General features: G+C 51.2%; 1 protein-coding gene across 2 annotated transcripts; it reads left to right on the top strand.

Annotated features, from left to right (window-relative positions):
- The first annotated feature begins 12,666 nt into the window (after nucleotides 1–12,666).
- LMO1 (LIM domain only 1) lies at nucleotides 12,667–54,568 on the top strand. 2 transcript variants are annotated; one of them, XM_042906427.1, is made up of 5 exons: nucleotides 12,667–12,772; nucleotides 17,251–17,515; nucleotides 49,485–49,698; nucleotides 52,593–52,718; nucleotides 54,187–54,568. In XM_042906427.1, the coding sequence occupies exons 2-5, from the start codon at nucleotides 17,491–17,493 to the stop codon at nucleotides 54,290–54,292; spliced, it is 471 nt and encodes a 156-aa protein (XP_042762361.1). In that variant the 5' UTR covers nucleotides 12,667–12,772; nucleotides 17,251–17,490; the 3' UTR covers nucleotides 54,293–54,568. The 2 variants fall into 2 exon arrangements, with proteins under 2 accessions (XP_042762361.1, XP_042762362.1); XM_042906428.1 differs by lacking the exon at nucleotides 12,667–12,772 and having other exon boundaries at nucleotides 17,125–17,515.
- The last annotated feature ends 7,310 nt before the right edge of the window (nucleotides 54,569–61,878 follow it).

The following is a 61,878-nucleotide window of genomic DNA, read 5'->3' as shown; positions in this document are numbered from 1 at the left end:
GCTGGTTGGGCTAAAATGATCAAGGGTAGGGTCAGGGTTAATACCTAACTCAGTTCATACCAGGGAGGTCCTGAGATGTTAGGCAGCCTTCAAGACAGGCAGCAGCCTATCCTAATTTCCCTGCCTTTGGCTTCTTCTCCAGCTGTTCCCTCAGCCAAAAAAGGAGAGGCTTTGGATGCTTTTGCATATCCTTTTCCTCATCTCTCCCAGCATCAGGCCCTCAGGTAAATGTCAGGGAACCTCCGGAAGTAAGAAAGCAGGGGGTACAGCAAGGCTTAGCCTTGGCTTCAGGGCAAGGGCCAGAGATCCCCATCCTGGGCGGCAGGTTTCTCAGAAACCAGCAGCCTGGCAAAGCAAAGCCTGGAATTGGAAATTTGTAACTTGAAAAAACCGTAGAGATTATTGTATTGATGGGGAATCAGGCTCAGTGTATTCATTAGGGGGAAACACTAAGCTGCTATAACAAAGACATCCCAAACTACAATGGCTTAAACAAAATAGAACTTTATTTTTCTCTCTCGTTAACAGGTAATAAAGAGTCCAGATTGTCAGGGATGTCCCACAATGTCACTCAGGGAACCAGCTTCTTTCCATCTCGTTTTCCTGCATTCCTTAGCGTTTTGTTCTTTTTGGCATAGTCAAATCCGAGTATCAGAATGCCCACACTCTAGCTCGTAGGAAGACTGGAAAACAGAAAATTTCCTTTTAAGCAAGAGAGGCAAAAGTAGCTTCTATCTCTCCTGCCTACAGATGAGAATAGTAGTTTGTCTACACCCGCTTGCAAGGGAAGCTGGGAAAGATAGTTTCCACTAAGGCAGCCATGTGACCCATACAGAGGGGAGAGCAGAAAACGGGGACACCACCAGTGGTCTGCCACACTCCAGAAGGAAAAGTTGCTTGAGATCTGCGAGAAATGAAGTCAGAACTAAAATCAAGATCCAGACCTGAGCAGTCACCACCAAGTCTGAGAGGCCCCAGGGCTTCACTGTAGGCTCTGAGGTTTGAACTGGCAGCCTGTCCCTAGCCAATACACCCCCAGGCTTTGCGTGACTCATTTTGCCGGGTTTGAGCACATCTAGTAAAGGCCCTGAGTGATGGCTTGCTGTGACCTCCAGCCCTGACACGACTCAAATATTTTTATGGCTCACTACAAAGAGTGGCCTGAGTGCTGGGGCTCAAAGCCTGGCTTGGAGAAGCCCAGTCAGGCCTCAGGTAGCAGTAGCCGTGGAGGATTATGTGTTTCAGGGGGACTTTTTTCTCCAACTTCGTATCATTTGGGAGTTGGCAGGCCCTCTCAGACAGGTTGGGCACGGGGTGAGGAGGAACTCCTCAGGCCTCTTTGATCTAGAGGCAGAGGTAGGACAGGAGGGCCCTACTAGAGACTGGGGGGAAGCAGACCAGGAGGGCTCCCCTGTCAGCACCACATACCTCATTCCCAGCTTGTAGCATCCAGGACTGCTTCTGAGATGTGTGTGCTGTTGGGACATGTGGTTGTAGCTCCAAGGGGACCACCTGCATGTGGGTGTGTTCACTCTGGTAAGTTTGTTGGGAAACAGTCTGCAATCTGGGAGTGAGTCACGGTGCTCAGCCCCACAGGCCCATCGGTCAGACTCCATGAAGCTCATGAACCAGCACCAGCCTCAGAAGCGGGTGGAAACACCTGGCCTCTGAGACCCAGCCCAGGATCACTCCAGGTGTCCATTCCTCAGTGGGCAGGTGATCAGTAGGAAGGGAAAGGGTACAGATGACCCCTAATTGTGCAGAATGAGGACTCAGATTGAGATTCTGAAGCCACAGGTCAAACTGTGGTTGCTGGAGTGTTTGTAACCTCAGAGGAACCTGTGGGCTCCGGGAGTTCATTTCGTGAGGGTCTCTGAAGGGTAGGATGTGCAGAAGTAAAGCCATTTGAAGATTCGGAGAGTCCCATATTCTAGCTGTGCCTCACTCTAGCTGGCTGGGGAAGCCTGAAAGCTCACCAGCACCTCCAAGGGCTTTGTCACAGCCAATTCTTGAGACAAGCTAGCTGACTAGATAAATAGGAGAGTATAGGGAGATATTTGAGCCAGACAAATTCTCCCAGTTGGAGGTAGGATGATGGGTTGAGGAGGGCAAGAGCAAGTTCAGAATCTCAGAGTTGAGTTAGACCCTGAGAGCCTTCTTGTCTGACCCGTTTCTCTCCCAAAGCAGGGGGTTGGAGGAGAAGATGCAAACACTTATAGCTTAATAGTTTTCCTTTTATCCCTGTCATACAAATAATTATACAAATGACTATGTAATTAACTAGATCATTGTGATAAGAGCTATGGAGGAAAAGCACAGAGGGCCATGCCAGGCTGTAACAGGGAGGTCTAACCTAGTCTTGAGGGGAGAGGCCACCCTGAGAAAGGAAGCGACATTAAATCCCGGACCCAAGAGGTGAGCAAGAGGAGGTCCAAATGAAGAGGAGAAGAACATTCCATGAAGAAGAAACAGTGTGTCTGCAGGCCCTGAGGCAGGTGTTGGTTCAGGCAATGTCAAGGGCAATCTGCTGCAGTGTGGGAGCAAGTGGTGGGTGTCAGTAATGGGAGAAGCTTCAGGAAAGCCTGTGTATGCAGAGCCAAGGGACAGGCAGAAAATGGGGGCTTTCTGCAGAGAGCAAGGGGAAGCCATTACATGTTTGAGGGTGGGTTGACAAAATTGGATTTGCATTTTTAAAATATCTCCTGGCTGCATCTGGAGTATGAAGGCTGAATTAGTGGGGCTCAGGGTAGATGCACGGAGGCCAAAAAGCTCTTGAAGCAGTGTGCAAAAGATAATGATCACTTGGATACGGCAATAGCGGTGACTATGTGATTGGAGGGAGTGTCTAAAAGTGACTCTGACTTAGTTCCAAATTTTTTTTAAATCACAGATTAATGAAAAGACTCTAAAAATGTATAATAAAGAAAAGTAATACTTTGCCCTTAATTCCCACCTTCCATACTCACCTGCTAAGGTCACCATACTGACAGCCTGAACAAGGGCAGCCTTGAACATCTTTTCCTTATGTTCTCATCAGAAAGAGGTTTTCTTTGAAATGGGTGATATTACTTGCTACTCCGCAACCTACTTTTCTCACTTAACAGTGATCACAGACACCCTTTGCAAGTCAGTAGCTTTAGCTCCAACTCATGTTTTAACAGTTGCATGATATTCTATATGAAGCTGTAAGACTATTTAGTCGACCATTGATTGATATTGATATTCAGATAGTTTCGTTTTCTGCCATCGCAAACAATGAGAAATTACAGGGTTATCCTTATATACAGATGATTTCTCCCCGCCCCCCCCCCACCCCATAAGATACATTCCCAGATGGAGAGGATTTCTGGGTCAAAAGGCACATGCGTTTTTAATTTTAATAGATAGTGCCAGGTTGCTTGCTCCAAATTGTAATAGATAGTGCCAGATTCCTTGCTCAGCAACAAATAAGATTACCCGTTTTCTCAAATTTTTAGCAGACCCAAACATTTTACTCTAAACAAATGTTGGCAACCTGATGAATTAGGTAATGAAAACTGATTTTGCTTTATTTATTTTATTTTATTTTTTTATTATATGAAATTTATTGTCAAATTAGTTTCCATACAACACCCAGTGCTCATCCCAAAAGATGCCCTCTTCAATGCCCATCACCGACTCTCCCCTCCCTCCCACCCCCCATCAACCCTCAGTTTGTTCTCAGTTTTTAAGAGTCTCTGATTTTGCTTTAATTTGTGTTTTCCCTCATAATAATGAGGGAAAGCACTTTGTTGGCCAATTAGATTTCCTCCTCCCAGAATGGCCTCTTCATACCGTTTTTCTGTTTTTCTCTTGGGCATTTGTCTCTTTCTTTCAATTTAGAGAAACTCTTTGTATATACAGCATATTTTCCCTTTTCCTGTGAGATATTTTGCAGATATTTTTCCAGTAAATCATTGGTCTTATCTCTTGCCATTGAAGTTTTAAAACTCAAATTAAGTACTTCTTTTTTTAATTTAATTTAATTTAATTTAATTATTTTGAGGGTAGGGGAGAGGGGCAGAAGGAGAAAGAGAGAGATTCTTAAGCAGTCTCCATGCTCAGTGCAGAGCCTGAGGCAGGGGTCAATCCCGCGACCCTTGCATCATGACCTGAACTGAAATCAAGAGTTAGACACTCAACGGACTGAGCCTCCCAGGTGCCCCTCAAATCAAGTGGTTGTTTTCTTTCGTTACTCTCGCAGGTATCCATCAAATTTATTCATATTATCCAAATCTATTTAATTTTTCTCCTAATATCTCTAATATTTTCACTGTTCCATTTTTATTTTAAAATCTCTAACACCTATTAAACATAATCTTTATATTTGGGGGGTAGGGACCCCTTTTGTTTCTTCCAGATAGATAACCAATTATGGCAGCACCATTTTTTATAAATTTTTAAAAAATATTTTATTTATTTTTGATAGAGACAGAGCACAAGTCGGGGAGGGGCAGAGAGAGAAGGAGACACAGAATCCGAAGCAGGCTCCAGGCTCTCAGCTGTCAGCACGGAGCCCGACATGGGGCTAGAACTCACAAATTGTGAGATCATGACCTGTGCCGAAGTCAGATGCCCAATCGACTGAGCCACCCAGGCGCCCCAGGCAGCACCATTTTTAAGACAACTTTGTTGAGATATAATTCCCATACCATAAATTCACCCATTTAAAGTACACAATTCAACACATGTTAGTATACTCACAGATATGTTATTCACCACAATCAATTTCAGATCATTTTCACCACCTCTAAAAAGGAACCCCAAACCCTTTAACTGTCATACTTCTAGAACTCCCAGCCCTTGGCAACCACTCATCTTCTTTCTGTCTCTATAGACTTGCCTATTCTTGGCATTTCATATGAATGGAATTGTATAATATGTGGACTTTTGTGACTGCCTTCTTTCACTCAGCATAATGTTTTCAAGGTTCATCAATTTTGTGACATGTATCAGTACTTTATTCCTTTGCATGGCTGAATAATACCCATTTTCTAGACATTTGCTTTTTCCCTCATCTTTTGACTATTATGAATAATGCTGCCATAAACAGTAGTGTACAAATTTTTGTGTAGATGTGTGTTTTCAGTTCCCTTGGCTATAAACTTAGGAGTGGAATTGATGGGTCATACAGTGATTCTGTTTTTAAATTTTGCGGAACTATCAGACTGTTTTCCAAAGTGGCTGCACCATTTCACATTCCCACCTGCAGTGTGTGAGTTCCGATTTCTCTACATATTCACCAACATTTATTATCCAACTTTCTGATTCTAGCTTCCTAGTGGGTGTGAAGTGCTATCTTACTGTGATTTGATATGTATTTCCAATGATGTTGAGTATCTTTTCAGGTGTTTATTGGCTTATTTGTATATCTTCCTTAGAAAAATGTCTATTTGGATGGTAGTGCCATTTATTAATTTTTTTTCTGATGAACTGAAATGCAACTTTTATCATATAAGAAAGTCCTTTCTGGATTTGGACCTACTTATTCGCCTTCTGTTGCTCTGACCTACTGATCTCTCCCGGTTTACACCATGCTGCTCAGATTCTGGTGGCTTTGTAGTGTGGTTTATTATCTAATAACACATGTTCTCTCCAACTAGTCTTTCTTTTCATGTTTTCTTAACTAGCTTCAGATATTTATTTTTCAAATGTACTTCAAATTGAATTTTTTACAGTTCTAAAAAAGCCTTTTTTATTTGGGATTCTAAGAGAAATTGCATTAAATCTATATATTAATTTTGAAAGGATTCACTTTTTATGAGAATAAGTCTTTGAAACCTGGCTGTCTTATACATTCAGGTCTTCTTATATGTCCTTCAATATGGTTTCATGATTTTCTTCAAAGCAGATCTTTAACTTTGGGATGGTTGCTGTTGTTATAATTATTCCTGAGTATTTCATAGTTATGTCACTGTTGCAAATTATCTTCATTTCTATTTCTAATATGTCATTGCACTTAGGAAAAAACACATATTTCTGTTTACCTTGTTTTTAGCTACCTTCCCAATGATCTAATTAACCTACTAGCTTTTGAACTAAATTTTATTGGATTTTCTCAATAATCACATCAGTTGTAAACAAACGTATTTCTGTCCTCTTTATAACAAGCTATTTATTCTGATTAGTTCATTTTCTTGTTATTGAATTAGTTAGATTCCAAAATATGTTGAATAATAATGATGATAATAAGCGTCCCTTCTTGTTCCCAATTTCTGGAAATACCTTCCGAATATCATTGTTTATATGTTTACCATTGGGTTTTAGTAAACAGTCTTTGTCAAATTGAAGAAGTTTTCTTCTATTTCTGTTTTACTATTTGATTAGCAATATTTGCTGATTTTTTCAAGTGACTTTTTGGCATCTATTCCTGTAACCATACTTTATTCCCCTTATTTATTGATGCAATGACTTATATTGATAGATCTTCTGATGCCAAATGATGTTTTCAGTGTTAAAATAAACCTTCCCTGTATAGGGTATTATTCTTTTGATATTTTCCCATATCCAGTTAGCTAACATCTTACATCAGATTTTTCATTTAAACTGCTCCGTGATTTATTTTCTTTCTTTTTAAATTCAATCTGTAGAAGCTTTGGGAATTAAGAAAATGCTAACTCATAAAACAAACTAGGAAGATTTCTAACTTTTTCTCTTGTCTGGAATAGTTAAATAACATTAAAGATCATCTGCTTTTAAAGATTATATAAAACTCACTTTCAATATAATCTGTGCCTTGTGACATTTTTTATTTTATTTTTAATTCTGGTAAAATACATGTGACATAAAATTTGTCAGCTCAACCATTTTTAAGTGTAGAGTTCAGCAGTGTTAAGCATATTCACATTGCTATGTAACCAATCTCCAGAATTGTTTTCATCTCGTCAAACTGAAACCCCACCCATTAAGCAAAAACTCCCCGTGTCTCCCACCCCCAGCCCCTGGTAATCACCGTTCTATTTTCTGTCTCTATGAATTTGACTAATCTAGGTACCTCATATAAGCAGAATCATGCCATATTTGTCTTTTTGTGACTGGCTTTTCTCACTTAGCTTATTGTCTTCATGGTTCATGTTGTAGCATGTGTCAAAATTTCCTTCCTTCTTAAGACCGAATAATATCTCATTGTGTAAATATATACATTTTGATTATTCGTTCACCCATTGACAGATACCTGAGTTGCTTCTACCTTTTGGCTATTGTGAATAATTCTGCTCTGAACATGGCTGTACAAATATCTCTTAAAAACCTTGCTTTCAATTCTCTTGGGTATATGCCCAGAAGTGGAATTGCTGGATCATATGGTGTCTTGTGATATTTTAATGGCAGAGTTTTCATTTCTTTTTAAATCTCTTCTGTTTATTGGCCTATTCAGAATTTCAGCTTCTACACTCAATTTTATTAATTTTGTACTTTGCCTGGAAATCATCCACTTCCTCTTGGTTCACATTTATTTTCATAGGCTTACACACGTTACTGTTATAATTCTTTAATCTTTTCTGTACCTGTGATATATCTCTTTTCTTTTAAAAAATTTTTAATTTAAATTCCAATTAGTTAACGTACAGTGTAATATTAGTTTCAGGTGTATGATATAGTGATTCAGTACTTCCATACATCACTGGTTCTCCTCACAACAAGTGCACTCCATAATCCCCATCACCTAATTTACCCAATCTCCCCCATCCCCCTCTGGTGACCATCAGTTTGTTCTCTATAATTAAGAGTCTGTTTCTAGGTTTGCCTCTCTCTCTCTTTTTTTTCCTCTTTGCTCAATTGTTTTGTTTCTTGAATTCCATATATGAGTGAAACCATATGGTACTTGTCTTTCTCTGACTTACTTATTTGACTTAGCATCATACACGCTAGCTCCATCCACATTGTTGCAAATGACCTGATTTCCTTCTTTTTTATGGCTGAGTAATATTGTATGTTTTTGTTTTTGTTTTTGTTTTCCAACCAGGTTTCCCTGGAAGGGTTTACTATTTTGTTGGTCGTTTCAAGGAACCAGGTTTGGGTTTTAATTTTTCTTTTAATTATTTTTTTCTATTATCATTTGTTATTTTGTTAATTCCTGATTTTGACTTTATTAATATCCTTCTACATTCTTTGGGCTTAGTTTGTACTCTTTTGGATTTCTTAGATTAAATACCAAGTTCATTTGCTTTAGTCTTTTTTTGTTCGTTTAATATTAAAAGCATGTAAGGCTATATTTTTTCCTCTAAGTACAGCTGTGTCCGACAAATTCTGTATGGTACTCTGCGTCCTCCTTTTCATGACTAGACGATTTGCAATTTTAGTTTTGATCTTATTTTTGATCTAGTAGTAATTTCAAGAGAGTGTTTCTTCATTTCCGAGCAGCTCATGTTTTGGCCCTTGAGGTTAGCTTTGTTTGCTATGAATATTGCTGTTTCTGTTCCCTCCCTGCTTGCATTTGAGAGGTGTATCTTTGCTTGGTATATCTTTGCCCATTGGCTTTATTTTTACTCTTCTTTGTCACCTTGTTTGGGAGTATTTCTTATAAATAGCATTTGACTATATTTTATTTTTCAACTTACTCAATCTGTTTTTTGATAGAAGAACTCAGCCTCTTCACATTAGTGTAATAAACTAATATACTTAGCTTTACTTTTTGTCTTTTTTTTCTTTTCTTTCATTCTTTTCTTTTTTTTTTTTTACTTTTAAAAATTTTTTTTTAATGTTTACTTTTGAGAGACAGAGAGAGATAGTATGAGCAGGAGAGGGCAGAGAGAGAGAGAGAGAGAGAGAGAGAGACCCAGAATCGGAGGCAGGCTCCAGGCTCTGAGCTGTCAGCACAGAGCCTGATGCGGGGCTCGAACCCACAAGCCATGAGATCATGACCTGAGCCGAAGTCAGATGCTCAACCGACTGAGCCACCCAGGTGCCCTTTTTTTTTTTTTTTTTTTCTTTTCAACTTTTGCTGGCTTGAGGGAAATTCTGGTATTAAGAACTGAGTGGCTGGTTTACTAAAACAAGATGAACAGAGATTTGGAAGAAATATCAAGAGTTCAATTCGAATTTTAAAATTTAAGACACCTTTGAGACATCCAAGTGGAGATGTCAAGAGGGCCTTTGGAAACACTGGAGTAGGAGTCAAGGGAGAGATCCTGAGTGCAGGTGACACACAAGGACAACCGTGGATGGCACCCCACAGGAAGGTGTCATAAGAAGGCCTTGGACCCACTCCTCAGGAAGGCCAACAGTTAAAGTTTGGATGAAAGAGGAGAACTGGCAATAAGTATGATGAAAGGGAATGTCCACGGGGGAATGTGGAAAACTCAGAGAACATGTTGGTTTATGGAAAAGGCATGCTCAAATCACAAAGCTGTGGGCCCAGAATGACTTGGTTCCTCATTTGTACTACTGTTCTCTTCTTCCTGGGGCGCAGGTTGGGAGTGCGCCAGGCCCAGCTTAGCACTGTACCTGGAACTACGAGGTCCCACCAAACTCCGGGCCTTGCAGTTCAGTCTGGTCCCTCATGACGATCTCCTCTCAGAAACCTCATCCTGTCCCCTCCAACATGGCTCCTGTTAGGGACCTTGGTCCTTATGGTGGGTTTGTCCATGTCCGAATCTCGCTGTGGACTGATTTCAGTGTCTTTCACCAGGGCTTAGGGCCCGTATACATTCAGAAGTGGGGCTGGACTTGTGTTTCAGTATCCCTGACCACTCCGTGATGATTAAGTTCTCTGAACACTCTCTTTCTCTATGAAAACCAGAGGACTGGGCTTCTAAGAGCTCACCAGATCCTTGGTTCAAGGGAGGGTGGGTGCAGGGGTGGCTGGGTGACCTCTCAGGCTGGCATCTGTGGGTGTGAACTCCAGCCAGGCAGAGATTCCCAACTGCAGGGCCATGCTAGCCCACATGGTGCCTTTGCACAACTTAGAAAAAGTACTTTCTCTGGTGAGTGTGGCTTACACCAGGCACATGGCTTATAAAGCAGAGAGGGCAGAATTTCAGCCCCCTCTTGCCCCCTTGGCCAGATGCCCTAGTGTAGGGAACAGCCAGCACTGATGTAGGCAGTGGCCATGCCTTGCTACACAGAGAACTAAACAGTATGGCGCTCCAAATATGGGGCCTCCAGAAGAAGCATGTGCCTGGGTTCTGGCCCCATGCCATCTGAGACCCTGGGGGGGAAACATGATGCCCAAGTGTCTCTCTTTCTGAGCCACCATTCTTGTATCTAAAGTTCAGGAAAGCAGAGTTCCTTCTCCTGACTCTGCAGCTCCCATTTTCTCTAGTGACCTGGTGTCTTGATTCCATATCTCTCCTCCTGCTCCAGGGGAGGGCTGAAACACCCCCCTCAAGGGCTGATCTTATCCCCCAGGCCTCAACTAAATAATCCACATACCCCTCAGCAATCCAGCCTTCACACAGTGACACCCACTCAGAAGAACATAGAGGGGCTGTTTCCTTAGAGGATTTGGAGGAACGGATAAGGGCTTTCTAAGCACAGGGATCCCATGAGAGGAGTCACAGGAGCCAGAACCTGCAATTCAGGGTGTGTTCAATCACGGCAAAGCAGTCCAGAGGTGGGGCAGGGCTGTAAAGACTGTTGCTGGAGATCAATAAATATCAGTTGAGGCAAGGGGTAGTGGTGGTCGCAAAGGCTTCTTCAGATCTTGTGAAAGACCTGAAATGATGAGTAGTTAGGGTTTTGCCACGGGGACATTGGAAATCCATGGAAGATTTTTGAGAAGGAGTGAGGCAGGGTCAGATCCTGGCAACAGGAAGGTGACTCTATGGCTACTACAGGACAGTGAAGAGGAGGATTTGCCAACCCTGTGCGTAGCGTGGTTACATTCTGCCCTGGTGGGAGACTGCAAGTAGCAGATTTGGAAGATGATTCTGAAGAGCATCTCTACACACCCCTTTCCTTCACCAAATTGAGTATAATGCAATCATTTCACAAACTTTTCCAGATACTGTGTGGGTCCACATGCAAGGACGGATGAGGGCAGGGAGAATCAGGATGAGCCTCCCCTTCCCCCCCTACCCCTACTCAGCCCTCTCTCCGCCCCTCAGTCAGAATGTGTTTTGATAAGTGGTGGCTTGGGAACCGCATAAGGGTGACAAACTGTGCCCCCCCACACCAATTAAATTTTTTAAAAAGCTGCTATGGAAGGAGCGAATATTAGTTTCCTGATTTATAAAGCCAAATGGATTAAGCTCATTCATTGCCTGAGGAAACAAAAAGGAAATCTTCAATACCTCTGTGCACATTGAGAACAGGAACAATACTGGTCTTTAGAAAGCAGAAACCTAATTTGGGGGAATCAATTACCCTCTGTGTCCCTGCCTCTGTGGGCTCTCATACCGGCTCTCTCTCAATAGAGATTTCCTGGGAGGTAAAATGTGAAGTTGGTCAACCACACAGACACACCCTCGGTTCAGCCTTGCAGACAGGAGGGAAGAACTAGGCAAAGGGTGGGTGGAGTTCGGTGGGGGTATGCCTGGGTGTCAGGCACCTGTGGAAATAGGGGCAGAGGCTGGGAGGGCTGTGGGATAAAAGCGGGGGTGAGGAGGAGGCAGTACCGAGATGCGCCAAGGACGGGGGCAATGGGAACCTGGGGTTCAAAACAGGGGCGGAGTGGGGGGGGGTAGTTGGGGTTGGTGGGGGAGGGGGGAGCATAGCCCAACAAGTGCACAAACAGCACCCACCACTTCCTGATCCTCTCATTTTCTCTTCAGTGTTCTGCACTCACACCCCATGGGCTTGAGTGTGCAGCGGGCAATGCTGGGGCAGTTATGAAAACAGAAAGGAGATGGGGCGCTCACCACAGTAGCCACCGAGTCACGTTCACAAAGTCACGCACAGAAACACCCACAATCTCACCATTCCTGTGCTGGATCTCAACCCCGAACCCTCGGTTCCCAGACCCAGAGCCACACCCAGCCCGATGCACTCATGCAGTCCCTCACCATCACACGCACGGATCCCCCATTCACACCCGCGCGGCCACAGACTCAAACTCCCACCCGCGATCGCAACACATTCCGCCACCCCCAGGCTCGTCTTCGGCTCGCACAGCGGCTCATCACCCCGCGCAGCCCTCACTCTGGCATGCGGTCACACACACACACACACACGCACGCACACACACGCACACGGTCGCTCACACGCACACACTCTGGCTGTGCTTTTGTGTTTTGTCAGAATTAATGAGAAAAGTTCCCGTGCCCTGCGGGTAATTAGTGTCCTTGGAGTTAAATAAGCTAATGGCGGGCACCTCTGGCCCAAGCAATTATGTTTGTGTATTGAATAATTGATTCAAAGGGGGGAAGGGCCGCTAATCAGATCTGAGCATAATGAATTGATTTAATTAACAGGGGAACTGAGGGGCCCTGGAAAACGCAGGCTGCACTCAGCTGAGGCGAGCGCGGCCCGCGCGGACGGAGAACGGGCGCGCGGCGGCTGCGGCGGCGGCTCCGGCCCGGCCCGGGCAGCGGCTGCTAGCGCGGCTCCCGCGACCCCGCGGCGGACCGACGCGCCCCCGCCCCCGCCCCCGGGACGCGCACGCCCTCCCGCGCTCCCTGCCCGCGGGGCTAAGCTGCCGGCGCCGGTCCGCCCGCCCCCGTCCCCGGCCGCCGCTCGCGGGGCGCGGAGCCCGCGCGGGGCCGGCGGGAGCAGCGCAGGCGGACGGCCGCGGAGTCCGAGCCGCGCGCCCCTCCGCGTCCTCGGCCCACGCCGGGCTGGAGCCATCGCGGGACCATGGTGTTGGACCAGGAGGACGGTAGGTGCCCGGGGCCGAGGGCCGCGGCGGGCGCGGGGCGGGGGCGGCGGCGCGGGCCCTGCGGAGGCCACCCCGCTCGCCTCGCGGAGGCAGCGTCCCCCCGCGTCGGCCTCGGCCAGCTCGGGCCGCCTGGCCGCTTCCCGGAAGCGCGGCGCTGGGTGTGCGCGCGGGCGAGTGTGCCGGGGTGCCGGGCTCAGCCCCCGGGGTTCCTCAGCGGGGTTGGGAAGTCCCCCGGGCCGCCCCGGACTCGCCAGCCCCGCACGCTCTGGCCCGGAACTTTCTCTCTGGCTCTTGCCGCCTCGCAGACACAGGGAGCGCCTCTGCGACCCGCGCCGCGGGCTTCCCCGCAGTGCCCACTGCCCCAGGTCTCCCAGGCTCCCTGGGTGGGTGTCTGCACGTCCCCCCTTCCTCACCCGACTGCGGAACGGCTCCCCCAGGGGGATGCCCTGAGAACCTACAGTCAAACCAGCATGCTCCTGGGGTCGCTCAGATCTGGAACTTCATAGCTGCGGGATGGGTGACATTGCTTCACCCCTGGAAGGGTTCCCCCAGCCAAGCGTGTCGGGAGGTGCCCTGCTGGCTAGGGTAGGGCTCCAGATCCAGAATATCAGGGGCGGATTTACCTTGAAGCTAACGAAGTTTAAGCTTCATAGTCCTTCAGTGGTCATTTGGCGTTAGTAATCTTGTATTCCTTTTCTTAAAGAGCACCCCAGCCCCCAAATTGCATAAGTAAGCTTGGCTCTCAAAAAATCTGGATCCACCCCTGAGTCCAACTCACAGCTTTCCCATTGTAGCTGCCAGTCTGGCGGGAGCACGCAGAGCCACGCTGCCACGCTGCCCCCATGGGATCATTCCCTAGGGGCTAGGGCAGTTCCTTAGTGCCTGGGAGATGAAGCTCTGAAGCGTGAGGCAGGGAAATTTGAGGCTGGGAGGCAGCTGCTGGTCTGCAGGGAAGGGTCTGGCTGCCTGGCCTTTCTCTCTGGCCTCACTAGTCCCTTGTCCCAGCCTACCATCTTACCCTGGGGTAATCAACTGTCCTGGTTTACCCAGAACCATCTGGTTTTAGCACTGAAAGCCCTGTATCCTGGAAACCCCTCAGTCCTGGGACAAACCAAGACAGTTGGTCAGCCTACATCCACAACCTTCTCAGTGCTGTTGTGCAGGGGTGGATTGGCCTTCATTAAGAGGGTGGGAGAGATCTGCTTTCTGGTGTGCGAAATTGGCCTAGGCTTCCACAAGGCCTAACAAATTATAACTGCAGCTTCCTAGAGGGGTTTCCAGAAACCAAAAGAGGAAAGTTTGTCAACTGTGTACTTCTCCACTCTAGCTGGTTGCAAATTCCTGTGTTTGGACTGCTTTTTAGGGGGCGGGGCAGGGCATCTGAACTTGGCCAACAGGCATCCTGATTGTGCTTCAAAATCTGTAGGGTCACTCTGTCCTGTCAGCTGTGGTGGCCACAGGGAAGGGGCCCTTCTCACTCCAAATACCTTTCTGAGCGTCACCTGTGAAGCCAGCTTGTAACCCCACCTTGGAGACAGCTGCACTGTGTTGGAAGCAGGGCCCTTGGGCTGAGGCACATCTGACAGCCTCCACTGAGTTCTGGAATATCTGGTCTGCCCAGGCCCTCAGGCAAAGAGTCTCCCCCACTGCTCGAACACACACACACACCCCGACCCAGTGCACGAACCCTTCCTTAGGACTTTCATTCCAGGTGCAGTGACAAACTGCTAGGACCTGCCCAAAACTTTGAAAGGCAGCCAGTAGAAACCCCTTTCTCCTCACCATAACCTGGGGGTTAATCAACTGGTCTCCCTCTGCTGCCCTCAGAGGCATTTCAAGGACATTCTGGAACACTCTTGGCAATGTTGGCTTGAGAGTACATGCTCATCAGCTGTGGACTGTGTTGGAGTCCCACTACCTCCCCCAAGGGATTGAGGCTTCCACTCTGGTGTTGCAGGTGTGCCTCTGGACCTGGAGGCGGCTTAGGTGGGGGAGGCCTGGGCACAGGAGTTACCTGCGCACCCAGCAATTCCCCATGTGCTGAGAGGGTGGCTGGCTGCTGGATGAGGGTGAGGCTCATGTCTGACTATGTCAGCCCAGCAGGCCCCTTCCTGGCTAGAAGCTCAAGTCACCTAAACCTTACTCCAAGGCTTGCTGGGTAGCTCTATAAAGTGGGAAGGTCTCTGCAGAGGCCCTTCTCCAGATCACTGTGGAAGCTCAGTGCTGACAACAGAGCGTGCAGAGAGAGCTGTGTATGGACATGAGCAGCCCTTCACACACAGCACCGGTCTGCTGATCTATCCTACCAGCTTCTTTAGCTCAGCACCCCAGGCCTGCTCCAGTCCCTGAGTTGGGGCACAGGGCCCCTGACTCCCCAGAGGGATGCTGGTTGGGTGGCTGCTAATTGGGCACGTTGGAGTCTTGGGGGAGTTGTGTTGGGACAGAGTCGCCAGCACACCACATGAACAAGAGTGGGAAAGTGCCTCCAGATAGTCAAGTCCTGGTTTGTGGGTCAGGGCCAGACCCTGAGAGTGAGGAGAAGCGGGCCCTGGAACTGGAGAGTAAAGCCACGGCCTTGGTGGAGCGAATGCCTCCAGGTAGCTAGCACAGAGGCATCTACAGCAAGAACCTAGCCCTTGCCGGCCTGTCAGGCCCATTGCTTGTGACACTGGCCCCCAGCTCAGGCTGGGGTGAGGGGTTGCTACTAAATGGGTCAGTGGCAGCAGTGCCAAAGCCTCCCTCAGACCCTCGGGATATAGCTCTGGCTGCGGTGGCAGGGGAGAGATCAAGCTTGCAGTCCTGAGGGACAGTGAGACTGAGCAAAATGATATATTTAACATCAAATATACTCAAGGACTATTAGGATTAAGTATTCAAGATGAAGGGGAAAGTGAAACCCTCGGAGCTGCGGATGAGGCATCTCATTAGAAGCAGACTCTTCTGTTTTCTCAAAGCCTGACTTCCCTGCCTAGGATGGAGGAAGATGGGCCTCTGTACTGCTCCCCCATTCCCCACCCTGGTCAAGCACGTTGCATTGCGGTCTGCCAAGGCTTAAGGGGCACAGCCTGGCCTCCAGGTCTCATTTATACCCAATAAGTCCCCCCACTGTTGGGGCGCCACAGTTTACAAAGCACATTCACATGCATTAACTCATCCCCACAGCAACGTGGGATAGCAGAACATGTCTCCCACTACACAAACAGGGAAACTGAGGCCCAGATAAAGTGATTTTCTAAGATTCACCATTTGCAATAGGCAGAGATGGGATGAAATCCCAACTGGCGGTCCTTTGATCCTCCAGGGACTTCGGCTTCCTTCTCCTTGCCTGGGTCTAGTCCTCAGAAGTGTCTGCCAGGGATGAGCCTCTGACACATCTATCCGAAGCCATCTTTGGGTTAGAAAAAAATCCATTAAGATTTCCATCCCCTCCTGGAACTTGGTACTGTCGAGACAAACAAAACAAAACAAAACACAAAAAACAAACAAAAAAAACCTCTTGGTATTTAAGAGTGGCCTTCCTAGAGTAGGCAGTCTGGACACTAGTAGAGAAGTAGGGTTCAGGAGGAGAGGAGATGGGCACTGTCTTCCCTCCTGCCTCCTGAATTACAGAGGAAGAATTTTCAACTCCTAAATAGCAGGAATCTTTTGTTCACTGCTGTATCACCAGTGTCTTATAATAATACATGCTCAATAAATAGTTGTGCAATGAGAAAAACCTTCAAGGCCGTGCTGTGCTTGCTCAGAGAGAAGCTGAGACAGGATCCCACTTCCTATGGAATTAGGATGCTCTTGCTGGTAGGGGAGGGGGGTGCTGGGGTCAGGGTGGTGCCCTAAGACTCAAAGTGGGAGAGTTTGTACCCTGCAGAGGGTTAACTTTGCCAAAAATCCAGGAAGCAACCAGAAGCCTCTGGCAGAGCAGGTAGGAAGCGAGGGCGCGAGGTCAGAGAAAGATCTGCCCGGGGCAGAAACCAAGGCTGAGGGGGTGTGAGTGACAGACAAGGGTGGTACACCTGACCAAGGGTCTGGGATGAGGACCCTGGGTGCTGCGCGGAGCCACGCGCCGAGCTGGGGCCGAGCTACCTCCAGGTGGCGCTGCGGAGCCGGGCACCCGCGCGTCTCCACTCCCCATTAACCCAGGAGGGAGGGGGGCCTCGGGAAATGTGTGCATTTATTCAGTAGCAGGAGTGCAAACCTCATACATTGAGGGAGAAAGGCAGCGGGAGACGGCCGCCGAGATTCCCCCATCTCTTTGAATATAATTTTAGATTGAGATTCAGATTAAATCCGAGGGGAAAACACTTTATGAGGCTGAAAGCTGTGTCGTTGCCAGAGCCAGGGTTATGAGCTATCAAATGCAATTACATTAAGACAGATTATACTGGGCAAATTGAGCCATTTAGAAGGTGAGAATCAAAGAAACGGCTCTGATCCTCTCTTCCCTGTTCTCTCTCCCTCTCCCCCCCCTCTTTAAATTGCAGTTCGTAGTTCCTTGCAATTCTGAGGCACAAAAGTAGGTGAGACTGCTTTTGTATCTGCGAAGTGCTTCACTCCTGAATGTAATTCTAGCTGAGTGCAATCTAGGTTAAGAGCCGGACAAGCGGGTAATTAGAGCCCGCTCGCTGCCCGAGGACCGGCCGCCCCGCCGAAGCGCGCCCCGAGTCGGCGCCCTTCTCCCGGCCGAGCCGAGCCGAGCTGCGGCTGGACACGGAGCGCCCGAGATGATGGTGCTGGACAAGGAGGACGGTAGGTGGCGAGCGGGGGGCCGACGCCCCGCACCCCTTGGCCCCCCGCCGCGGCGCGCGGGAGCACACGCCGGGACGCTGGCTCACACACGCCAGGCGGTGCAGGGCTTCCCGGGCGGGCGGCGCGCGGGGGGAGAAGGGCGGGGGCGGCCAGGTGGGGCCGGGGGAGGGGTGAGTGAGCCCGGGGCGGGCGGGCTGTGCGCCGGCCGCGTGCTGCTCTGCGGGGCCGCGTGCAGGCTCGGGTCCCCTCGGATCTCGGCGCAGTGGCGCTCCGCGCGCGGCGTTTCGTCTTTGCGGCCGCTCCTCTCACCGCAGCCATCTCCCTCGCGCCGGCCGCATAACCCGAGAGGGTAGAAGCGGCGGGCAAATCAGGGGCTTCGGGAGAATCGGACGCCAGAGCTTGCGGCCAGCGGGTGCGCGGGAAGACCCTGCTTGCCCCTGGATGCCCGGCGGGCGAAGGGAAGGCCGGCTGGACCCTCGGGGAGACAGACGTCTCAAGTAGTGGCCCACTATCTCCCCGTCCCCGGGCGCGGAGGCGGGAGTTTGGCCCAGAGGAAGCAAGTGTCCCGCCACCGGCCAGTAGCACTCTTGCAGGAGCGGCCTGCAACAGTGCCATGACCTGCTGTGGTCGAGAGCCTCAGTGCGCCCTACAGGTCAGAACAGAGGGGGCCAGGGTTGCTGGAAGCCTCTAGAAGGTGGTCCCACATACCCCAAAGCCTTCCTGACTGGTAGTGCCCTGCAGTGTGTGTCCTGGTATGTTTAGGAGAGATTGGGGAACCCGTTGCGCTTGAGGGTAAAACCAAGCGGGTGCCCTGTGACCCAAACGGAGTACCCAGTGTCCAAAGAGTAGCAGTTCCGTGGCTGGCCCCAGGCCCCCCTGCCCTATAGGTGAGGGTTGCCTGGTGTGTTGGTGTTGTAGGGAGATTAGTATGTAATTGTTGGCACCCCTGCTGTCGCCTGACTTCTGGTAAGGAACTGAGAAGGTGGCTTTGCTGTGTGTCAGCAGGAATCCTCTTTGATTGACCATGGTGGCCATTCTCTGACCTGCTAGTCAGTCTTTACTGGCCTGGGCCCTCTGCCCACCAGGTCAGTGGTGGTGTTGACATGGTCACTTAGTAAAAATTCCAAGTTCAGTGACTTGCTCAAGGTCACACAGGGTGTGCCCTTTGCTGCTACCACATGCTGATGCTCCTAGCCTCCCCACTGCCTCTAAGACCTTCATCAGGGAGGGGCATTTAAAGGGTCTGGTCTGGGAGTCGCGTGTGGAGGAGCCTTGTGGCCAGTAAGCCCACGAAGGCTATTTCTCAGCATGTATGTGGTAAGAGAGGCAAGGGGGAACTAAGTGTTTCTGGCCAAAAGAATGTATTTGCCAGGGTCTGGCTGGGATGGATGTAACCTCCATCTCTAGTATGCTCTACCTCTCTCCAGGATCCCCATGTGGGCTGTCATAGGACTAGGCTTCTACAGGTCTGTGTAACGAAAAGGAGAAGGGACCGGGTCAGGGCAGGCCAGGAGGGAGGAGGCTTTTTGTTGTGCCCATATCTAGCCTTCACTTTCCCTCTTGGTAAAATGAGGGGCTTGCAGAAGATAGTGCAGAGGGTCATTCCTTGGTGTCTGGAGGTACTCTCATGATGGAAAGCATGTGGAAATCAAGGTATGTCTTCAGCCATGGTTATTTGGCATGCTTGGCTCCTCAGGCCCAAGCCAGAAATCGAAAACACCCAGACCCTATCCTTGGGAGGCCTTAGGGAGATTGTTCTCCTGGGACAAGATGACCTCCACCACTGCCACCTAGGTAGTGCCCTGTGCAGGCATCCCAGATTTCCTTTGAGCTCTGTGATACTCAAGATTTTCAGATGAGCCCTGAATGGGAATAGATATCTGGAGGTCATTTTAGCCAGTCTCCTGCCTCCAGACTGCAGTGCACCTCAACCACTTGGGCATATGTGTTTCCCCTAATCTCCACCAGATCTGCAGAGGGGAGCTCAGGATGCCCCTTGGTCCCCTTCTCTGTCCAGTCTAAGCAGTGTGGTGCCCACTACAGCTCATACCACTGAGCTCTGGGGGCCCATAACAGCACAAGGAAGGTAGACAGCTGGGACCCTGAGGAGCCATTTGATTCTTGTCCTGCCCAGCCCAGAGGTGTCCTCCAAAAGCAATCTTTCTGCTTGTAAATCTTCCCTCCACTTCATATTAGAGTCTGGCTTCCTCCAATTCCAAGAACCCCTGCGGGTGGCACTGTCAGTATGGGAAGGGAGAAAGACTCTAGATCCGCTCACCTGCCCCTCTGTGCCTGCTGCCTAATTTCTTCCTGGCACTTACCCCTTTCAGCAGGTGGCCCTGTGAGCTGGGTGGCAGCATTGGCCCCCAGGGCCCCCAAGAAGCATGTCCCTCAGGGATGCAGCACTGCACCCTTTGTCTGGCTGCAGCAGGGACTCGGGCCCTTATTAACCACCCCCAATGCCTTTTCTCCACCTGACAGCATCTTGTTGGAAGGGGCTGGGGCTCTTCTGGTTGAAGTCAGGTCTGCCAGCTACCGAGGACCAAAGCTCTTGCTCTGCTGGGCTGCGGGGCTTTCATGTTGCACTTCTGAAAGATAATAAAATATCAATCGCTTTGCCGTAGCAACGGGTTTAAGAGACTTTCTGAAGTATTGAATCGTCAGAAAAAAAAAATTTTTTTTTTTTTTTTTTTTTTGCTTTTAAGCACAGTGCATTATTAATAAAGTAATCCATTAGGTCGAGCAGTGAAGGGCCACCACAGAGAGGAAAGATCTGTTTTGCAAATGGTTAAACTTCTGGTTTTAAGATTAATTGCTTTCATTTGGACGCTTGCTCTTGGCCTAGCCATCTCCACTTTACTGGAACTCAGGGTCCAGGCTTCTAAATGCCGTCGGGCCTGCCTGTCAGCAAAGGAAGCCCTGCTCCAACTTTCCCGGAGAAACAGCCCTTCTTTCCCTGGCACCTGTGCCTGAGCTGGCACTAGGCTGCGGGCCTTCCGGAGAGGCTTACAATCTAGGAGAGCAAAGGGAGTTCTGAGCACAGAGAGCCAGATTAGCCCTCAGGCCATTGAAGAAGAGACCCTTGAGTAGAGGCAGGCAGCAGAGGGTCCAGCAGCCCCAGGAGCAGTGAGAGCCTTGGGTTGGGACTGGGCAGGAGAGGATGCCGAGGGCACCCTCTCGGGGTTGTTGGACCGGGTACATGCTAGAGAAGGGCAGGTAAGCTGCCTCTGGAAAGGCCCAGCCGGAAGACTGGAGTGACCACAGGGCACAGCAGGCAAATTGGAGAACTAAACACCAGACATGATCCTTAGAGCATTTTTAATAAGTGAAATTGCCTAAGGACAGTGGAGCTGGACTGAGGAGGGCCAGACAGCGAGTCTTCAATTGTTAATGACCACTATGAGTGTGACCTCCACAGTGGACCTGGTTGATCCACCAGGGCAGGCTCTTGGCTATTCTTGGGTACTGACCAGCTTTTGCTCAGCCATTGGCAAGGCCTCCTGGGATAGCCCATCACGCTCTGGACTGAGAAGAGTCCTTGGGGGTCTCTCCTAGCAGAGTGTGGCCAGGACCTTCCTGGCCCCAGAGATAGAGGCAGGAAGTGGGCCCTGGTGCTGTTCCATGCCAGAGACCCCAGTGGGTCAGCAGGAAGTCAGAGTCCAGCAGATACTGGTGCCTACTGAGGACTGGTAAAGGCCTTGTGAGGCCAATAGCATGGGGCCCAGGCCTGACACTTGCCTGGTGCCTAGAAGAGAAGGGTCTCCATCTGTAGCTCCCATGCCAGCTCCGGCCGCAGCTACCTCCTCGCTGCTGAAAACAAGGCTTCACAGATCTTGAGCAGCATGTACAGCTGCTTACCCTTCCTGCCCCAATTCAGCCAGGCAGAGAGCCTGTAAAGATGGGTCTCCCTCACCCCCTCCCAGAGCCTTGGGTAAAGAAGCAGGTGCGTTTCTCTGTTCCCTGCTCTTCCGTTCATTTGCCCACATGGAGCACTAAGGGGGGGTGGGGGACAGGGAAACAACATAAATTGGTCTGTCGTCCAGAATCCATGTCTCGCTAATGTACCCAGATTAACTCAACTGTAAATTGTCTCCTTGGATGGCAGTGTCTTGCTAAAAGTTTCCCATATGATTCATGATTTGGATTGCTTTTAACGGCTATTGGCTAAGCAAGCCGGTGACTGTACAAGGTGATGCAATTGGCATTAGTGAGGGGAGGCACGGGAGCGTGTAATGCAGTCAATACTGCATTAACTACTGATGCCCAATTACAGGGAGTGGGAGAGAGCCTTTCAGGAGCATTAGGACTGGGGGAAGCTGAGATCACTGGCCGCTGCTCGCCTAAAAGCTTCACCCTTTGCGTGCCGGGGCTTGGCGCTGACGTGGCCGCTCACTTGGCCTCTGTCGCTGCAGGAGCTGCCTGTCTCTCTTACGGTCTCTCTCTCCCTTTCTGAACATGTCCCACAAAGATGCTTTTAGCACATGGAAGTGCGCATTTTCCTAGAACCTGGGCCTGCCTTTCATCCCTCAGAGAATTGATTCCCCACCCCAGCCAGTGTCCCAGAGTCAGACCAGGTGGCTGCCCCACCCACTTCCATTTAAGGAGCCTCCCAGCAGGCCCCATTTGTGAGCAGGACCAAGAGGAGATCTATTTTGGTCTCTCTCCCTTGGAACAGATGAATGATTGCCAGCAAGCATTGGCGGCTACCCCTCTGTGGTCGTGGGCAGAGGAACATGAGGTTCGGCCTCAGAGCAGTGGGCCGCGGGCACCTGGCTGCCAGAGTTGAGAAGTGGCCATGGATGGACAGACCAGGCCTCCTCTGAGCAGGAGACGGAGCTGGAGAGCCTCCCAGGGACACGACCCAAGCCATGTTGGGGTCCCCACCAAAAGCAGACCCCCTCCAGAGCTATATCCACCAGGGCAGACCTGCCCATAAGTACCCCGCAGGCCAAGGCTTTTGTTCAGATCCACCTCCAGGGACCAGAGGAACTCCTGATCAGGGGTGCTAGGAGATTGGAAGGAGTTAGGGAGGAAGGTAGAGGAAAAGGGCATTGGTTCCCCAGTGTGCCAGGCACCACTGGGCTCATTGCTGCCTCCACCATTCTGCTAAGCTGTGCAGGTCCAACGTGCCCACTGTGGTTTTGTGTTCCATGCCCACCTGATGTTGAGGTTGCTTTGCCTCCATACCATCTCATCTCCACAATGAGAACAACCATGTCTAAATGGTTGGGTTGTTAATGAGGATTAAATAAGATAATATCTGTGTATACATTTGATAAACCAGGAGGCCTCATGCCTGTGTGAAGTGTTCTCCACACAGCTGGAGTATGATCAAATAATCTGGCACCCGATTTGGTGCCTTGTTCACTCACTCTCCCTCTTCCAGTTTACCCATCATGGCCATTGATCACTGCCATCCAGGAGGCAGGCTGTCTTCACTAGTTACCACTGTCCAGATCTCCAAGGCAGATAGCATTGTAGGAAGAAGCCTTCAAGACCACGCTTTGCAAGCCCATCCATTTATAGGGGGACAGTTGAGGAAAGTGGGCAGGAGAGTTGCCCAGGGTTCTGTAGGGAGCGCAGAGATTCAGCACCTTTCTGAGCTCTGTGCCCAGCTTCCATGACCTCTGACCCTCTCTCCAAGGCATGATGAGGTGGTAGAAAACTCTGACTAGGCGAGACATCAGCTATACTGGCACTGGGTGCCTGAGCATCCCAGTTGTGGCCCCAGCCAGCCTGCCGACAGCCCACAGGACACGATTCTGTCCTCAAATGGAAGTCCTCCTGGCATGTGCTGATGGGCTCTAACCTGGCCTGGGCCTTCATGGACCAGAGCACCCCAAAGGTGCATATGGCATGTAACCCATCCTACCTGCCGTGTCTATAATTGAAGGACATGGAGGCATGCAGGACATCCTCCCACCCTCACGCTTAACTCTTCATGGCATTGCTAGGGTGAGTTTTCCTGACAGGTCTGCACTCAGGATAGGACCACACCAGTGGAGCCAACTTGCACTGGCCTACACATCTCTTCCCAACTCTGAGTTCCGTGGCATCAGGTTGATAGCTTGAAATCAGCCATGGTGGGAGTATTAATACCGTGGAAATCGGCAAACCATACAAATAAGGGCTTTTTCTCAGAGAGCCAATTGTTAAGTATTTATCAGCACACCCCTGGATTGCATTCATCTGGGGCTCTGGACCCACCTGTTTCTTTTCTGCCACTGCCATCCTCCCATCCCACCTAGCATCCTTCTCCTGGTTCTTGCTACAACCAGGAACCCAGCCTCTGCTATCCTGACACGATGCCTGAGACCCTCTGCCATGCTAGCTGTCCAGTGCGGGGCTAACGTATTCGCTCTGGTTTTGTGTTGCAGGCGGACTCCGGCATTTACCACTGTGTTCTTGTTCATGTTGTTCCCCTCGCCTGGCATGCCCTTTCCCCTGTAGATGACCTTGCAGGAGCCTACAGGTGGTCAGAGCCTCTTACAGACCATTCCAAGCCATGCTCAGAGTCGCATCCACCCTACCTAGCAACAAGCTGGTCTCTTGTTGGAGTGTGTTCATTTTGTGTTTTGTCTAAGGCAGGAGTCCACAGTGGCTGACACAACTTGAGGCAAAGTAAAGGCAGGTGATGTGACAGGAGTGAGCAGGCCGGTCTAGGTTGCAGGGGCAGATGCGTCAGAGTGCAGGCCTGCCAGGTCAGAGTGGGTCACTGGCTCCTAACTCCTGCCTCTTCCCGACTGAGCTGTCTTGAGTGGCCTGCTGTCTTCGAGTACAGCCTGATTCAGGAGACCTGCGTACTAGGTCCCAGCTGACTGCTATGTGACTTCAGACAATTTACTGGGCTTCAGTTTTCACGTCTCTAGAATGGGAATGATAACGTCCACGTACACACTTGATAAGCCAGGAAGCCTCATGCCTCTGGAGCAACATTGCTTTGTGCAGAGCTTACAGTCTGATCTCTTTGGCTGCAGCTTCTCAGTCTTTAGGAGTCATAGAAACACACTTGCTATTGTTTTACTGAACCCTTACTTAAAAGTGAGGCATTGTGCACTGTGTGTGTGTTAGTAAGTCATTGCTGCGTAACCAACCACCCCCAACTCAGAGGTTCAAAACAACAAGTATCCATTTGGCTCTTGAATCTGTAGGTCAGTGATTTGGGCTGGGCTTGGCTGAGCAGTTTCTCGGGTCTCAACTGAACTCTCTCATGCCTGGCAGATGGCCGATCCACTGGACACCAGGGATACAAGTCCCTCATCATCCAGCAAGCCCTTCCAGCCTGTTTTCATGGCAGAGACAGGTCAGGAGGTAGAGTGGAAGTCTACAAGGTTTCTTGAGGCCGAGGTTTGGTTCTGACAGGTTTCGCTTTTGCCACATTCTGTCGGCCAAAATAAATCACAAGGCCAGCCCAAGTTCAGGGACTGGGTGGGGGTGGTCAGATTCTGCCCTTAAAGGAAAGAGGTAGAGACTCACATTACAAAGGGTGTGCATACATACCAGCAGGAGGAGTAGAGAATTGGGGTCATTTCTGTACTCAGTCCACCAAAGCATCTCCCATGTAAGATCTCACATAATACCCTGAACCACCCTAGAAAGAGCTGCTCGTATTATCCTCATTTCACAGACGAGAAAACCGCCATCCAAAGAGGCTGTGTAGCTAGCTGGTCGCAGGTCCCCCACCTGCAAGTGCCTGAGTTCAGGCCATCTGACTACAGAGTGTGCCGTCCTTCTCTGCGCTCGGCTGCCTCCCTGTTCCAACTGACAGACTTGGAGCTGGGGGAGAAGGACACCCAGGGAGGGTTCACGGGAGAAGAGGTGGAGCCAGCTGGTGTTCCAGCCAGCCAGGATGCCTGGGGACAAGGTGAGGGAAGCTGGCTGTCTGCGTGGTTTTTTGGGGCTGCCATTGGAGGCAGCAGGCCTGGAGGGGAACCACAATGAGGTCAGCCCCCCGCTGCCTTCTCTGGCTTTTCCACTCTGCCCTGCAGTGCCCCTGGATGGTTGGAAGGGGTGAGAAGCTCCGTGGTTACCAGCGCTGACTCCAGCCTGGGCGTGTATGCAGATGCAGTCAGTCAGGAATCAATTCATTGGTTAGCCCCTCACCTCAAAACGGGGCGGTAAGTGGGCTGGTGAGAGGCCTGTGTACATTCATAAACCAGCTGATTGAAAAGCAATATTTCAGATAAATACAAGCCAGCGATCTATCAGTGGTTGTAATAAAACCCAGGCTTCAGGCTGTGATTTTATTTTGAAATAATAAGAATTGCTTGATTCTTTTTACTTGAGTTACCATGGTAATTCCGGCGTGGAGCAGTGTTATATTGATTTAGAAAGTGGACAGTAATATTTCTTTTGTGTTATTCTGTTTCTAGGCCTTGATTTCTAATTTCCACTTGGAGATTACTTTTATAAATTTCTTAAGTCCTTCCACTTTTTTTCCTCTCACAGTATAATTTTCCTCTCACACGCCACTATGTTCTGAGCTTATTGGTTTGCTCTTATTTTAAATTAAACTTGCTGGTTTCAAATATTGAAATGACATCTTTGTCTGTGTCTGTACTTCGGTTTAGCAAAATATTACAGTCTGACGCTTTCTGCTTAATAATTTAAGGGAGGCATTCTGTCGGCCCTCACTGGGTGCTGATAACTTATGACTCAACCAGCGCAGGCCTTAAACTCCTGACATTTTAATATTGTGTGGCGGGAGCAGCCACCCCTCCGCTCTGAGTCTCAGTGGAGAAAACCTGCGTGGCACCCCAGAAGGGAGGTTTAATAACTCAGCCTCACCCGTTGGTGTGATGACTTGATAGAGAGGGGACGGAGACCCAGTCTTCCCATGTAAGTGGCCGCCGCTCGGGCCCAAGCACGTGCTTTGTCCTGTCTCTCCCTTCCCTGAATCTTTACAAGGTCCAATTCCTGATCCCTGGTGTCTGGGAAGGACTATGCGGGGAACTGCCTGCGGGTGCCATCCGGATGCTGGAGTGCCCTGTTTCTCAGCTTTCCCTTTTGTAAAACAAGGGGAGCTCACGTGGGCTTTGAGTCACACAGACTGGGTTCAGATCCTGCCTCTGCCGTGTAGTGATTCTGAATGACAAATGGTAATCGTAATTCCGACTAGTCAAACAGGTATGATTAAGACCGTCTGCTAGGTCCATCGAGGCTTCAGTTGGCCAGGCTCCTGATGGTCTTGTAGATGATTGGTACGGTTCCCTAACCTTCCTTAGGTTTTAGTGAGGAACAGGGGAGAAAGTGGAAGTGGTTGTGCTTTGAAATACTGACTCTGCTCCAGACATGCGTGGGGTTCAGAGACCCAGGAGAATTGCTGTTTGGAAAGGACCTAGGGCTATGGCGTGGTGAGGTGGGTCAGCTCCGCCTGCTTTCCTGGTCGGCCCAACAGAAAGCAAGGGGGCTCTGTCCTCTGGGTTCCCCTGAGTACTCCACAGCAAGGACTGGACTCCATAGGGAAACTCACAGCAACGTGGATTATAGGGCTGAGATGGATCTTCAGGGTCCCCTCTCTCTGGCCTGAGGAGAGGTTCCTGCCCTGTGTGGTACGCCAGTGAGGTAGTGTATTAGCTACCTATTGCTGCGTAACACATTATTTCACAATTTACCATCTTAACACCCATTTTTTAATCTCATGGTTTCCATGGGTCAGGGGCCCAGGTGCAGCTTAGCGGGGTCCTCTGCTCAGGGTCTTTTTTACAGACGATAATTACGGTGTTGGCCGGGGCTGTGGTCTCATGTCGGGATTCATCTGGGGATTGCGCTTTCCCATTCACTTATTTGGTTGTTGGCAGGATTCAGTTCCTCATGGGCTGTTGGACTGGGGGGGCTCATTCCTAACTGACTGTGGATCAGAGACAGCTCTCATTTCCATGCCACGTGGGCCTCTCCAACATGGCAGCTTGTTTCCTTAAAGCCGTCAAGAGAGAGTGTCTGCTAGCAAGCAGTAGCTCACAGTCTTTTATAAGATGTGACACGTCTAATCACAGATGTGACATTCCATCACTTTGGCTGCATTTTCTTCCTTGGGAGCAAGTCCCTAGGTCCAGCTCATACTCAAGGAAGTGGGAGGATTACACAAGGGCATGAATAATAGAAAATGGGATCATTGGGACCATGTTAGAAATCAGCCTACTGTGAGAGGTGAGCCTCTGGCACAGCATCTCAGGCCTCAGGTGTCCAACAGTTTAGCCGCCCCCAGAGAGAATGAAATATCAGCTCCATCCCCAGGAGGCCCATTGCCTCTGCCTCACACCAGGGAAAGCCACAGATGTCTCAAAGCCTTTCACTTAATCTTCACGGCTCCCTTGGGAGTCTGGAAGATCAAACACTAGACCCATTTTGCAGAGGAGGAGGTTGTGCTCAGAGAGGGAAAGACACTTGCCTAGGATAGCCCAGCAAGTTGGTATGTGGCAGACTTGCGATGAGAACCAGGCCTCTGCCTGCCATAAGCTTGGGGAGGTAGTGGTAAAGACACTCCTAGGCCTCCCTGACCCGAGTGGTAAGAGGCAGTAGCACTGATTGTAAGCACACACAGGGACCAGGGCTAGGGATGGAAACCTCTGGATTCCTTGTTTGACAGATGGTAAGTTTGCTGAGGACACTAGGAGCCTACAGAGCAGCTGTTCATTACCTAAGGGCCTCTCTTCTCATTCAGTGGTGACTCTGGGAGGAGGTGAGGGTGGTTCCTCCTGAGCCAGTCTTTCTGAGGCTGTTGGACTGAGGGCCTCAACCTCCCCCTGGCTGTTGCCAGGCCAGGGGGGGCCAGCATCTTTGGGGCAGCCTGGGTGGAGACCACTTGAAGAGTTCTTCACATGGGAGCAGGACTAGAGGAGGCTCTCCTATGAGCTGGAGCACAGGGCCGAGCCAGGACTCCTGCACCCATAGCCTGGCTCTGTTCCCAACTCACAGTATGTCCACGGACTGGCCCCTTCCACCCTCTGGGTCTGTGCTTCACTATTTACATCACAGGGGCTGCTGGCGGCTTGATGCCTAGTGGTACTGTGTATGGAGACATAACTGTGGGGAACGAATGTTTTGAGGCCAAGGCCAGGAGCAAGAAACCATCCTGACAAGGTTGCTTTTTCTTTGGTGTCCTGGGGTCAGAGAAGTAGCGATTCCAGGCGAGGACATCTCTGGCCTCCGGCCCTCCATACTTGGTCTTGCCACATTTGAATCCAGGTGGATGGTCTGGTTTCCAGCTGTTCCCGGGCAGATCCACAACTAAGAGGCAGAGGGGACCCCTGAAGCAAGCCCAGAGCCTGGAGGCCAGTGAACACAAGTCACAGACTCAGGCCTGAAGGGATCCTGGTTAGTTACCTCCTTTTATGGCAGGGAAACTAAGGCACCAAGAAGCATCTATTCCCTCTCTCAGCTGAATGTCTCTAAGATACTTTCTGAGTAGAAAAGTCTGAGGCCCAGCAGAGGCTGCCTCCAGCCCACGATGGGATGCCGGGGCTATACCCCATCTCTTTGCTTGTCAGTTAGAGGCTGTCTCTAGCAATCAACGGTTCTTACTCAAGCCAGAAGCTGTTTTCCATCTGTGAGGTGTCTTGGCAGGAGCTAGGGCTCTGGAGGAGCAAAAGGCAGTGGACAGGTCTCCTGCAGGTACAGGGTTCTGACCTGGTAGTCAGCCCAAGTACAGAGTGTCACCTGTCTTTTTGTCCCCTGGATGTTTTCACACTGCTGTTTGATCCTCAGAATTTTTTATCAGATCAGTGCCAAAATATGCCTTACATGTGAGAATAACATCTTAGTAATATTATTGAAAATGTAACAATTGGGGTGCCTGGGTGGCTCAGTCAGTTGAGCATCCGACTTCGGCTCAGGTCATGATCTCACGGTCCGTGAGTTCGAGCCCCGCGTCAGGCTCTGTGCTGACAGCTCAGAGCCTGGAGCCTGCTTCTGATTCTTTGCTCCCCCTCTCTCTCCGCCCCACCCCTGCCGTACTCTGTCTCTCTCTGTCTTTCAAAAATGAATAAACATTAAAAAAAATTAAAAAAAAAAAAAAAAAAAAAAAAAAGAAAATGTAACAATTAAAAAATATCCCGGAAAAAAAAAATCAAAATTGGTTGAAATAATTAACACAAAGCAAAACTGGCAGCAGTTAAGATCGCACCTGGCAAAATATGGTATTGACTAAGATTTGATGGAGGAATCAAATCTTCCTGACAAAATTTAGATCTGCCAAAGTTGGCTCAGGAAACATTTTTTGGTAGAAGTAATTATCACAAAAGAAATCTCAACCATGTCAAAAGCTCTAGTTCATAAGATTTAATATGAGCCAAAAACTGATCATGAACCAAATAGTCACTTCAAACTTAAAAATAATCCCAATAAAAATAATTCCAGTAATGTTGTTGAAAAAATAATTTTTTTAAGTGCTAGGAAAAAAAAAAAAAAGAATTCTAGTGAAATAAAAACAGGAAAGGGGGGCAAATCTTGGTTTAACACTAGTGAATAGAAAATTGATGAAGGAATCAAATTGACTTAATAGAGCTCATTAAGAACTACTTTCTTGATGAAAAATCATTAATGTTAGTATAATTATTATCAAAATATGTGTTAGGGGCTAGTTCCTAGTAGCAGATGCTTAGCAAATACTTATTAAGTGAATAGTGAGTGAATGAATGAACGAATGAATGAACGAACAAACAGGTGAAAGAGGTTGGAGAGGAGCAGAGAAGATCACAAGGATTGCTGTGTTCTAGAGAGAGGATAGAGTTACACTTTATTAAGATTATTTGTACTGCTCTGGTATGTTTTCCAACACCACCCAGCAGTTCTCCAGTTCTCAATGGACACCGACTAGGTGTCCTACAATTTAACTCAGTTCTGACATTCTCTGGCATCAGCTCCCACAGATTAAGGGCTCAGTCTCACAAGACTTTCCCCACTTCAGAGGCCAATCACAAATCCAGGATGTCATCTATACTTCTGGCAGTCCTGCTCTAAATCAGAGTTCCCATGATCCCCTCCTCAGGTTAGAGAATTTTCCAGGATGGCTCACAGAACTCAGAGAAACACTTTCTTATACTGACCAGTTTACTATAAAAGCTACAGATGAAGAGGTACATAAGGTGAGGTCTGGGGAGAGGGGTCCTGAGCACAGAAGCTTCTGTCCCTGGGGAACTGGGGTACATCACCCTTCTGGCACACGGATGCATTCATCAACCTAGAGCTCATCAAGTTTTGTTCAAGAGTTTTTTTGAAGCTTAATCTCCAGCCCCCTCCCTGTCTTTCCTGGAGGTCTGTCAGTACACAGGGCTGAAAGTCCCAGCCCTCTAATTGCTGGGTCTTTCTGGTGACCAGCCCCATCCTGAGGCTGGCTGAGGTCCTCACCTTAAGTCACCTCAATAGCATAAACGCAGGTGGGCTCAGAAGGGGCTCCTCAGGAATAACAGAAGATGTTCCTATCACTCAGGAAAATCAAGGGTTTTAGAAGCTCTGCGCCAAGAACCGGAGACAAAGACCAAATATATTATTAAACCACAGCTACTCTGGGGAAAATAAATCAGAGGGGCAGAAAAGACAATGCATAATGTGAGGGGGAAGCATTTTTCCTTTTGAGCTTCCCAGAGTATCTGCTCCCCACCCCTCCAGCATCAGACTGCTCCCTGCTCCTTCCTTCCTTCCTTGCTTCCTCCCTCCCTCCCTCCCTCCCTCCCTTCCTCCCTCTGTTTCCTCCCATTTCCTCCCATTTCCTCCCATTTCCTACATTTCCTCCATTTCCTTCCAAGTCTGCAGTCTGCACATGTGAGGTGATGGGATGCAAATGGGGGTCTGGATGGTTAAGAGAAGAGGCAGTTGAAGTCCAGGAAAAAAAGGGTAGAGGGCATGACTGGAAGTGTGGCCTTGGAATGTGATGGCTCATCTGAGGTCTCCCAGTGATGAAGATCCTGGCTAGAGCCTCTTGGTTGCCAGTAGCCGGGCCTGAACTTCTGGAGTTGAGCCCGAAGGAAGGCAGACTAGAGGACCTGGCTCCAAACCTGTCCTAACCTACCTCTGTCCCAGAGGCCCTTGCTTGTCTGCCTGTCTTTGGCCTGAGGCTTCCTTTGACCCTACCCTTGCTCTTCAATTGCTTCCTCATGACTGGACCAAGATCCTGACTTTCCAGGTTCCAAAGGAATGACCTGAAGCCCGTGGGCCTGAGGCAAGCAGGAGCATACCAGGATGGGGAAAAGCAGCTAGTCCAGACCTGCCCAGCCACCCATGGGCCATTTCCTAACCCCTCTGCCTCATGTGATCTGTCTGTAAAGAGTTTCTTGGCCTCCTAGCTCTGGGCCAGTTTTCTCTCTCAGACTGGCTTCCATAAAAGCTGATTCTGGGACAGAGCTAAGTATTTCTACCTTGTCTGCGTCTAATATAGTCTACTCCCCAATTATATATAGCTAAGGTAGGCCCTGAGAAGAACAGAATTCGTGTCTCAGGGCACCTCCATGTGGTACAAATGAAACAAGGTCTTGCCTGTGCAGTGAGCTGACTCTCAGGGGCATCTGTGGGTGGCGCCGCTCCTGCCTGGCTGCCCAGGGGTGACTCAAACCACCCCCACCCACCCACTCCATCCTGTCTCTAGCCACACCCTCTTCTCTCCAGGGCCCATACTCCTAGGAGCTCTGCCTTCTCTTCCAGGGTGAAGGCTCTGGATTCCCTCCCCTAAGAGGAGAAAAACCCCAAGAGCCCAGACACAGGCAGATGTGAAATCTGTCAAATTTTCTAAAAGCAACAGCAGCTCCGTGAGGGTGTGACAGCTTACCGCAGAGGTGGCTTTCTTTTGACTTCGGAGGGAGGTTATAAGCGTGGAGTTTGGATTCCAGCCCTACTCTGCCTTCCTCTGACAGTGAGACCTCAGGCATGTCTAGTTCTTCTACCTGCCGCTGTGTGACCCTGTGCAAAACCACGCATCCTTTCTAAGCCTGTTGCCTGAAACGTAAATTAGGACCCACAGCATCCTCCTCGTCCTTTGCAGAGAACTCAGATGGGAGAAGATGTTTTTGTGTGTTTTGCCTGCTAGAAAGCACTGTGCCCACCTGCGGAGTTGTTAGTGAGAACATGGTGGCTGCGTAAGTGAAGGGTGCCTGCCGCCCCTTACCCCTGAGACATCCTGACCTGCAGGGCTTTGGAAGAGAAGTTTGGAGAAGCTAGGGGATAGTTTCCTTAAGGGGCAGCTTCCTGAGACAGCAGCCCATGATGAAGCCACGGAGACTCATGGAACCAGCCCCGTGCCTAGGAAATGGGCCTATGTCCTCTTGCGCCACGGCACAGGTACCCTTCTCTAGTGACCAGAGCTGTCCTGTCCCCTCTTGGGGGCTCTTTCCACATGTGGGAGACTTGGAGGCTGGTTTGTGCGCTCAGATGAAGCCTGAGGTGCCCTAACAACCTTCAACCTAACCTTGGTCATCCCTCCAGACCCAGGAGGGAGGTGTGGCTGGGTGTGCCTGTCACAGTGCCGGCCTGGTGCCCCCTGTTGGCCAGGATGCTTCATCTTTTTTTTTTTTTCCTCCAATATATGAAATTTATTGTCAAATTGGTTTCCATACAACACCCAGTGCTCATCCCAAAAAGGTGCCCTCCTCAATACCCATCCCCCACCCTCCCCTCCCTCCCACCCCCCATCAACCCTCAGTTTGTTCTCAGTTTTTAACAGTCTCTTATGCTTTATCTTTTTGAGTTACCCTCTCAGATTAGCCACGAAGGGCGCTCTCTCCCTCCAGTGGTTTTCATTTGACCCAGAGACAGCCTCTGTGTCCTGGATCCAAGCCTTCACACCCCTGTCCCAGCGGGAGAGGGCAGCACTCCTTAACTGAATCTGGGCTGGGGGGACTGGAGGGCCTCACTGTGATCTTATTCGTTATGCACGTACCATAACTTGTGGTGCCTAATGTAGGACAGGCTCAAGGTCTGAGAGAGGCACCGTCCCCCCACGGGCACGCCCAGTTTTTGGGTCGGGCGTAGGCCTCAGAAGATGCAGAAATTCCAACAAAAGACAAAACATGAATGCAATAGTGGAAGCAGACAGGTTGGAGAAGAGTGGTGGATCCAGTAGTGTCTGAATTTCCTGGGAAGCAGGGCTGGAAAAGTGGGCACAGTCAGGTTTCCGGATGGGGAGGGCTGGGAGGAGGCAAGGGGGCACACTGGAGCCCTGTCCTCCCTGGGGAGCATCCAACTGCAGATGGGGTGAGCAGGGCCGGACCTCCCTGTGAGGCCTGGCCGCTGGACCTCCCAGGCCTCCTCCCCTAACCCTAGGACTTGACTTTTGTCAGCTGGTTTCTCCTGTTCTCAAAGGGGTATTTGTTTTTGTTGTTGTTTGTTTTGTTTTCCTTTATAACAGCTTTATTGAGACATAATTTGCATGCCACACAATTAACCTTTTTAAAATGTATAATTCAGTGGTTTTTAGTATATTCACAGTTGTGCAACCCTCACCATTACCTAATTCAAGAACACTTCCATCACCCTAAAAAGAAACTCCATACCCATTAGCAGTCACTCCCCATTCCCCCCTCCTTGGCAACCACTAATCTACTTTCTGTCTCTGTGGATTTGCCTGTTCTGGACTTTTCATATAAATGGAATCATACAATATGTGGTCTTTGTGGTTGACTTTTTCCCTAGCCTGATGTTTTCAAGGCCCATCCATGCTGTAGTGTGAATCGGTACTTCCCTTTATGGACCAATTAATACTCCACTGTATGTATGTATCACATTTATTTTTCTTCTCATCAGTGGATGGATGTTTGGATTGTGTTTCCTTTATAGCTGTTGTGAATAATGCTGATATGAACATTCACGTACAAGTTTTTGTGCGGGCACATGTTTTTGCTTTTCTTGGGTGTGTAGTTAGAAGTGGAAGTGCCAGGTCATGTGGGAACTCTGTGTTTAGGGATATTTGTAATTTCAAATAAGCAGTGCAGGAGAGTTTAGGAGAGAAATCCTTTGTTGTCCGGGCTTCCTTGCCTGGTCCTTTCTGGGCTCCTAAGGTTTGGAGGAACCTTGGGTAAGTCATTTCCCCTGCTGGCTTCAGTTTTCTGATCTGTGAAATGGGGTTCTCGTGGATCCCTGCTCACCCTGAGAGCTTTTGTTAACAATTACTGCTCACACAGTATGTCAAGGATTGCAAAGCACTCTGTGGGTTTAGCTGCTTTAGTTCCTTAGCCCTGTGAGATGGGTGCCACACTCCAGTTTTGCCGACGGGGAAGCTGAAGCTCAGAGAGCTTAAAGGACCTGACTGAGTTTACATTGTGGGTCAGTGGCAGAACCTGACCTTGTACTGTACTCTAATGAGTCCAGGTCCCTTGCCTGAACTCCTCCCTCAAATGTGTCTCTGGGTAGGGCAGGGCTCTGTACTCTGGAGGGGCCTGTCTGAGCCGCCATCATTTCGTTGGCCCCGTCCTGGGCACTGGGAAATCAGGGCCCAGACATGGCTGGGTATGGGCTCTGAGGTAGAATGGTGCTATAGGAATAAGGATTCTGCAAAAAGTCCACTTTTTAGCTGTGTGTCTTTAGATAAGTTGCTCTACCTCCGTGAGCCCCAGTTTCCCATCCATAAAACTGAAACAATAATTGCTACTCATAGCACTGGAGAACGTGGTAAGATGTTGGATGTGAAGTGGCAAGCATGAAGCCAGGGAAACAAAAAGTGTCACCTATACACCTAGCACGTGAGGAGAGCTTGGAGAGGGCATGGAGTATTGTGGGCCCATTGAGAGGTGGCCATGCCAGTCGGGACCAATGTTAAGGAGGAGACATCACTTGGGCTGGCTGGGAAGGTGGGAGATGGGCGGTCCCAGCGCTTTCCAGCCTGGGGCTGCCAGAAACCAGGAGGGGCTTCCGGGGTCTCCTGAAAGATCTCCCATCTCGAGGAGAGTTTGTGGACAGACCCCGCTGGTGCCCCCAATCCTCCCCCTCAGCCTGGCCTGTAGATGCCTGAGAGGGGGCTTGCATGACTGCCTTACTTACCCCGAGTGGTAATAAAACACTTTAAATTTATTGTGACATTTGGATTTAATTAAAAAGTACACACTTAGGGAAGTAGAACATAATGGGGAGAGAGGCAGGGTGGCTTTTCCCCTCCTTTCTTCCCCAAACTAATTAGCGTTGTATTTTAAATTGTTTATGTGCCGCTAATCATCGTAATAAATCATTTATACTGAAAAAGACACACTCGGCTGTGCCCGCCGCGCGGGTTCCGCTCGCCGGGCTCTATCGCGAACAAATTGATCTGGAAGTGAATTTATTAACCACTGGGGAAGAAATCATTAGTGCTTTCTCTAAACATTCCCCAGGTACGCTTTATTGCCGCAGTTTATGCTGTAACTAAAAGGAGCATTACCCAGGCCCATGTTGTAATTTCCTTGCAGAGCTGACAGCCCACTCCCAAGCTGGGGGGGGGGGGGGGGCTTGCCTCCCCTCCCATATGTGGTCCAGTAGCCCCAGCCCTTTCCCTTTGCTCCTCATTCCAAAAGGGGCTCCCTGTGAGGTCTCCGCAGGCCCAAGTCTTCGGCCACCCTTTCTGCCGCCTCTCAGCTGAAGAGTCGTTCACAGTCACTCGTGTTTGTGTCCCAGAAGTGTGGCTTAAAGCAGCAGTGGTCTGAGAATTGGAGAACTGGGGAACGGGGGTTGTGAGGTCGCTGGGGTCAGAGTCTCGTCACGGACCCGCTTTCCCACAGAGATGGGGGGAAGGCATCAGTAGTGGGTTGATCCTATGCTCGGAGGAACAAATGTGGCTGAGCCGGGACCCAGGCAGGAGTGTGGGGACCATAACTGAGGCTGCCAGGAGCATCGTCTGCCCTCCTGAGCTTCCCACGGCCTTCCCGCTCTTAGCCCTGGGGCCTTTTCTGGGGTCTGGCTGAGCAGGTGGTCCCACTCAGCTTCCTGAGGAGTCCCAATTCCCTGTGTGTCCCTGTCCACCTCACCATGCCAGGCCCAGAACTGTACTCAATACTCCACACACGGTCTGTCAGGTGACAGACAGTATGATTGTCAGCTCTTTGGCTGCAGCCACCATGCCTTGGATGATGCAGCCTGTGGCAGCCACACCAGCTCTCCCGGCAGCCAGCCTATCCTGCTGACTCACACACAGGATACTTTCTTGTCCTTTGTACTGGGGGGACTTTGGACCACTCTGACTTCACAGGGCCTGCCTTCCAAGACACTCACACTCACGGCAAGCTTTCTCCCACCAGGTTTCTGGGAGGGAAATTCACTCCTGAACCAAGATCTCTCTGGGAGACCGTGGCTGGTCTGAGATACAAACCCTGCCCATCTGACTCCAAAGCTCTTATTCTAAATGGCTTCATCCACTGGTGCCCCGTGAGCCTCCTCAACCAGGTTGGGAGGTGAATAGGGATCTGGCCTTGCCTTGCAAGACCTTGCCTTCAGCTTCTCTCATCCAAGTCTATAGAGGAGGGTGGAGCAGCCCTCAAGGCCTCACCAGGGAGCTTCAGGAAGGACCCCAGACAGGCACCCCAGAGGTCATGCTGTGTCAGCAAGAGCCGAAGGGACTCCTGTCCCTGTGGCTCCTGGGTGCGGGGCACTGGAGTCTCCCTCCTAGTCCCCATGTCCTCCTTTCCCTCATCCAGCCCAGTGGCTGGCAGATAGGTTCTGGATGCTTCGAGAAGGAAGCAGAACCCAGCATCTGGCTAGGCTGAGCTTGCCTGGAGGGTCCCCTCCTTATGTCTGGAGAACACATTTAAAAGTTTGAATTCAAAATTGATTTTGAAGGGCCCTAATCTCTGATCCCCTGGCGCTCACGGTGTGTCTGCAGCTCCTGCCAGACTCTCGTTTTCTGGTTCAGCGCGTTGGTGCTCACGTCCCTGATGCTGTGAAATTGAGACTCATCTGAGAGTCCGTGCTCTCCTCCTCCTCTGCAGAGATTGCAGGCCTCTTGGGAGCCCTGTTTCATTAGATGGGTGACGTGGGCTTTGCGGGTGCCCAGGGAGCAGCTGAGTTGCTGTCTGGGGAACACAGCTTCCAGACGCTTCCCTGCTGATTTCCCATAGCTGTACAGCTCCAAGCAGCATTCTGTCAAAGGACCTGGGGGCTTGCTCCAGCAGCCCTGGATGGGAGGGGGCTTGGCAGAGGCTACAGTTAGAGAAAGGCTTGGGCCTAGGGTTCTTCTGTAGTAACCTTTGGGGGCTTTTTCCTCCCACTGTCCTCAAGAGGCTCAGACTTGGCTGGGAGGTAGGAGTGGTCATATCATAGCCAAGAGGACCCTCAGGTGGGGAGTAGGGGAGGCTAGGTCTGTGCCAGGCAGAGAAGGGTGCCCAGGCCACAGGCACAAAGGGAAAGATTGAGCTGATGAGATTTCACAGATGACCGAACTTTGGGGCTCTACCTCCACTCTCTGAGGGTTGGGATGGAGCATTTGTGTGCAAGGGGACATTCAAAGGGGGACTTCATTCCTCACAGGTCTGAGGGGTTGGAGAAGAGGATTGATGCCCCTTAATCTAAAGGGTAGAGGGTTTATATTTGCAAAAGAGCTGTCATTTTGCAGCTGGAGCCCTGGGTAGTCCTCTCAAAATTCCAGATTGAGGATGGCAGGACCTAGGCACTGCCACAGATCTGCTGTCTTAGGCCACATAGGTATAGGTGCCTAGCAGTGTGTGCCATGGGGCAGCAACAAGCCTGATGGGAAGGCTCCCATCTCTGGGTAGCCTGCCTGTCTGCATTTAGGCCCCTCTGGCCTGAAGACTCTTAGTAATATCTGGGTAGATTCTGCTTAGTCTTTTTATTCATTAACTGAACTGATGGTTAAAAAGTGATTGCTATGAGGCTCAGTGCTGGAGATACAATGGTGAACAAGGCAGGACTAAAAAAATAGGCCTTCATGGGGCTTTCGTTCTTATGAGCGAGGCCAATCATTTGTCTTTAGTACAATCACAAAAAAGTAAAACAATTACAAGTTGTGATTAAAAACTCAGAAGGAAATGACAAGGGAGTCATGTAAATAAGGAAATAAGGTAGTCAAGGAAAGCCTCTCCGACGAGGTGACATTTAAGCTGAAGTCTAAGGATGGGAAGGAGCCAGCCACACGAAGAGGCAGAGAAGGGTGTTCTGGGAAGGAGACATAGCATGTGCAAAGGCCCTGAGGGAGGAGGGAGATCTGGAAGGAATGTGGCTGGTGCACAGTATTGGAGGGGGAGGCAGGAGCCAGACCACATGAGGATATCATAGGCTCGTTGAAGAGGGTGGATGTTATTCTCAACCCACTGGAAGTTATGGAAGGGTTTCAAGCTGAGCAGTGACCTGACCTACTTTGTTTTGAAAGATTTCTATAGCTGTTGTGTGAAGAGTGGAATGTAGATAGTAGATGTGAGAGGCTGGTCAGGAGCTCTGCTGATGGTGTGTGAAAGATGGTGGTGGCTCTGGAAATGGGAAGAAGAGGCAGGATGGGAAGCGGGAATCAGCGGTGGGAGAGAGTGAGGATGATGGAGGGTCTGAGGGCGGCTCCCAGTCTCTGGCCTGAGCATCTGGGTGGATAACGGTGTTAGTGTGGTGAGGGGAAGCCTGGGACACGGGTACAGGGACCGGGTTTTGGGGAGGAGGTCCAGAGTCCTGTTTTCGACCTATTGCTTTTGAGATATGTGTGAAACTTCATGGAAACAGAGAACTGGAAGAGAATGCCTACACTCGTTCTGCAGATAGCTATGCAATTAACTGAAGCATCATTGCCCATGACGGACTCCAAAGAGCACACGCAGCTTCTGATGTTTCTAAGTCCCCTTCACTGAAGAACGGCAGAAAATTATGTGTCTCTGGAGAGCAGATTCCATTTGCACCTGCTCCAGTGTCTCTCAGTGCATCACCCAGGCCCCTGCAAGGTCTACGCTGGGTCCCCTAAAGCCGTTGCCAGACACCAAGCTGTGCTGGGTCTGGCTTCTCTCAACCATGAGGGCCCATGAGATGTGTGTGGAAACTCCTCAGCCCCTTCATCTCCAAACACTCGAACGTCATTTGCGGGTTCAGGCTTTAGGACACACCATTCTAAGGAGGTTTGATCCACCAAAAACACGCTGCAAAAATGCCTGCTGCTTCCTACACCTTCATAGGAAATGGCTCCTCTGGGGGGCACTGGGGACCAGAGGCTCATCCTTCCCCTGCAAGGGATCTTTAGAGCTTTCTTCTTTTGGCAGGCATCACATTGGGCCCGAGCAGAAGTTTGCTTTCCCCATTGCTTAGGAAAAAGATGATTCCATACTGCCTCTGGCCAGGACGTAGAACAGGAGGAGATGAGGCCAGCAGCCTGGGTCTGAAGCTTACCCTTAGGCAGGTTGTGTGATTTCTCTGACCTCAGGGATCATCATGAGGAGGACAGATAATGCATGTAAAGCACTTGGCACATAGTAGGCATTGAATAAAGGATATTATTACCATGCAGTTGAACGTGACTGTAGTGGCTGCAGGTATATGGGGACAGCACTGGGCAGTGCTTTCCTTCTGCCTTCCTGCGGTGGTGGACTGTGGAAACCTGGAGGGACTTAACACTTTAGAGAAGGCAAGAATTGCTGGACCTCCATTCTCTTTTCTTTTCTTTCCTTTCCTTTCCTTCTCTTCTCTTCTCTTTTTTTATTATGAACTCTTTTTTTTAAATGTTTATTTATTTTGAGAGAGAGCATGTGAGCAGGGAGAGGGGCAGAGAGAAAGGAGAGAGAGAATCCCAAGCAGGCTCTGCTGGAAGCACGGAGTTGGATGTGGGGCTCAAACTCATGAACTATGAGATCATGACCTGAGCTGAAACCAAGAGTCGGATGCGTAACCGACTGAGCCACCCAGGTGCCTGGACCTCCTTTTAATTTCTTATCCTGAGTCTGGCCCCTCTTCTAGGACTCCCTCCCTCCCCTTTTCCCTCATTCACACACAAGCCCCTGGCTGTCGATTGAGGCTCAGCCCAGCAATTAGGCTCTGGGCTAGAGCCCCCAGCCTGCCCCTCACAGCTTGGCTCAACCCCCTGAGGTCATGTGCCATCTCAAGGCTTCTATGTCTCTCTCAAGACTACAATGCAAACATCTTAGGTCTGCCTCTACACAGTTCTTCTGCTCCCTTTTTCATCCTTAGTTTCTGGTCCGTGTCCCCTTTCTGGCCCTGCCTAGAAGCTCTTTCAAGGTTCCACAGCAGCTATAACTTCTGCAGGGCCACCAGGTGAGCAGATATGGTCTATGACACACAAGAGCATGGAGACTGTGCCCTGCCTGGGCCATCATTTCTCCTGTTCTTCTTAACCTAGGCCCTGCTGTAAGCATGCCTCCTGGCATCATTCTGGCATCTAGACTGCAGGGGAGAACCCAGAATGCTATCCCAGTGAGCTTTCCTCAACCAGGCTGTGCAGAGAAGCCATGGGGCACGGGCTGGATGAGAATCTGAACTCTGGAGTCAGGCAGGTGGGGACTTCAGTCCCTGCCCTGCAGCCTTCTAGCTATGTGACCTTGGGTAAGGACTTGAACCTTCCTAAGCCTCTGCTTCCTCATCCGTTGAGTGGGTGTAATCATTTAGTACCTCAGAGTTAATATGAGGATTCACTGAGATAACAGGTGGAGTGAGTGCTGAGGAAATGGGAGGGGGCAGTTTATGAAGAGGTGTCCAAAGTCCTGACTGAGAGGTCTCCATTTTAGTTCTTTTTTTTTTTTTTTTTTTTAACGGAGGTATAACATCTATGCAGTAAAATGCAGAAGTCTCAAATGTTCAGTGCAATGAGTTTTTACATCTATGTGTGCCCCTCTAAACACCACCCAGATCAAGACCTAGGACACTTGCAGCTTCTCACCATGCTTCCTCACGCCTTCTGCCTCACCGTAATACACACCATCATTCCGACATTTCTCACCACAGATCAGTTCTGCCTGTTTGGGTGTTACATACAAATAGAATTATACAGTATGTACCTTTGCCTCTGGCTTCTTTCATTCAACATTCTGCTGTCTGATTCACCCATGTTGTTATGTGTATCAGCATATGTGTTCAGTGATCAGTTGTTATGTGTATCAGTGTTATGTGTATCAGTCTTTTTCGTGGCTGCGTATTATTCCATTGCGTGACTGCACAATAGTGGATCATCCGTTTTATTGTCCATGGCCATTTGTGTTGTTTTCATCTGTGGGGTGTTACGAAGAAAACTGCTCTGGAAATCCTTGTACGTCCCCTCTGGTGGACATAAGCTGCCATTTCTGTTGGGTGTATACCTAGGAAGAGAATTGTTGGATCATAAGACATAGATAACTTTTCATAGCTGATTTTCTTAAGCTACTGCATCAAATCCTTTTATAGATCATGTCCATTATCTCATTTAATCCTCGGAATAATTCTTTAAACTGGGCAGTCCTCATTTAGCAGGTAGGTAAATCGAGGCAGAGCTGGGAGGTGTTGGAGCCAGAATTCAAGCTGAGGCCGTCTGTCTGAAGGGCCCACAGTCTTCGCGTCTACACAGTCCCTCTTGACCCCCTTGAGGGGCAGTGCCAGAGTGAAAGGGGTGAGCTGGCCACCACCCCCAGCCTCCCTCCCCTGGCCCAGTGGGGAGGTGGAGGCCACGGGAGCCCGGCTTCTCTCTCTCATCTCGCATGGTGAGTGCACCACCTGCGAAGGGGTGCGCAGAGGGATGGTAATGAACGTGCTCTAGGTGCTGTAGCCACGCGTTTCAACAGTTGTTCTCGTTGGCTTTTGATTCCAAATGAGTAGGAAATGCTATTAGTTCAGGCCTCGCCTGCCGCATGGCAAGGCCCTGGGATAGAAGTGCAGTGAGACGAGAAATTGTGGAGATAAAACTGGTGTGAAATGGAGGCCTTCTCACAAGGCTGGATGTGTCCGTGCGAAATGAAGTTACTTCTGAGAAAACGAGATTTAAAGAGATTCTGCAGAATTAGATTACACTTTCAAATTTCCTCATTAAACAGGGTTGGTGCCACAGAAGGGCCACTGGCTGGCCCTGTGTGGGACCCAACTCTGCAGTTCCAGGCCCAGGTGCGGGCCCACGTGGGCACCTTGCAGGTGGCAGGGACCAGATCCCCAGAGACTGCAGACCCCTCCCCCCAGCAGCTGGAGTGGGTGTAAGAAGTGTGGGACTGACTTTCTGGATTTTCACCACCACTCCCGTGGGTCCCTGTGGGCGAAACCCAGGGGGCTCTCACTCTTCCATTTCCTTGGGAAGATGGAGTTGAGAACAGAGCACCAGGCCCCCTACTCATGGGTTTTGCTCATGTCAGAGCTTGATTTTGAGCTATGACCCATTTTTTGGAAATGTTTTTTATTTATTTATTTTTTTAACATTTATTTATTTTTGAGACAGAGAGAGACAGAGCATGAACGGGGGAGGGGCAGAGAGAGAGGGAGACACAGAATCAGAAGCAGGCTCCAGGCTCCGAGCCATCAACCCAGAGCCCGACGCGGGGCTTGAACTCACGGACCGCGAGATCGTGACCCGAGCTGAAGTCGGACACTCAACTGACTGAGCCACCCAGGCGCCCCTGGAAATGTTTTTTAAAAGGCAGTAAATGTGCACATTATTGCTTGTGCATGGATGTGTATATTTACATGTGCACACCCATCATGCGTGTGCTCAGATGTGTGATGTGTGTTTTCGTAAAACTTCCTGAGTAGCTGCTGTATGCTAACACTGCCGGGTTCTGGAATAAAACTTGTGGAGAGAATCAGTAGACCCAGTTCCGCCTCTCGCAGCCCCGGTGTACACGTATGTGATTATGTGTCAGGCACAAGTACTTGTGTGCCGTTGTGCATGTTGGTAGCCGTGTCCTGCATCTATGCACCCTCTCTGTAACGCCTCCTTCCTGGGTCTGCCAGCTCCTCAGAGCTTAGCAGTGCATGGCCTGGCAGCAGGGCAGATGAATCCAGTACTTGGGCCCAGAAGACAGACTGCCAGGATTCAAATCCCAGGTGTGTCCCATGCTAACAGGGGCAAGCTGGAACCTTTCTCGGGCCTCGGTTTTCCCGCTGTTAAAGTGGGAATAATAAGGGTGTCCATCTCATAAGGCGGTTGTGAGCCAAGCGCTTAGAAGCCGAGCGCTGCCAGCAGCGTCAGGCGTTACCTCCCTGCAAGTTGCCCTTGGCCCCGGGAAAGCCCAGCTTCCTTCCCAGAGGAGGAGAAGTGGGGCCCATGGTGAGGAAGAGAAGCCCCGGAACTGCACTGGGTCGCTGTGTTGTGCTGTGTGGACACAGATTCAGAAGCACTACTGAGACACATGCAGAGGTTATGAGCAATGCTGAGGCCACACCCACCCATGGCCCCAGAGGAGCCCGCCCTGAGCTGCCACAGCAGTCCCCTCCAACTTGATGGGTCACCGAAGTAGCCTGTTGGACAGACAGGGCTGCTTCCTTCTGCACACCTCTGCAGTGACCACTGGACTGTCCTTTGGGTATCGCTGGACTCTAGCCAGCGCCTGTGTGATCTTAACCGTGGTGGCACATTCAAATCCGTTTATTTGCCTCAAAGTGAGTGATCTTCGCTATCTGAGGGACCTGAGATGGAGCTGTGATTAAGGTCACCCTTTCCCGTGTGCCAAATGGGGTGACACTGATCAGAGCTAACTTTTGACTGCTGGGTCCAATTAGTCCTCAGCTTCACATAGATTTTCTCCCTTATTCCTTAACTGACGGAGCCACCCAGGCTCCAACTCCCTTATTCCTCCTGGAAACTCTATGGAATAGGTACTATTTTCATGTTCATTTTACAAGAAAGAAAACTGAGGCACAGAGGAATTAAAGTCACACAAAGGCATCAGACAAACCCAAATTGAAGGATGCTCTATAAAATAACTGGCCTGTGTTCTTCAAAAATGCTGGTATCTTGAAACACAAAGAAAGGCTGAGGAAGTCTTCCAGATTTAAGTGGACTAAACTGGACAAGTAAATACAATGCATGCTCCAGAATTTATTTTGCTGTAAAATATATTATTGGGGAAACGGGTAAAATCTGAATGAGGTCTGTTGGTAATAGAAGTGTTACGTCAATGATCATTTCCTGGTTTTGTTAATCGTATTGTATGAGAATGTCCTTGCTTTTAGGAAACACACATCAAAGTATTGAGGATTATAAGGCTTCATGTCTGAAGCCAACTCTCAAATGATTCGGAAAGAATATTATAGATATTATAGGGAGGTCTGTAGGGAAGGATAAAACAAACATGATAAAATGCCCATATTTAGGGAATCTACACAAAAGGTATACCGGAATTCTTTCTATTTTGCAACTTCTCTGAAGGTTTGAAATTACATCATAATAAAAAGTTAAAGGAGAAAGGAAACAAGTGTCAGAACAGGGGGAGGACATCCTGAGATGCATATTAATAATACTGTCCAGTTCTGGTGTGTCCCCCGCTGGATGCCAGACTCTCCTGTGGCTTCATATGTATGACCTGTTCTGTCCTCACCGTCATCTGTGTGGAAAGAGACCTTTATGGCTCCCATTTCACAACAGCAAGTCAGAAAGATGAGGGATTTGCTCCAGAACCTCCAGCTACTTGGAACAGTTCTCAGGCTGGAAAGTAGGCTCTCAGAGTTCAAGCTCAGTGCCCTGAGCCTCAGCCCCAGTGCTGACTCTGAGTTTTGGTCAACGGTGGGATGGGCAGGACCAGGCCTTTCTTCTGGGAGCAGCGATGGAGGGAAGGTCCTGGGACAGAAGCAAACAAGGTCCATTCGCAGGATGGAGAGGGATGCTATTCCAGGATTCCGCAGGGAGCAGATCCAGAGGGCCGAGCAGGATGTGCTGGATGTGGGAGGGAGCCTCACATGCCAGGTGGAGCTGCCAGTGGTGGGTGCAGGGGCCCAAGACACAACTCAGAGTGACCCAGGGCTGGATGGGGTGGGCATTCCAGGGCAGAGGACTGGCTTTGGAGGAGCTCAGCCTGCTGTCCACGCTGGAGGCATCAGTGGGACTGGGAGCAGCAGGCTTGGCAGTTTGGAGAGGTCCGCGTGCCGAAGGTGAGGGGCAGCGTGGCCTGGGGTGGGTGGGTGGGGATTGCCGAGGACTTGGGTCTGACCTGGCAGACCACTTGTGGGGGTCCCTGTGAAGAGGAGGGCTTCTCTCCTGGCTGGCGGGTGGGTGTGGAAAGAGCCAAATGACCTCTGGCAGTCCCTCCTGGTCACTGGGACTGTCTGGCTTGTCCTCAGATTAAAGAGCTAAGGGTAAGTGTCTGGCAGCCGGATGAGTCACACTGGGAGGCTGCCTCCTTCCACTATCAGCCTGCCTGGTATAGAGGCGGCGTAGGGGTTTGGCCGATCTCCCCTCAGATGTCATCCCCCAACACCCTGAGATTGAGGAGGAGCAAATAGGCTATGTGAACTGGTTTCTTTGGCTGGGTCCCCGCGTATGTCTGAGCTTGTGCCCGCACGTGTGGGCAGGCTCAACATCATCCATTGTAAAATATCAGTGTTTTCATGGGTGAGTAGTAATTACTGGGTAATGCTTTAAAACCTTTCCTGAAGGAGCGCAAAGCTGTTTTTTTCCTAAAGTCAGGAGTACATTAAAAGGATTACCATGTAGATTTGATTTTTAGATAACACTAAAATGGATCCCAAATGGACTTCAGCAAAGGGATGCTATCTCCTTAATGGAAAGTGCATGGCCCGAGGCTCAGCTCCCAGAGCCAGGCAGGGGAGGGAGGGAAGAGGTGTCTGCGGGGCTGACTGGCAGGCTGGGTGGGGGCTGGGGAGGCAGGGCAGGGAGGGAGAGCCCTGACCCTCAGGGGAGCATTTCACTTCATTTAGGGAGCAGGAGACCAGAGATGCCCCCTTTAAACCTCCTTGCCTTTCCAGGAGTGTTTTTAAGTCTCCTGAACTAACTCAGTGAGAGCAAACAGTATGGATGCTCCCTAAAGAAAGAAGGGGTGAGTCAGACTTCTCCCAGGACTTCAGCCTTTCTAGGCAGAAGAAGGTTCAAGGTCCCCTGTGCCCTGGGACCTCCTTAGGCAGGCTGGCCCTGCAGTTCTGTTCTCAGTGGGTGTCAGAAACTGGCAGAAGCTGTATGGTTTCTTTTTTTTGTTTTAATTTTTTTTAAGTTTTTATTTATTTTTCAGAGAGAGAGAGAGAGAGAGAGAGAGTGTGTGTGTGTGTGTGTGTGTGCGCGCGCGCGCGTGTGTGGGCAAGAGGAGAGGCAGAGAAAGTAGGGGACAGAGGATCTGAAGCAGGCCCTGTGCAGACAGCAGAGAGCCCAACACAGAGCTCAGACTCGCTAACCGTGAGATCATGACCTGAGCTGAAGGCAGATGATTAACCAACTGAGCCATCCAGGCACCCCAAATCTGTATGGCTTCTTAAGAGTTCTCCAGGGCCCAGGAAGCAGAGTTCAGTACCCTAGAGCAGGGTTCCCAGGCCTTGCAGAGCACTGCTGAGGGCCAGGCCCAGCCCAACCACAGGCAGGGGACAAGGGACCTGGGGACAGCTTGTGACTTCACGCCTCATGGCCTCCCTGGGTCCTGTAGGTTCAGGGTCCCGCCGGTGATGGAACTGCCAGCTCGCACTGCAGCTCACAGCCCTGCAGGCTCTGGGGCCTGCTAGGCGTGCTGGGGCCTGAGCTTGGAAGGCCAGCCTGTCCAGAAGCCATGCCAGAGGGAGGATAGAGCAGGACAGACACTTTTAGTGCTGGAGTCCTTCTTTATTTGGGGGTATAACCTAGTGGATCAGGTGGATCCCCTGAGTGTGGCTTTTCCAGTTACTCACACACCCCCTGCTACTGAGAGCACAAGCATAGAGCCCTGGGGGGCTCGGGCCTGCTGCCAGTCCAGGCGAGCAAGGGGCAAGCCAGCCTTAGTGGAGCTATCCTAGGGGCCTGGCCTGAGATTTCCAAGTTGGTGTGCGTGTACAGGTACAGCTGTGCTGGCTGGCTGCTGCTTCCACAGGCTCCGGGGACAATAGCCCCACCCTGAGACCCACACACCTCCTCACCTCCAGCTCTCCTGACTCCTCCCCCATTTGCCCACACCTGATTCCTCCCTGTAGGCCAGACCTTGGAAAAAACACTTCAGAGCCCCCTTAGCTCTCGGGGATGCCTGCTCCCCAGCTGGCTTCCACGGCCTCCTCAGAGCTCTGTGACCAGGCTGGACCCGGCCAGAGGAGACACAGGCAGGCCTGAGGACGTAGTCATCCTGGGCCTCATCACTCTCTCAGACCAATTAACCTTTAGAGCTGCATTAAGGAAATTAGTCAGCAAGCTTCCCAGCTAACAGCCAGGCCCTGCGGGGACTGCAGGAAGGAGGAAGGCAGCCTGAGCTGCCTCTCCCCTGCCCTCACCTGTCCTGCTGCTTCTGGCGGGTCCCCTCCCCAAGAGAGACACAGGAGGCAGGGAGGACCCCCTAGGGCCAGCTTGATTAGTGGCTTACACTAGATTTTACCTTCAGACCTTCTGTGCCTTGGTTTCTCCATCATTTCTCAGAACATTTGCCTGGAAGAATTCTGAGGGCCCTTTTGACCTGACATCTGTGGGTTTTGAGACTGGGGCCCCTTGGAGGCTGGTCCTCCTCTGAAGTCGGAGGAAGGGTCACATGCCAGGAAGGGGGAAAAGAAAGGGGGCAGTGGGCCGGGGGTGGGGTAGGAGGGATGCCAGGAGGTGGGAGCTGAGCCCAGAGCCCTGGAGAGTGCTGGGGTCGCTTGGAGAGGATGGGGCCAGGAGAGGGGTAGACTCCAGAGGCTTGGTGGGGAGCCAAGGAGGCAGGAAGGGGTGGGCTGTTCCCCTCCAGAGTGGATTCCTCCACCTGAGCTCATGTCAGGGAAGGCACCCCCCCACCCCCACTGCCTTCATGAGGGGCTCTCAGGCAACTCTTATAGGCACCCCCACCTGCCCCCAGCCTGGGCCTGGCTCTGAGACTCCCTGCACGTCCCTCCGAGCATAATCTTCACCACATTCAAGCCTCAGGGCTCTACACACATGTCCAGACTCAGGACAACATCGGTCCCCACCTCCTCCTCAACTTTTTCTCCCTGTGGTCACTCCTTGTGGCCCCAAGGCCAGAGGGTAGGAGGCTATGCCTCTGTGCACATGCCTGCATGCTATGCCTGTGTATGTGGGATGTGCATGAGTGCATGCACTTGCCTACTGGGAGGTCTGCCTCTCCTTCCAGGAAGCTCCATGCTGAAATTCCTGCCCTTGTGTTTTTTCTTGTATGTTGAGAAGCACCCATGGGCCCTGGGAGCTTCCCTCCAACCCCCCCCCCCACCCCCCACCCTGGCCTGTCACCCTCCCTACCTTGGCTCAGAGATTCTTATCCTGGTGGGAGGAGGAAGGATTGAGAGACTCTGAACCTCCCCTCCCTCAAGCCAGGGCAGGTAAAAAGTTTGAATCTAGCCAGTTTTCCTAAGGAGAGCCCCAACTAGGCCAGGCCCAGCTGCAGGCATCTGCCGGGTGACCCAGAGCTCCTGCACACCACTGGGAGTGTCATGGGGCACCCCACTTTGTTCCTGATACTGCCACAGGTCTACATGAATAAACCAAGAGGCTGTCGCTTGACATTTTAGGTTAAAATGGTCAAAGGCACAAACAATGTGAGGAAGTCTTGAGGTCGCAAAAAAGATCTGTGAGAGATCTGTTCTAGTGGACCCAAGCCCATTATGAGATTCAGTTCTTCGGGCCACTGAAGGAGCCAGTCAGATGGTGGCTGCGTGAGGAGGGTTTCAGGCCTCCTATGGAGCAGACCACACAGGAGGCGGTGGCAGGATGGACGGGAGACACAGCTCAGGGGGGCTGGGCCTTGGGGCTATGTGTGTGCCCTGCAGCACAGCAGATGCAGGGCTCCCAGCTGCCGCTGCAGCTTCTGGAGGGATCTTCTCAGGGCAGGGAACAGACTGTGCCGTACAGCTGGAAAGACAGGACCCAGGGCCAGGGGAGGAGGCTGCTGGGGAGAAAGTGAGGATGCCTGGGAACCCCTAGGAGAAGCAGTGGGCCCCTATTCCCAGAGGGATGGGTCCCAGGGCCTGGAGCCACAGGGTCCTTCCTATGTCCATCTGTCTGTCATCTGTCCATCCACAGGCGTGCCGATGCTCTCCGTCCAGCCCAAAGGGAAGCAGAAGGGCTGTGCGGGCTGCAACCGCAAGATCAAGGACCGCTACCTGCTGAAGGCACTGGACAAGTACTGGCACGAGGACTGTCTCAAGTGTGCCTGCTGTGACTGCCGCCTGGGCGAGGTGGGCTCCACCCTCTACACCAAGGCCAACCTCATCCTGTGCCGACGCGACTATCTGAGGTGGGCCTCCTGCCAGCCCTGGCTGCTCTGCTCAGAAAGCTCCCATCTCCCAGGACCCAGCAGGGCTCTGCCCCTACCTTCTGACCTAGGCCCTGTCTGTGTGCACTCGTCCCAGACAGTCCTGGCCCAGCCCTGCTCCACTGGATGCTCACAGAGCCCTGAAGACAGAGCCACACATTAACTCCCTGGCCTCCATGCCCAGCACAGGTCATGGGCAAGCCTTTGCAACCATTGGGCACTGGAGATAAGTTTCCCTAGGGCACCAGTCTGGTTTGGCCCCTGTCTTTGCCAGGTGCTTCTGACCCACCCTGTCCCTGGAATCTGGGAAGGGACACCTCAGAGGGCTTCCTGGAGCAAGTAGGGAAGCTCTAAGTCCCCTGGGTCCTAGGTTTGAACTATGAACCTTCTGGCTTTTAACTTTCTCCAAGCCTTGGTTTGCCCCTCCTAGAATAGTATGAAGACTAAAGCTTCAGCTCACATTCCTTGGAGTTCTAACCCACCCTCCCCCACAACCTGGATCCTATTCCCTGGGGCTGTCTCCCCCAATTAACCCTCCCTTAGGCCATTTATGACATCAGCAAGGTTGGAACGAGGCCACAAAGTGGGGGCCTTGGCTGAGACCCAGCATCTACATTTGGCTTCTACACAGGCTGCTGGGTAGTGGCTGGGCCTTGTGAGGAAGGAAGGCCCATTGCATTAATTAATAGGTCAGGGCAAGGGCTTTGTGGGGCTCTCTCTGTTCACATCTGGGCCGTATGGGGGGGGGGGGGGCAGGGTTATCAACACAGTCTCTCCTACTTTGGGGAAGAGCCTAAGGTTTACCTGCCTGCACCTTCTCTTTCTTCTGCCTTCAGAAGTTGTTTTTTTTTTTTTTTAATTTTTTAAAATGTTTATTTAGTTTTGAGACAGAAAAAGAGCATGAGCGGGAGAGGGGTAGAGAGTGAGAGAGACACAGAATCCAAAGCAGGCTCCAGGCTCTGAGCTGTCAGCACAGAGCCTGACGCAGGGCTCCAACTCACAAGCTGCAAGATCATGACCTGAGCCGAAGTCAGATGTTCAACCGACTGAGCCACCCAGGGGCCCCTGCCTTCATTAGTTTTTAAGGTATAGCAGTAATCCAAGATCAGTGACCCAGTGCTCCTCACTGGGCTAGAGGAAAGGGCTGAGGCCAGAAGGAGGAGTTAAGAAAAGTTCTTTCTGGGGACTTCCCCCTTGATGACCTGGAAGGGGCCTCCAAGTCTGAAGGTTTCAGGCATCCTTGGGGGGCTGAACCTCCCAGGTTGAGGAGAGGTGTCACACCAACTGATGAGTACGAGAGGACCTAGAGAGAGGGGACCGCAGTGAAGGATGGGTTTGTCAACAGAGCCAAAGCACCCATAAGCATTCTGTGCTCTGCCAGCTACTGGAGCCTGAAAGTGTTTTTTTCTGGGCTCTGACAGAGGCCAGGGAATGACTTTGGGGCCAGGTAGGTCAGTGGGCTGGGGTGGGGGCAGACTTCCTGGGGCTGCTCAGCCCCAGATAATGGCTGTCCAGGGCCTGCCACCTCTGTAGCCACTGCTCGTTGGACTGGGGGCAGTGAAGCCCCCACCTTGGCAGGCAGATGTTGTGGCCCAGCCTTTGTCTGCCTTAATCTGAGCCACCAGGCAGCTCAGGCTGATGAATAATGGAGCCAAGCTCATCTGCAGGCGCCTGAGCTTGAGCTGGACAAATCAGGGATTAGAGGGTCTCCTGCCTGCCTCTCAGCCCCCTTGCCTCACTCAGGGCTTGCTCAGCCAGTGTGCAGAAAAGGAGCAAGGAAGAGCTTGGCTGGCTCAAGCAATTGGAACACCCGGCCAAAGATTGGCCTGCACTGGGGAGAAAGTGTGCACCCCGCCCCTTGCACTCTGCAACCAGCAGCTAAGAGGAGGGGCGCCTGCGTGAAAGAAGCATCATTCCAGGTGTCCTGGGAACTCTCTTTGGGAATCAGTCCTATTTTAGACTTGGAACAGGATCACCTAGCCCAGCATCCCCATTTTGAAGAAGGATAAACTGAGATCCAGGAAAAGGAAAAAGGGCTTTAGGCAGATCGCCCAGTGAGTTGGTAGCAGAAAAAGACCACCCCACAGGGTTGTTGTCACGATTAAGTGAGTTGATCTTGGGGAGCACCGCAGTGGTTCAGTTGATTAAGCGTCCATCCTACTCTTGATTTCAGCTCAGTTCATGATCTTGGGGTTCGAGACCCGCCTAGGGCTCCACGCTGGGTGTGAAGCTTGCTTAAGATTCTCTCCCTCTGCCCCTCCGCCCACTTACATGCGCTCTCTCTCTTAAAAAAAAAAAAAAAATAAGTGAGTTTATCTTGTAAAGCCCTCAGAACAGTGCATGGCACATAGTAAACACACACTGTTATAGGTGTTCACTAAATGATCCATGACCGAGAGTTTATAGAAGTTCTCACAACAAGCCTGCAAAGGATGTATTTCAGTGTCCCTGTTTTACAGTTGAAATAAGTGAGGCTCGGAGACTCATGACTTGCCTGAGGGCAGGCAGACTGCCTCTGAATTCCCGCTTGTGTGAATCTGGAGTCTTCGCTCAGGGCCCAGCCCAGTGTTCTTCCAGTGGCCCTGGGTGCTAGCTGAACCCCGGTGGGAGCCGGGGAGGGGGCTTTGCCAGCCCAGCCCGGGGATGGGCGATGTCATCCAACCCCTGGAGTCCCTACGCTCCCCTCCCTGGATCACTGTGCCGATTTCTCCAAAGCCTGATCTCTTAGCAGAATCTAGATGCTGCTGTCTGTGCTCCTTTCCCCTTGCCTAGGCCCACCTGCTAAGCCCACAGGAGTAGGGACCAGCGGGGCCCTGGGCAGAGGCAGCTCCCCTGTCCCCCAGCCCCCTGAACCCTCTGCACCTTTCCCTTGGCAGGCTTTTTGGCACCACAGGAAACTGCGCCGCCTGCAGCAAGCTGATCCCAGCCTTCGAGATGGTGATGCGGGCCCGGGACAACGTATATCACCTCGACTGCTTCGCCTGCCAGCTCTGCAACCAGAGGTGAGTGCTGAACGGGTAGCAGACCCCACATTCTCACCAGACCCCAGCCGATGCCTGCTGGCACAGACCAGGAGTGCTGTGGACATGTACATGCAAATGTGGGTCCTGCTGTGCATCTGGTGGTACGTCCGTGCTGTCCTGAGCATGCACGTGCATGCATGTGTTTTGTGTGTGCCTGAGCCCTGGAGCCAAGTGTGTGTCCTCCAGCACTGTGTGTGCATATTTGTAGGGCACAGATCTGTATGAATATAATGGGTCTTGCGTCAGCGTACTGTGTGTGCACGCTGTGCCATGGACGTGTATGTATTTGTAAATGTCCCTGTACAAGGTAGGTATGCATGTGTGCTCTGTGAGCAGGTGTGTGCATGATGGAGTATGCACGTGCACACATATTGAATGTGCACGTACAAGGGTTCTGAATGCATGCCCTGTGCCCTTGTGTATGTGCCATATGTATGTGCATGCATGTACATTTCAGTGAGAAGGTGTTCCCAGACCCGGCAGGTGAAATCCATTATGGGAATGGCTACTCACTCTTGTGATTCTGGTTCCAGTCTGCCTCCTTTCTGGTCTTTGGCCCCTACACAGTGTCCCAGCCCTGTGGGAGGCCCCAGGGACCTAAGGAGCCAGAACCCTCTGGAGCCCATGTCAGGAAGGAGCTAATACAAGTGTTCCCAGAGGATGAGGTCCAGAGGGAACGCTGAGGGGATAGCTGGGGACTTGGCCAGACCCTCTGTTACCAAGACCTCGGTGAAGTTGCAGTGCCACCTGGTGGTTGGATTGGAATCTGCTGGGACTGGGCCTATGACCCTGGGTCCCACTAAAGGCCTAGCCACCTGGGGGACATCTTTGGGGAAGGGCTAAATCCTCCAGTACTTGAGGAGGGCCAGGGGGTGGGGGTAGCAAAGCAAGGCCTTCTTTAGGTGGGAGGGAAGATGGTGGACAGAGCCACCTCCTCCTGGAAGGATGCTCCTCCAGGAAACCTACAGATTCTGTTCAAGAGTACCCTTCACTGAGTCATCCTCTTAAGTTGGGGAAGGGAACAGAGGGATGGAAAAATCAACCATATTGCCCCTTTCTCCTTCCCTACTTCTACCTCTCTCCTTTCTTGGTCTTTTTCTGTCTCTTTGTCCTTCTCTCTCTTTCTCCCTCTCTGGGACTGGGGTAGGCTATTCCTATACCTTCTCACCGACCCCACCCCTCCATGGAGACCTGACTGTGGCCCAGACTTGTCTGTCTGTCCTACACCCCAGACTGCAGGGCCTGGCTAAGGACTAGGCTGACCCAGGGTGATTGACCAGGTTTGCTATGAGACTTTTGGGGATCCCTTCTGGAAAATTCAAGGAGCAAACTCTCCAGGACCTCAGTTCTCACATGTCCACCTCCTGGGCTGGGCTGGGCCTGTCTGGAGCCTCCACCATCCACTGGGACCCCTCCATGGCCTCTTTCTCCTGCTTGGATTTTCCAGATTTTGTGTGGGAGACAAATTCTTCCTGAAGAACAACATGATCTTGTGTCAGATGGACTATGAGGAGGGACAGCTCAATGGCACCTTTGAATCCCAGGTTCAGTAATGCCCGGCGCCTGGCCTCCAGGCCCGTCTGTCCGTCTGCCTGTCTGCCCGTCTGCCCGTCTGTCCACCCGCCTGGCCGGCCAGCCACTCTCCTGCCGATTAGAACTCCGTCCTCGATGGGAGGGACGGCCCTTCCTCCGCCGCCCGTCTGTGTGTGACCCCTCCTGGGGCCAGGCTGGGCCTGTACAGTCTGTCTTCTGTATATAAATGGGAACATTTATTTTATGAGAAATGTAATGCGATTTTATTACTGGCGTGGATTAAACTTATGAGTGTTTCCGGGGAGGTTACTGTGCGTTGATCACATGACTAACACAGACCTAGGGTCCCTCCCCTCTGCCTGGGAGCAGAACAGGGCCCTCCCTTTGACCCCTCCAGAGCAGGGTGTGGAGCAGGGCATGGGGCTCCAGCATGTGCTGTTGCTGGGTAGAAGGTGGAGGGAAGGGGACAACTCCAAGTATCCCACAGCCAGGGGTGGGCTCTCCCCTGGCAGAGCATATACCCTGGCTCCCAAGATACGGAGAGGCATGATGAAACCCTCCCTTCCCTGGGTTCCTGTGTTACATCCCTCCACTGAGACCCCCAGCCAGGAACCCAGCCCTGACCTCCCCCACAGCAGGACCCCAAATCCAGAGCCCCCTACCATGGGAATACCATTCTTAAAGCCCTCTTCCCTTTCAGGGTGATGGACAGCGTTTGCTGTCTCCTCCCTGCAGCTTGGGCCTGACCTGGGGCCCGCCTTTCTGCTCTTCTGGGTGAGCGAGAACAATCCTGCTTGCCTGTATTCAGCCCACACAGGCTAGAGGCTTTCATTCATTCATTCAGCAAACCTTAATCCACTCTGTCTCAGCCCCATGCTGCAAGCACCAGACATGCGGATGAATCATGGATCGGACACAGTCTCTGCCCTTGAGGAGGAGGGAGAAAGCCAGGAAAAGAAATGGAGCACATCACAGTGAGGACGAGCACCGCAGGGAGACCCGGGACAGGCCAGCTCCCATCAGCGGACAAGGGCCACCTCTGAAAACTCCGGAGAGTCTGAGACAGGCCATCCAGTGAACACCCACAGTCAGACAGATACGTGTGCTGGCAGGGAGGAGACACGGACCCACCAGCAGTGGGGGTGGAGGCAGAAATAGGCAGGGACAGCCAGCCAGGCAGACACCCAGGGCGGTTTGCATTCACCGGCTGGACCAGGCCTGCCCAGGGCAGCAGGGACGCTGTCTCACTCTTGGCCGCAGCCCCAGCACCAAGCACAGAGCCTGGGACTGTGAACGTGTCACTGAGAGGTATTAAAAATAGGGACTCCTTGGATCCAAAGCCGGCACAGGGAAGGCGCTATGGACAGACTCCTCCCACTAGCAGTCATTTGCTCTTCCTTCTCCAGGGACGGTTTTCACCCTGGCCTCAGACGAGAGCCCGGGGCTGATGGAGCCTGCCCACTGCCTCAAGCCTCACCCCCTCCTGGGCTGGGAACCTCACCTCACCCTGCCCCAGGCCTGCTCCTCCACTTTGAGTGAAGTTGGGGGTGGTGGCTGGGCCCTTTGGGCACTTGGAAGAGGCTACCTCTCCACGTTGTGGTTTTGTGGCCAGTGGCCCAGTCCATGGGAAGGGATGGCTAGGACCATGGATATTGGGGTAGGTAGGGGTCCTCAACTTTGGGACAACCACCTTCTGTGACAGAGCTGTATGACAGAGGGGAGGAGCAGAGAGCCAGTCAGCCTGGCTGCAGTAGGAATTTTTGTGTGACGTGTCTGGTGTGACTGAGACTGGGGAGGTGTGTGGTTGTACATGGCCGTATGAGACAGTGAATGGGTTTGAGTGCGTGAGTTTGAGGGCTGGAGTCTGTCATGAGGGATTTTCTCACTCAGCTTGGAAAAGCAAATCATTTTCCTGGGTGTTAGCAGAGACCCCAGCACCAGCCCCTCCCTGGGCCCTTCTACCAAGGATGGCTGTGCCCCCACCCCAAGGGCCCCAACTCCTAACTTCAGAGTTTACTGCAGATGAAGTTGTAACACAAGTTAATTACATGGTTATCGAGAGATAACGGAGCCACTCGAATGCAGTTTCTGGGCAATTACAATTGTTTCCAACAGAGTCCCCATATTGCAGCCATGAAATAGCATGTCGTTTTGCAGTAATTATGTAATTAACTCGTCTCACCGCTCTAGGTTGCACAACAATTAATTCACTCACAATGAGATAGACTCGACATCAGGCAGCCAGCCTTTGAAAGCTCCTGAGAGCAGAGGTGGCCTTCTAGGAGGCCCCCGGCCCTGCTCTGCCCACTGCAGACCTTACCAGGGGACTCCTCAGTTCAACATGCCATGGAACATGCCAGATCCAGCACCATGGCCCCACTTATTGCTGTGTCATTGTCCTCATCCGGGAAATGGGGACGATCTATTTCCCAGGGTAGCCACGAGGCTGAGATCTACACCGTGAAGTACCGGGCCTGCATGAGCTGGGGTCATCATCCTGGACGTCATGAGGTGCTGAGCAAGAGACTTTCACCCGGGAAATTCCCGTAGCAGTCCACAGTTGCCCCCAAAAAGAGGCCACACAGGCCTTGGCTGTGGCAGGTGTCGAACCAATAGGAGGACAGAGGGAACAGAGAGGAAACCAGGCTCTCCCTGTAGCAGGGCAACCAGGGCAAGGCCATAGTGACTACTTGGGGCCAGGGATTATGTACCTGGTGAATGTCACACGGGCTCCCGAGAAAAGCCTGACCTAGGAAGTCCCCGGCCACAGGGGCACAGGAGAAACTTAGTTAAGTATAGGGCATGCATGGCTCTGACTCCTTGGGACTGCAGAACTATTGAAGATTAGGGAAAGGGAGAGACAGGAAGTACTGAACATGAAGAGTTAGAGGCTGCAGCAGCTCGAGCCTCAGCCTGGGCCATGTGGGCAGTGGCAGTGTGGATGGGCATGGTACTGTAGCTGAGTGGTCCCCTCTTCCTCCAACCAGCCCATGGGACCCCGTCTTCCCTCCCTGTGTTTCTTGGTGGCCAGTGTCAGAGATACCCTAACAAGGGGACTGGTACCCATGGAGTATGGTACTTGCTTATGCCCCTACTCCTTGGCCTGTAGCTGGACCACATAGTCTGCGTGTGGAAAGAAGTTTGATTCCAATCTTGACACTGCTGCACGGCCAATCATGAAATCTCACCTGGGTCCTCTCTTCTGGGCCTGGTCCCAGAAACTGTGCGCCACATCCTGAGATACACAGGATCCAGGGCAGAACCCACGTGAAATTCCTGCCTAGGAAGTCTCATCTCTGCGAGAAGACAGTTGCTGTCTCCCTTAAAGCTGTCCGTGATCGTCACAGCCAGACTAACTACATCTGGCACAGAGTGCTTCCCAGCACCACCCATCTAGGGATGCTGCCACCAAGTGAGGGTAGATTCAGAAAAGATGCTTTGTGCTGCAACTCTATTATTACCTCTACAACTATGATTTTGCCTAAAACTCAACAACTAAAGATGGGCTGATACGAAGATCAGTTGTCCAGAAAAATAATTGGTCAAGCCTGGTTGATCATGAGAAGACAATCAGATCACACACACACACAGAGCTAAAGAGTGTTAATTAATCAGAATCTTATGAACAAACCTCATCCCTGCCCCTGGGGCAGACTTTCATACTGCCTTGTCTCAACAAGCGTGGGAGTCTCTTGCCCCCTAGACATGAGGTTGAAGGGTATCCCAGATCTCTCAGACTCTTGGAACCTACAGAGTAGATTGTTCTTGAGCTCCCTCCTTATCGGTGCCATATTTGTCACCCAGCAATTACCCCCCAACTTAGCAGCACCTCTGTGCTCCTGCATGCTCTCCCTGAGGCCCCCGTGGTCTCCAGCACTCAGCACCTCTCCCCTCTGGTCTGGGCCCAGTGCTCACATAAGTTTCATGTCACACTTCAGCCCTGTGCTTTCTCCTTTTCACTACCTCTGCTTACTTCATGGAGCAAGGGACCTCCCTTGCTGGGGCTTGTCTGAGGACCCTCCCTCTCCAGTGGTAGGGCCAGACCCAGGGGAAGGGGAACGCAGTTGCTGCTCAGGACATCCATCAGGGCACAGGGCAGAGGCAAAAGACACTTTACTATGGAACTTCCATAGCAGGAAGAGAAAGAGTGGTGGGGGGGGGGGGGGCGGGGGGCGTCAAGGGCAGGTTTAAAGGAAAAAGGAAACCTGCAGCTCAGAGAGAGATTAGCTTGTAAAGCCTATTTCCAGTGAAGGAAACAGACTTGGATTCAAATATTTTGGACTCTCCAAAGTGGTTTTTATTCTAGGGCACCGTCCTTCCCCTTTATGAAATGTGGTGAAAATCCTCTGTACTGCTGGCTTCCTCCAAACACCAGTTTCTTCCCCTCCAAAGCCCCAGGCTGCACACCTACCCAAGGTTTCCAGTGGGTGCTGCCTGGGCCTCTCTTCTCTGAGCTTACATGCTCTGAGCCCAATCCAACAGCCCACTCTCCAGACTATCCCCTTGGCATTGGGTTTTGCAGACCTTGTGGCCTCTGCAGGAAAAGCGTGAGCCCCTGAGGGGCTCAGGAGCCCTTTGGCTGCCCGTGGCACAGGATTGGGGTCTCTATTCCTTCGGTCCCTTGCCTTATCTGGGGACACAACTAGAGTCCGGAGAGGAACTGGTCCAGGGACTCCTGCCTGGGGCTTGATTTACACTCTTACCTCCTGAGTCTGCTCTGTGAGAGTGGGGAACCCCATTGGGACCTGTGGTTTCCTACGGTTCTGGCAAGTGCAGTTCTGTCTTTCGGAGTCTGGAGGTGCTAAGGGATAGAGGCAGTTCCCAGGCCACACCTCTTGTTGTAACAGGTCTCCCTGCTGCACTTGGGTAATATGGGGCTCTCCCCACGGGGGTCTCAGAGCTCTTCAGAGTGACCCAGGGCCCCCTACTTCTGCCCCCCTCCCTATCTGAGGTGGCACAGTTACCTGAGGTAGAGGAACAGAGAGGGAAAGATGGGAGAGAGTAAGAGAGGGGGGAAGGAAGGAAAGAGGGGAGATTAAGAGAGAGAGAGAAACAGATGGGAAGAGATGAGACAAGGTAGGAGAGCAGAGGGAATGGACAACAGGTCTGGGAAGAATCTACAGGGGAGGGGTGGAGTGAGGACGGCTGTGGCGGCAAAGGACAGTGTGGCACAGTGGTGGCATGTGGCCCAGCAGCCAGATTAGGCGGGTTCAGACCATAGCTCCTCTGCCTGGCAGCTGCATGGCCTTGAGCTGCTCGCTTCACTCTCACCTTACAGGTGAGGAGTTTCTTCATCTTTCCAAGAAGGGTGCAGATAGCACCTACCCTCAGGACTGCCCTGAGCATTAGATGAGTCGTCACACGGCACCTACTCACAACTGCAGCTGGCTCGTGGTAAACGCCAGAACGTAGCTGCTGCCGGAGCATTGACTTGATACAACCCACATCAGGCCTGCCGCTTCTGAGGCCTGGGGCCCTCTTGCAGGAGGCCTGGGCTCCCCATAGCAGCCTCTTGCCGCACCCCATGGGCTGCTTCTGGGCCTCAGTGCGTGCTCCCTGGAAAGGGCATGGTGCCCTGGGACTGGTGGGGGAAAACAGCCAGGCAGACAAATGAAGCAGGCTTTCATAAATAAAAACAGTGCCCAGTAACTCTGTGAGGGAGGTGAGATTATCATCATCATCCCCATTTTACAGCTGAAGAAACTGAGGCTCAAAGTAATTACTCCAGTAAGTAATAGGACTGGATCTGAACTCAGGCCTGGTCTGACTCCAGATTCCAATCAGGTAATTCCCATGTGAAACTGACACCTAGAAACAGCCCTTGTATGGGGAAGGACCTGGGAGCGCACAGGCAGATGGTACCCATGAATAATCTGCTAGACCCCCCACTTTGCCCCTGTTTCTCTCTATGGCCCATCCCCCCTGCTTGGGTAAGAGAGGGAGAGACGAGGGAGGAAGACTAAGTGACTTGGACGCTTCTGTCCCTCGTAGCACATCCTAAATGAGCCTGTTGCTGGGCCTGGCTTCTGCGGAATGCTGGGTGGAATGAGCGGTTCCAGATGATGTCATCAGAGGCAGTGCAGGCTGGAGCAGCGATCTGACATGGGCAGTTCCACCAATCCCTGGGCCGGGGTTTTATCGGCGAGGCAGGCCCCAGTGCACCAGCATTCAGTTAGTCAGGAAGCCAGCCTGCTATGTGCCAGCCATGGCGGCAGGTGCTGGGGAATGGAAATCCCAGTGGAGAAGGCAGACAGGGTCCTTCTCCATGTGGGGTTTATAGTCTAGTGGGGGAGATAGGCAATAAATAAATAGGTCAGTAATGAGCTGAAGATAGTGTGGAGTGGCCGGAGAGAGGCCTGCTTTAGACAGAATGGGAAAGAATGATCTTTTCTTGCCCACCTTTAGAGACCATCTTATCTAATGGGCTTGCTTTGGGGAAACTGAGGCCCAGAGTGATGGACAGGGGCACACTGAAGCCAGCCTAGGTTGGGAATTTGACCTTCTGGCCCTCAGCCTGGCCCAGAGCCATGTCTCCTGCATCCTGAGGCCTTCATTCCCACAGGGATCCTGCTGGGGCACATAGTGCGTGGAGGAGAGGAAGAGCTGCTCAATCCTGATGTCTGCTCAGTGTTTCTCTCCCTTTACTTTCTGGGTTAATAAGAAACATTATTCCTTAAGATACCAAGAAATTGGGCTTGGGTTCTTGGCTGCCATTGCCAGTCTCCCTGCCCCATGATGCCACTAACTTGGGATATGTTGGCTGGATCGTGGTTTCTAGGGAATCTAGCCTGATTATTCTGGACACTTGGAGTTACTGTCCTCCACAGAGGATGCACCAAGAAAGTAGTTTCTCTGCAGACTCTGCATGACCCGTTTTCCAGGGGAGAAGAGGATTTGTTGTAAAAGCAGGAATTGGTAATGCCCAGAGGGCCACGGGACAATGGGGCTGACATGACCAGCCCTTCTTTCCCTTTCTCCAGACCTCACTGCCTTCAGCCTGCTGGCCTGTTCTGAGGGGGGAGGTACTCCAGGCTTAGGCTCAGCCTCAGGGCCCCTATTGGGCCTTCCTGCTTCCGGGGATCGAGAGAGAAGCTGAGGCAGGTGGATTTCTCATGACTGTATCCTGGGCACGGAGGTGTGGGGCCCCTGTCTGCTGCCAACAACACACACCATGAGGTGCCCCTGGGAGAAGGGTTGTTTTGTGTGCCCTGTGATACTTCCCTACTTCACCCTGGGCTTTCATGCAGGGCTATGGATTTCCAGAATGTGGCTGACGATAGAGCCCCTTGCTTCTAGCCTGGGGACATCAGATTGCCACCCACCCCTAGCTTCTCACAGTGAAGGAGTGAAGGGAACTTTGCCCAAAGCAGGGTTGGGTGGGCACTGGTTCTGTGGGCCTCAGGAGACCCTGGACCCCTTCTCCCAAGTTCCCATGGTCTGGCCGCCCCTCGGCTGGGGCCCTGATGACCCAGTCCTGTCCTTTACCCCTTCCCCTGCACCTGCCTACTTACTTAGGGCTTATTTGGAAGCTAATCCCTGTATTCATTAAGTGACCCCTCCTCCTGGCCCTCTGCTTTCATTAGAGACATGAGAGCTAATTACTAAC

The sequence above is a fragment of the Panthera leo genome, chromosome D1 (assembly GCF_018350215.1).
Source record: "Panthera leo isolate Ple1 chromosome D1, P.leo_Ple1_pat1.1, whole genome shotgun sequence".
NCBI classification, from domain to species: domain Eukaryota; kingdom Metazoa; phylum Chordata; class Mammalia; order Carnivora; family Felidae; genus Panthera; species Panthera leo.
The sequence above is the reverse complement of the archived record's forward strand: the minus strand, read 5'-3'. Positions and strand labels throughout refer to the sequence as shown.

What these genes read in the sequence shown, in the direction of transcription:
- LMO1 (XM_042906427.1), top strand. Translation starts at nt 17,491, where the DNA reads ATGATGGTGCTGGACAAGGAGGACG. An exon ending in GGTGCTGGACAAGGAGGACG is followed by an intron (nt 17,516 to 49,484) that starts GTAGGTGGCGAG and finishes GTCCATCCACAG; the next exon opens with GCGTGCCGATGCTCTCCGTC. An exon ending in TGCCAGCTCTGCAACCAGAG is followed by an intron (nt 52,719 to 54,186) that starts GTGAGTGCTGAA and finishes TGGATTTTCCAG; the next exon opens with ATTTTGTGTGGGAGACAAAT.